The 72,089-nt window shown below is 32.7% G+C and overlaps 4 protein-coding genes and 1 long non-coding RNA gene across 8 annotated transcripts; 1 reads left to right on the top strand and 4 right to left on the bottom strand.

The window, feature by feature from the left end:
- Positions 1-14,550: 14,550 nt before the first annotated feature.
- LOC130940336 (40S ribosomal protein SA-like) lies at positions 14,551-17,153 on the bottom strand. Of its 2 annotated transcripts, none has more exons than XM_057868447.1 (5): positions 16,880-17,153; positions 15,901-16,163; positions 15,549-15,746; positions 15,148-15,370; positions 14,551-14,857 (listed from the first exon to the last, which is right to left on the bottom strand). In XM_057868447.1, the coding sequence occupies exons 1-5, from the start codon at positions 17,034-17,036 to the stop codon at positions 14,775-14,777; spliced, it is 924 nt and encodes a 307-aa protein (XP_057724430.1). In that variant the 5' UTR covers positions 17,037-17,153; the 3' UTR covers positions 14,551-14,774. The 2 variants fall into 2 exon arrangements, with proteins under 2 accessions (XP_057724430.1, XP_057724429.1); XM_057868446.1 differs by having other exon boundaries at positions 14,555-14,863.
- A 21,042-nt stretch (positions 17,154-38,195) lies between these two features.
- On the bottom strand, positions 38,196-39,515 carry LOC130939801 (aspartic proteinase CDR1). Its single transcript, XM_057867876.1, has one exon. It carries the CDS (start codon positions 39,513-39,515, stop codon positions 38,196-38,198), a length of 1,320 nt encoding a protein of 439 aa, XP_057723859.1.
- A 5,267-nt stretch (positions 39,516-44,782) lies between these two features.
- Positions 44,783-47,175, top strand: LOC130942046 (uncharacterized). The gene is made up of 4 exons (XR_009070763.1): positions 44,783-44,939; positions 45,031-45,080; positions 45,174-45,302; positions 46,808-47,175. It is a non-coding gene; the product is annotated as an uncharacterized LOC130942046 (long non-coding RNA).
- Positions 47,176-61,127: 13,952 nt separating this feature from the next.
- Positions 61,128-65,300, bottom strand: LOC130940974 (uncharacterized). Of its 3 annotated transcripts, XM_057869294.1 has the most exons (10): positions 65,113-65,300; positions 64,840-64,977; positions 63,862-64,352; positions 63,411-63,576; positions 63,276-63,326; positions 62,990-63,172; positions 62,766-62,859; positions 62,195-62,599; positions 61,848-62,113; positions 61,128-61,744 (listed from the first exon to the last, which is right to left on the bottom strand). In XM_057869294.1, the coding sequence occupies exons 3-10, from the start codon at positions 64,323-64,325 to the stop codon at positions 61,382-61,384; spliced, it is 1,992 nt and encodes a 663-aa protein (XP_057725277.1). In that variant the 5' UTR covers positions 64,326-64,352; positions 64,840-64,977; positions 65,113-65,300; the 3' UTR covers positions 61,128-61,381. The 3 variants fall into 3 exon arrangements, with proteins under 3 accessions (XP_057725277.1, XP_057725278.1, XP_057725276.1); XM_057869295.1 differs by having other exon boundaries at positions 61,128-61,767; positions 61,848-62,599; XM_057869293.1 differs by having other exon boundaries at positions 61,848-62,599.
- Positions 65,301-68,815: 3,515 nt separating this feature from the next.
- On the bottom strand, positions 68,816-69,697 carry LOC130939800 (uncharacterized). The gene is made up of 2 exons (XM_057867875.1): positions 69,610-69,697; positions 68,816-69,276 (listed from the first exon to the last, which is right to left on the bottom strand). The coding sequence occupies exons 1-2, from the start codon at positions 69,695-69,697 to the stop codon at positions 68,816-68,818; spliced, it is 549 nt and encodes a 182-aa protein (XP_057723858.1).
- Positions 69,698-72,089: the final 2,392 nt, after the last annotated feature.

The raw sequence follows: 72,089 nt of genomic DNA, 5'->3' as shown, positions 1-72,089 counted from the left end.
ATAAGGAAAATTCTAATTATTTATATGTGGTGGCAATACTTTTTGTCTTCTGAATGAATGCCTGAACAGTGTATATTTTTTATATTGAATTTTATGAATGTTAAAATTGTTGGCTCCTGAAAGAATGATGAACAAGAGAAATGTTATTGATGATCTGAAAAATCATGAAAGTGATTCTTGAAGCAAGAAAAAGCAGTGAAAAAAAAATAAGCTTGCGAAAAAAAGAAAGAAGAAAAGTGGAAAAAAAATAGAAAGAAAAAGAAAAAGCAAGCAGAAAAAGCCAATAGCCCTTAAAACCAAAAGGCAAGGGTAAAAAAGATCCAAGGCTTTAAGCATCAATGGATAGGAGGGCCCAAGGAAATAAAATCCAGGCCTAAGCGGCTAAATGAAGCTGTCCCTAACCATGTGCTTGTGTCATGAAGGTCCAAGTGAAAAGCTTGAGACTGAGTGGTTAAAGTCGTGATCCAAAGCAAAAAGAGTGTGCTTAAGAGCTCTGGACACCTCTAACTGGGGACTCTAGCAAAGCTGAGTCACAATCTGAAAAGGTTCACCCAGTCATGTGTCTATGGCATTTATGTATCCGGTGGTAATACTGGAAAACAAAGTGCTTAGGGCCACGGCCAAGACTCATAAAGTAACTGTGTTCAAGAATCAACATACTACACTAGGAGAATCAATAATACTATATGAATTCTGAGTTCCTATGGATGCCAATCATTCTGAATTTCAAAGGATAAAGGGAGATGCCAAAACTGTTTAGAAACAAAAAGCTACAAGCCCCGCTCAACTAATAAGAATCTGAGCTCCATTTAAAACTCTGAGATATTATTACTTCTTAATTTTTTTTCATCTTATTTTATTTATCTAGTTGCTTGAGGACAAGCAACAGTTTAAGTTTGGTGTTGTGATGAGCGGATATTTTATACGCTTTTTGGGGGTAATTTCATGTTGATTTTAGTATGTTTTAATTAGTTTTTAGTAAAATATTATTAATTTTTAGGCAAAAATCATATTTCTGGACTTTACTATGAGTTTGTGTGTTTTTCTGTGATTTCAGGTATTTTCTGGCTGAAATTGAGGGAGCTGAGCAAAAATCTAAGTTAGGCTGAAAAAGGAATGCTGATGTTGTTGGATCCTGACCTCCCTGCACTCGGAATGGATTTTTTGGAGCTACAGGAGTCCAATTGACGCGCTCTCAACTGGGTTGGAAAGTAGACATTCAGGGCTTTCCATCAATATATAATAGTCTATATTTTGCGCGAAGATAGACGACGTAAACTGGCGTTCAACGCCAGTGTCATGTTGCAGTCTGGCGTCCAGCGCCAGAAACAAGTTACAAGTTGGAGTTCAACGCCCAAAACACGTTACAACCTGGCGTTCAACTCCAAAAACAGCCCAAGCACGTGGGAGGCTTAAGTCTCAGCCCCAGCACACACCAAGTGGGCCCTAGAAGTAGATTTCTGCACCAATTATCTTAGTTTACTCATATTCTGTAAACCTAGGTTACTAGTTTACTATTTAAACAACTTTTAGAGACTTATTTTGTATCTTATGACGTCTATAGAACTGGATTTTATATTCCTTGGCAGCATGAGTCTCTAAACTCCATTGTTGGGGGTGAGGAGCTCTGCAGCGTCTCGATGAATTAATGCAATTGTTTCTATTTCTCCATTCAAACGTGTGTGTTCCTATCTAAGATGTTCATTCGCGCTTAATTATGAAGGAGGTGATGATCCGTGACACTCATCACCTTCCTCAATCCATGAACGTGTGCCTGACAACCACCACCGTTCTACATCAGATTGAATGAGCTTCTCTTAGATTCTGTAATCAGAATCTTCGTGGTATAAGCTAGAATTGATGGCGGCCACTCTTGAGGATCTGGAAAGTCTAAACCTTGTCTGTGGTATTCCTAGTAGGATTCAAGGATTGAATGGCTGTGACGAGCTTCAAACTCGCGATTGCTGGGCGTGATGACAAACGCAAAAGGATCAATGGATCCTATTCCAACATGATCGAGAACCAACAGCTGATTAGTCGTGCTGTGACAGAGCATCTGGACCGTTTTCACTGAGAGGATGGGAGGTAGCCACTGACAATGGTGACACCCTACATACAGCTTGCCATGGAGGGAACTTTGCACTTTTCCATGGATGGAATATTACATTACAGAAATTCATAAGACAAAGCATCTCCAAAACTCCAACATATTCTCCATTACTGCATTACAAGTAATTAATTTACGCTCTTTTATTTTTCTAATAATTCCTATTGATAATTTCAATTGATATCCTGACTAAGAATAATAAAATAAACATAGCTTGCTTCAAACTAATAATCTCCGTGGGATCGACCCTTACTCACGTAAGGTATTACTTGGACGACCCAGTGCACTTGCTAGTTAGTTGTGCGGATTGCAAAAGTGTGATTGTAATTTTGTGCACCAATACGCTTATCTGAAATTCTCACCATTGAACTGCATAAGTATCTCTATCTTTATTTTATGTTTTATTCATCTTTTAGTCATTAATCCTCCATAACCATTTGAATCCGCCTGACTGAGATTTACAAGATGACCATAACTTGCTTCATACCAAAAATCTCTGTGGGATCGACCCTTACTCGCGTAAGGTTTATTACTTGGACGACCCAGTGCACTTGCTGGTTAGTTGTACGAAGTTTTGATAAAGAGTTGAGATTGCAATTGAGCGTACCATGTTGATGGCGCCATTGATGATCACAATTTCGGCACCAACGCGTCACATTGCCGCGTATGCGGAGGCCCTAGGAAGAGCCCAATAGCCGCGTCGCGTGTCCATCTACGTACACGGGCTTAGCAGTAGAAGCAAAAAGCTGCTAAGTCCAGAATTTCCTATTTTGCACACCAAACTTCGGACAAGCATAACTGATAACTTGCATCATTTACCCTTTTTACCTATTTAAAAGGACCATAAAAAGAACACATAATCATTGTTTCAATGCAATTTCATGCATCAAATGATATATATTTTGGTACATTGCTTTGAAATAGGTTTGTGTTGAATTTCAGGTGAAAAGAGCTTTAAAAATGGAAGAAAACAATGAAGAAAGCTGAGCGTGTGAAATGGGCATGCCACTTAGAGCAAATGCCATGAAAATGTGTGGGCGTGGCACACCAGAACCAGGGCGTAGCACGCCAGTAATGATTTCTAGAGAAGCATGTCTGGGTTTTTAACAAGGGCGTGGCACGCCACCTGGTGGGCATGGCACGCCAGTATCATTTTCCATAGAGCAATGTTGAAGGCCACAAAAGGGGCGTGGCACGCCAGGCTGTGCGCAGCACGCCAAATTCATTACATACCATTGGCGTGCCACTTGAACCATTGGGCGTGGCACGCCAGTTCATCAATTCAGAAGGGGACAACCACTTGGGTGTGCCATTTAGTATCGAAGGCGTGGCACGCCAGCTCTGGCTCAACACTTGGACGTGCCACTTGAAGACACAGGCGTGGCACGCCAAGCTTGCAAGAGTCACCTTATGATGGGCGTGCCACTTAAACATCAAGGCGTGGCAGGCTAGTTCAAGTTTCCAGAGAAGAGGTTGAAGGTCCAAACACTTGGGTGTGCCACTTGTTGTCGAAGGCGTGGCACACCAGCTCTCATTCTCACTTGCGCGTGCCACTTGAAGACCCATGCATGGCACGCCAACACTAGAGAAGACCAAGCAAAGCTGGGCGTGCCACTTGAGGTCGAAGACGTGGCACGCCAACCCTCATTAATTACTTGGGTGTGCCACTTGGATGTTGAGCGTGGCACGCCAGCTACTGGAGCAAGGAAAAATGATGGGTGTGCCACTTGAGGTCAAAGGCGTGGCACGCCAACTCTCATTAGTTACCTGGGCGTGCCACTTGAATGCTGGGCATGGCACGCCAGCTACTGAAGCAAGGAAGAATGTTGGGCGTGGCACGGGCGTGCCATGCCAGTTATGTTTTCCAGAGAGGTGAAGAAGCATGCATTATGGGCGTGGCACGCTACAGCCTGGGCATGGCACGCCAGTTATGTTTTCCAGAGAAGAAGATGCAACACCCACAATGGGCGTGGCACACCAGACCCTGGGCGTGCCACGCTAGTTCAAAGCTCCAAGGAAGACCCTGGGCATGCCACTTAGACTCGAAGGCGTGGCACGCCAGGCTAGCCAACACTAAAGAAGACCCTAGGCGTGCCACTTGGGCTCGAAGGCGTGGCACGCCAGGGATGCCAACACATGGGACGTGCCACTTGAAGAGTTGGGCATGGTGCGCCAAGCCAAATTAGAGGCTAGGCGTGGCACGCCACTTAAAGTACTGTAATTTTCTTTTCCTTTTTGTAATTTCTTAATTCTAGTGATAGGAGTAGTATAAATACCCCCCTGGAAGTACTGAAAAGGGGGTTGGATTGGGTTGGTATTGCTAAGTTTTAGATCTAGCTTTACTTTACACTTCATCTCTTCCATCTCTTATACTTTTCTCTAAGTTATGAGTAGCTAAACTCCCTCTCATTGGGAGAGGGAGCTCTGTTGTACTTGATGGATTAATGAAAGTGAATTTCTTCTTCTCTTCATCTTCTCTTTGATTTGCTAGAAGGAATTTCATTCTTCATGCTAGTGTTCAATCATCTTGGGAAGGAGGTTGAATGCAAAATGGGTTTCATGGGAACCTTGGAAAAGGAAACATGAAACCATGCTTGAAATCCCTTCTCACACTTGAGTAGAATCTAGGTCTTGGTGATTGGATATGGTGACATATAGTCCACCCATTACTTGGATCTATGAGGATGTGTGGTATAATTGGGGACCAAGCATATCTCTCTTCATGAGCAATTAGACCAAGGAATTGGCTGATTATCAAGATTTGAGAGATTGAGTTACCAAGTGTTTGGGACTCAATCAAACATGATTGCCAAGAGGTCAATAAGTTGCATGATTGAAGATGAGATGAACTGAATTTAATCCAAAGAGATCAACATCTCCTAATCCCAATAAATTCCCACATTCTTATCTTCCACATTCTTTATAGCTTTCTTTTACATTCTGCTAATTCCCCTTCCCATTTACTATTCAGTCATTTATATTTCTGTGCTTTACATTCTTGCCATTTCCATTTCTACACTTTATTGCTTTCCTTTACTTTCATGTTCTTTATAATTCATTAATTTATTTTACAGTCCTTAATACTCTCTATTTGATTAGCTTAACTAATCAACTCATTAACTAACACTGCTCAATCAATCAATCTCTGTGGATACGATCTCACTCCTAGTGGATTATTACTTGGCGATAATTTGGTGCGCTTGCCAAAGAACGAATTCATTTTTTTATAAGGAGTGAATTCCGGTCATCAATAACATTTTCGGTTTAAAATATCTTTCACCCGTTCGTCAGACGGCATAAACTTCACGAATCCAATTTTTATTTAAAAAAGTTTGACAAAAATTGAGGATCCATAAGCCAAGTTATGACCTGCCGAAGTTTAGTCAAAAACTGGTTTTTACCTGAAATTTACCAAATCTCTAAGTTTCAAAACACACAAACAAAACCCAATTTTTACCATTCCAAAATCAATAGCATTTCTATACTATACTAAATAGTCTCTAGCCTTTCCAACATCTAAACATTATTCAAACTCCCATTTCTCAACCCTTATTCAACAATTCCCATTATGCTCATTCCAAACTTATACCATCATCAATCAATATCACACCACCAATACGATACCCAATCATAAATATCAATAATCTCTAACCTCAAAATCACCAAGCCTCATAAATACCAACAAATATCAATCCTCGCAACATCAACAATCGAATTCTATCTTACAGTCAACTAACCTAAGTTTTCACGATATATTATATTTTAATTACGAAAAACCAAAACCATACCTTGGCAAATTTCTTTCTAATGCTCGGAACACTACAAATTATCATCGTTTTGCAAATACCCAAATTCCTATGCCTCTTTCAAATAGAAATTCAACAACAATTGTCCAACTTCACGCTTTTAACACCGCCAATTGACCACCAATTCCATGAATTTGCCTCCATAACGTATAATTTAATCTAATATCACATATACATCACTAATTCAACACCCCATTTTCTATATGAATAATTTCACAAGGGTTAGAAATTTCTCATCTTACCAACGGAAGCTAGGGACAAAACCCAGCAAATTCACAAAGCTAATTTTCTCCTAAACACAAAATTTAACAAATTCTCAACATTAAAGCTCAACAAATTTCAAAACTATAGGAAGAGCAGATGGGTGAGAAAATGTGACTTACCAACTAAATTGTTCAATGAATTTTGTAGAGAATTTCAAGACGAACGCGTGGCTTCTGATGGCTCGTCAATCGGAGCTCCGAATTGAAAGTTACAAGGGTTTGAAGTTGGATTTGAATTTTGGGGTTAGGTTTCCATGGCCATTCTCTTCTTCAGCGTTCTTCCAAGGAAAATAATGGGAGATGAAGGCTGAGTTGGCTTATATACATGAGTTATGTGAGTTGGCTTGGGCCTACTTGGACCTGGTTCGCTCAGTTTAGTCCGTTGGTCTAACTTTAAGCCAAAACTTTTAAAATTAGTACCAAAATTCATATTTTAATTACTTCTACTCTATTAAACTATAAAATTTAATTTTTTTAATTTTTTAAAATAATAATTAATTTGTTGGCTAATTATTTATTAATTACCCAATGTTTACAACTCTACCACCATCCCCTGCAACGGAGCTATACAACGACCCCTGGGGAGAGATCAATGGACTAGAGATTCTTGAGGGCTTTGGACCATCATCATCATCATCATTGTTAGAGGATAACTCGTACGCATGAGTTGATCAGATGATGGTAGATATGTACTTTATTTTGTTTTAGATAGGAGAGGAAGAATCTGTTGCGGAGGCAAGCTACAGTAACATCACGGGTGTGTCAGAGTGACTCTCTCTCCCTCTCTCTACTTCAATGCAGTGCTTCTTTCAGCTACCCGAGATCTTTGGCTAGTAGTAGTAGTAGTAGTAGTAGTAATCGTAGCTTTTACCTGGCCTTAAATAGGTTTTTTAAAGAGATGGTATCTTTTGTACATATTTCTATATAAGTTAGAATCGGTCCCTGAATAGGGTGGATCTTGTGTGAGCCGGGGCCTGTTAATATAAGTATCGAAGTCTGTAAATATTTAATATAAATAAGCAATGATGTATTTCTGTATGAACTATGGTGATGTAATAAACAATCGAGCATTTGGACATATATTTATGATATTACTATGCTTTCTATATTTGTATGCTTCATATATTAATTGTCTAACTCATATTTATGCCGTTATATCTGGCTGACAAGCGATCTCGATAAGCGATACATGCTTATATCTATATATTTAATATATGATCTACAGTGCCTAAGGTAAGCTGAATAGTAGCACCTAGCCACTAATCTTGGTCATTACTAGAAATTGGTTGTTTGTTACAATAAATACCGAGATGAAACAAGAATATTTACTAAAATACTCTTAGTTTAAAGAAAATATTGTTAAATTTTCAGTTTCTGCCTCTAGAAATTTCAGTCACTTGTAACTCCACTTTCTGGAAGTACTAAAGGAACTAAAATTTTACTTCTCGGGACTAAAATTTTAATTCTAGTCTCTAGCCGTCAAATACAATACTGAGTCTCAAGCCTCCAGTCTTAGTTCTAGCCCCTAGAAACAAACACTACCTTATGGAGATAAATGATAGGAACTCGTAACAACATTTTCTCCTTTATTTTAGTTTTTCAACTCCATGCCTCTTGAAAGGGATTTATCATTTAATCTTTTTGTCTTTCTAATTTGGTACAATGCATGGCATTTCTATTTCTCTTTTTGATAATGAAACGGGACTAATACCCAACCAGAAAGGAAAACTAAACTATGAGACCAGGAAAGGAGACTCCCCTAACATTATCACTAATCAAAACTCTAACCTCATTCAGAATTTGAAAGAAAATATGGAGACCCAAAGGAAGATCTTGGCCTTTCTGTTTCATTTCTCAAAATTAAAAAATATCATTTTAGACATTAGGGATGCTCTAAAGTACACATAAATCTGTTAATGTGTATTATGTCGTTGATCAAAATACCTTCAAAATATAGCTTTGAATCTGAAAACGCTTATGCTTTGTTGATTGGAACCATTGAATTGGAAAAGGCTATCATTGGGTGCAATTAGGGATATCAATAGGGCAGGATGGGGTTGGGGATGCCTCACTGCTCCCATTCCCGAACCTTAAAATCCTCACTGTCCCCGCCTCGATCCCTATCGTGGAGGATAATTAAGCCCTATCCCCATTCCCCACGGAGACCCTATTCCCAGCGGGATCTCATTTTCTATCACAATTTCCATTGAAAATTTTGAAAAAAAAAAATCAAATAAGCATAATAGATCAAATTGGATTATTTTAAACAAAATTAGCATAGAATTGAGGTTTAGCACAACTCTAAAGCTAGCTCATATAATTGATTAACTAAGTTTTTTAGTAAAATACTAACTTCCAACCAATAATTATTTGAAAAAAGACCAGAAATAACACAAAACTGACATGTTATACAAGCAGAGTAAAACAGAAAATGACAGACTAAAGTAGAGCAAATCAACCAGGTGAAGTAAAGCAGAGTAGAACAATGCAGACCAGGAATAGTCACACCAAGCATATAACCAGCAGAGAAAAAATACTAAAATAGACATCAATGGAGCAAAGCCAAGCATAACGATGCAGATTTGGAACAACGACTTACCAGGAACGAAAACACGACCCGACAGAGAACAGAATGACGATGAGAGAGGGAGCACATCAATTCAGATCAGAACGTGATGGAGTTTGCTGTGAGGATTAAGGATTAAGGATGAGGTTCATTAAGATTGAAGGGTGCGGGGTTAAAACCAGGCTAGCAAGCGTTGAAGCCTTGAAGGTAAAATTAATGAATTATAAATTATTATGCAGGCATAATAAAATGCACATGAAAATTATTTCATAAAACAAGCTTTGTCTAAATTCAAAATTTTGAATTTTAAATTTTAAATCCACAAAAACAATTCAAATAAATTATTATGATTTAAACGAATGCTTTGTTACTAGGGTTGCCGTCTGCTTTGCACTGCTAGGGTTAGGAGAAATCCTAAGTGAGTTTTCTTGACTCTTGTGAGTGCCTTTTGTTGAAAAATGGTAGCATCTTTTGCCTTTCAGAGTCTTGATACGCGTGCAATTGAAGAAGAGAATGAGGTATTGAGGTTTGAGGACGATGACATTCAGGAGAGCATTGAGAAGTGCAATAGGAGTTTGATTGGAAGGTTAGTGGTGGATTGAAAACTTAGTTCTGGAACGTTGAAGGCAGCTCTCTATGCAATATGGAGGCAACCAAAGGGCTTTCGGGTGATGGACCATGGGGGAAATCTATTCCAATTCTTTTTCAGCAATGAAGTGGATATGCTTAGGGTGGGAAAAGGAGGATCGTGGTTGTTCAAGAACTATATTTTGCATCTCAAACATTGCAGAGAAGATAATCCAATTGATGAGAAAGAATTTTCATGCGTTCCAATATGGATCTAACTATGGGGTTTATTGGAAAAATGTAAAAGTAAAGAACTCGGTAGAAGGATTGGAGGATCATGATGACAAGTTTTGGATGCGGACCTATTTGTGATAGGCGGAAGGAAGATCGTATAATTAAGCTACTGGTACAGCTTGATGTTACCAAACCTTTACGTAGAATTATGAAAATTTCAGGCAATAATAACCAAATTCTGGAGGTGCAGTTCAAATACGAAAAAGTTGGCAATTTCCTGTCGCTATTGTGGAAGAATTGCACGTGAAATTCGAGCTTGCAATGGTTATTTAGAAAATTCCATAGTAGGAAAACTAAAAGAGGAAGAATGGGGGACGTGGATCAGAGTGAATCAATTTGGTCGAAGAGTTGAGAGGACAAGGAGAATAACAACCCAAACCATAATTTCAACACCGACACACAAGATCCTAGATACAAAAAACCAACTCCGGTATGTCTCATTCAAGGTTTTGCCAATCTTTTAGTAAATAATAGGAGCTTGCAAGCTAGGCCAGAAGAAGAAGAAGTTCAAAGTGTGAATAAGGCGTTGCTACTAAGCGATTCGGGGAAAACAAAATCTAAAGCTAGAGGAACTTTGGAGGAAATACGAAAGGGAAAAGAGGAACGAACATATTAGTTCTATCATAATAAATTAGTTGGCACCTTTTCAATTGGGTTGTGTGAGGGGGAAAGGAGAGGTTTGCAGAAGAAGTTGAATTTAAAGAAATTGGTTAGAAGAGGGCAAAACCACAAATCTGTGATAGGTACTAAAAGAATTATAACATAGGTGGAAGGAAATTCAGCAACCAAGAAGTAATGTTTGAAGGACAGTGAGACAGCTACAACGAGGGAGGTGCCACCCAAAATTGGGCACTCAAGGAGGTATGAAGATGCTGTCGTAGAACTGTCGGAGTTTGGAAAAACCCCTGACAGTTCACAACATACAAGGGATTAATAAATCCCATTCCCCTGAAGTGTTGTTATTGTGCGAAAGTAAAAACAGCGCCTCAAATGTGGAGAGAGTTCTAAGGAGAGTCGGATTTAATTCACTCTACATGGTAGATCCTATTGGTCAATTTGTAGGTTTAGCATTGGCATGGAAGGAGGGAGTAAGTATTCATGTCTTACACTGGGAGAATTTTTCGATTCACTTTGAACTAGAGATTCAGCAAAGTAACTTGAGGTGGGAGGTTTTTGCGGTCTATTTGCACACAGATGAAACTATCAGAGAGGAACAATACTCAAAGTTATTACAATTGATTGAGAATGGTGGAGACCAAATTATACTTATGGGAGGCTTTAACGCTATTAAAACTTATCATGAGAAGGAAGGGGGCAAACCTAAATGGGCATCATTCGTAATGAGTTTTAATGAATTTATTAATGCGGGAGGGTTGGTGGATTTGGGTTACAAAGTTGATAAGTTGACATGGTCGAATAGGCAATTTGGTGGCAATTTTATCAAAGAAAGGTTGGATAGAGTGCTGGTGTCAATGCGATGGAGGGCAAAATTTCCAAATGGCTATGTTAAGCACCTAAAGGACATGGGTTCGAATCACAAGCTACTTCTTATTGATTCGAATAGGAAGGTGAGGAGAACGAAGAGAAGATTCTAATTTCAAGAGAGATGGTGTGAGTATGAAGATGTGGTGAAATTAATTAAGCATACTTGGGCGCTAGACATGAGAGGTTCACCTATGTTTAGACTGGCTAGGAAGCTCAAGGCAACTAGACATTGCATAGTGGAGTGGCAGCAAAATTCTTCATCTAATTCTAAAAAGAAAATTAAGGAAATTAAGGAAAAAATAAAAGAGGAGGCATTTAATGGCAATCAAGCTAATGGAACAGCTATCAGAGCATGGGAGGCTGAATTAGAAGATGCACTTGAGTTAGAAGAATGATATTGGAAGGAAAAATCTCGAGTCGAGTGGCTGAAATGGGGAGATTGCAATACAAAATTTTTTCATTCCAAATTTCACACTAGGAGTAGAAGAAATAAGGTGCAAGAGTTAGAAGATGCAGAAGGGAATATAGCTACCAGCGCTAAAGGCATTGCATTAACAGCCCAACGATACTTTGAAGAGCTCTTTACATCAAGTAATCCAAGAGACCCAACAACCAAAATTGAGGTTATCCCAAAAAAATCAATGCTGCCACCAACCGTGCACTAACTAGATCGATCACAAAAAAAGAAGTGAAAGATGTTGTTTTCTCTATAAATGCTTTTTCGGTCTTGGGAGAAGATGGATTCACTACGAAATTCTTTCAATTTTTCTGGGAAACGATTAAAGGAGATGTTTTTCAAGCAGCTAGAAATTTTTTCTCAGGAGGTAAAATCCTAAAATCTCTTAATCATACTCATATTTGCCTTATTTCAAAGGATCCGAATGCAAAATCCATGAAACAGATCCGTCCTATAATCTTAAGTAGTATTTTTTATAAAGTCTTATCAAAGATTCTAGTGCACAAGCTTTAATTTGTGACGAATAGACTCATAAGTGATACACAGAATGCTTTTATTAAAGGATAGGTGATTATTGATAACGTTTTAATTGCTCATAAATTTATGCATTTTTTAAAGAATATGAGATACGATGATTATGAATTAGCTCTGAAACTAGACACGAGTAAGGCATATGACAGGGTGGAGTGGAGTTTCGTTTGGGAGGTTATGAGGAAGTTGGATATTTGCAGGAGATGGATGGAATGGATTCAGGAACTGGTGATGATGGTTTCATACTCTATTATTGTGGATGGTCAGCCTCATGATTTTTTTAAGCCATGTAGAGGGATGCGTCAAGACGACCCTCTTTCCCCCTATCTATTTTTATTTTGCACAAAGGGATTGTCCCATCTGCTCCACAGAGGAGAACAGAGACTGGAGATTACAGGATTGAAACTTAATCAAAGGTGTCCTAAAGTCTGCCATCTATTTTTCGCAAATGATTCAATTTTATTCAGCAAAGCTACAGAGGAAGGGTGCCAAAATCTGCTTCGGATCTTACAAGTTTATGAAGATATTAGCGGTTAAGCAGTAAATCTAGATAAATCCTCAGTGTTTTTCAACAGAAATACCCCTGTGGGAATTCGTGATCATCTATCACACATCTTACATGTCTCTCACATTGGCAACCAGAACAAGTATCTTGGGCTACTAACGGTTATTCAAGGATCTAAAAGAGCTACATTTTCGTATATCAAGGATAAAGTGACACATAATTTGCAACACTGGAAGAGGGCTTTGCTATCCTCAAGCGGCCGAGAAGTACTAATAAAAGTGGTTGCAACGGCAGTTCCAATCTATACTCTGTGATGTTTTAAACTACCAGAGACGCTCTTTGATGAAATTCAAAAGCTCATGCTCCAATTTTGGTGGGGACAGCAAGGCTCAGAAAGAAGGATGCACTGGATAGGATGGAGAATTTCTTGTAGACCTAAATCTCAAGGAGGTCTTAACTTCAAAGATCTTAAATCCTTACCTTGCAATGATAGTAAAGCAAGGGGTGGAGACTAATAACTAAACCACACTCTCTTATTTATAAAGTGTATAAGAATAAATATTTCAAGTTCTCAAACTTTTTAAAGGCGGAGGCCATGAACAATCCATCTTGGGGCTGGCAAAGTGTTTTGGAGGGTCGAAAAGTGCTAGAAAAAGAAATCCTTTGGCAAATTGGCAGAGGCAGTACAATTAGGATTCAGGAAGACCTATGGTTAAGAGACTTTCAAGCAATTACTCCTAATCCTAATAACCCAGAAGATCGAAGACTAGAATGGGTCTTAGATTTGATGCTACCAAATAGAACATGAAACTAGACACTAATTCGTGAGGCATTCAATTCAGTAATTGCAAATGCTATTCTAAATTCAACAATTCAATAGGAGGAGGACAGAATTACCTGGATGAAAGAAAAATCTGGGACATATACAGTAGCTTTTGGTTGTGGTATGGCCTTTCAATTTTTTCACCCTCCAACAGATTTTCTTCCAGAACACTGCAGAAAGAAAGAATTATGGACAGCCATTTAGAACCTCAGATGTCAACCAAAGATTAAAAACTTTATATGGAAAGTGATGCATGAGGTTTTTACCTGTGAAACATAAATTGGGACAAAGAATCCAAACTGTGGTACCAATTTGTCCAAGATGCCATAGTGAAGAAGAATCGGTCTTCCATTGTCTCTGGGCTTGCCCTAATGTAGTTGAAGCTTGGCATGCATGCGACCTCCCTATTCCATCTCACGTGGATCTCCCATGGCAGTGGTAGCTGAAATTACTTGAATGGTTCAGTGATGCTAACGGGAAGAAGAAGAGGAGGAACTTGGCAGCTATTACAACTTGGTTGAATTAGAAGACTAGGAATGCATTTGTTTTTGAAGGGAAACGGACTTTCCCCCTCCTAGTTGCGAAAGAAGCTCATCGGGTCTACCATGAACTTCAAAATTAAAGATATTCTTTCACTCTCTTGAGGCCTTTACTCTTCTTGTAAGCTGATTTGGTTTTTGGTGGAACATTTTCAATACTATCCTTCATTTGTTGTCCAAATATGGACCATAAATTTATTTCTAGTGAAATAAAATGAATTTAACTTTGACAAAAAATAAAGTTAAATAAATTATTTTATAATAAAAAATTTATTAATATTAACTATTTAAAAATTTAGTCACGAAAAGTTAAAAATTAATTTTCTATATTTCTTATATAAATCATTTTTATACAAAACCTTAAAACCCTTGAAAGATACACTATTCAACGTAACATTTGGATCTGATGCAAGTAAACAAGAAATCTTACCGTAATGGATGAAAGGGAATATTAATATAATCATGAACATGCTCGTTGGAAATTGATTAGATATGCAATATTTTCTTACAGTTATTAAATGATAGATTATTGTCCATAGTATGAACAGTTTAAAATTTTATTCTTACATAGCAAGTTTGAATTTCAATTAAAGATGGGGCATCCGAAAAATTGAGATAATAGGTCAAAATATGCAAAATGTGATCTTTTAAGGTTATCCCGACATATTCTTTTGTCTCAGCAAACTTCAGTACCATTAGCGCTCGCAACGGAACAATTAAATTGTTGAAACAAACCAAGTATCAGTATGCTAAATCAAAATTTTACAACTTCAAATATCAAACCAGGTAATGATGCATCTATCCTAAATAAAAGAAAATCCCATACTCATCCTATTCCCAACCAGTGGGAGCAACGGCTCCGGGTGCCGGAACGGAAGGCTGAGGAGCTGGAACCGGTTCCCAATCACCTGCAGCTGCAGCTATAAAAAGAACTTAGGTCAAACAAATTGTCATCTTACATTTTTTTAACAAGACTATGTTACAGCTGTAAGAGTTTCTACCATTTCGAGGGAGAACCTTTGAAACACAAGAACATATTAAAAGCTTGATGCAACAACTATTACGCATCCAATTTATTAGGAAAAAGGAGGGAGAACAAATACGGACGTAAAGAGAATAACAATACAAACAATCAAACTGAAATTAAACCACACAAATCACTAGCATATAACCACAGATCCAAAGTTGAATAAATTATTCTTACAAGCATCTGGGGCCCAATCAGCAGGCGCAGCTGCAATAGGTTGTTGTGGAACTGCCTCGGGCCAGGGTTGTTCTGTGACAACCGCCCATTCACCATCAGCTGTGGGGAAACCGGCAATGCCAGCAGCACCGAAGTCCTGAATGGCATATTCTGGGGCAGCTGGTGCTTCCTCCTCCTCTTGTTGCTTGGCCTCCTCAGGTTCTCTATAGAAGAATAGATCCACCTACACATGAAAAGTTGACATAAATTATCTAATATTGGAAGGTTACCACAAAATAATATTACTATCTTACAAGAAAATATGAATTTCTAGACACTTGCACGTACTGAAAGAACACTTGTTCTGAATCAAGTGCAAAGTAACAATAGTTACATTCATAAGAGCAGAAATAAGTTTTTACCATCACATCCCATTTAAGCCCTGGACGAATAATACCCCTCATCTGCAAAACCATCCTTGCTAATAGCCAAAAAAGACAACCAATACTGTGCTTCCCCTTATTATTGGCAGGAATGCCAACATCAACATACCGCATTGGAGAATCAGTGTCGCAAAAGGCAATGGTTGGAATATTTCCAAGAGCACCTTCCTTAATCGGCTGCACAAAAATGGAAAAACAAAAATGAGATCAACTAATAGCAGGATTTCAAAGCCCCGTGAAAACATTGGTAGTTAAAAGTGAAAACATATTATATATACAACATTACATCCTCAACACAACCAAAAAACTCTTTGAACATCTAATGTGGTACCTGATGATCAGTCCTTGGATCAGTCAGAATGAGAAGGCGAGGCTCGTTATAGGATGTCTGCATCTGATTAGTGAATGTTCCAGGAGTGTGCCTTCCAGCAATTGCATTTGCACCGGTGTATTGGGCAAATTTCAAGACTGCCCTCTGACCATATGGCCTAGCAGACTGAACAATGATATCCTGCGGGTTCTCGATGGCGACAATAATCCTAGCAGCAAGTTGGAGCTTCTCCCATGTCTTGCCAAGGTTAATTATGTAAATACCTGGTAATAGGAAATACTAAAAATCAAAAAAAAAAAAAGATAAAATGCGTGCTTTATTCAGTACAATGTACAAACGAAAGAAGAGTAAATTGACAAAAGTACACATAAAAGAGTTTGGGATGGACAAAAATACCTACTAAAGATTCGTGAATACCTTCAGATATTGTTTTCGATAGTCAAAAGTGTCATACTGTTAGTAAGGTTTGATATTTACAAATCTTTAATGTGTACTTTTGTCCATGGAAAACAATCTTTGGGTGTACTTTTATATTTATAAATCATAGCCTGTATTTTTATCCACCCCAAACTCTTTCACGTGTACTTTGTATATTTATTACTGAATTTGAATGATTATAGGCATCTTAAGGTTTGATAAATTTTGGAACAGAAGTTACCCGTTTATAACAAGCTAATAAAAAGCACATAACAAAAAACAGAACCCTATAGACATGAAAAGATAAATAAATAAACCGAAAAGAAAATTACGAATGAGCAAGGAATATATAGACACAGAATAAATAAATAAATTTCTACACAGATCTCTGTGTATTTAATATGAGCAGACGAATATCAGAATAAACCCAAGATATAACGTTACAAAATTAAAATGCCCTTCAAATTCACCACAATCGACTCACGCTTCAATCATATTCATATTCACAACCAAAAAGTAACCGAGAAAATAAGAAAAAATTATCAAAAGAAGAGTATTTTACCATCATTGCGGCGTTTGAAGACATAGCGTTCCATCTGGAAGTCGCAGTTTTTGGTTCCCAAATGCACCTCAGCCGCAAGCATCATCTGGATGTCTTGCTCCTTCTGAGAGAGCTGGCGCGGCGCAGCAGCGGTTGTGGTGGCGGCGGAAGTGGCCATAGTTGCGGTGGAGATTTGGTCTCTTGAGAAGATTTGGAAACGCTTGAAGGTCCAAGTAGTAGTAGTGGCAGCGGCGAGAGGAAGAAGGTCTGACGAGTGAGGGTTTGAAGAGGCACTTCTGTTTCTCTCACATTAGATCAGTCGACCATAATTTATATATACAAATATAATTACGACCTACCGTATCGGTTATAAAATTGAAATTATAATTTTAAATTATTTTTTTAAATTAATTTAAATTATAATAATTTAATTAATAAAAAAAATATCATGTTATATATTGTTTATTTTTTTTAATTTAATGTTAATTAGATTAACTTTAAAATAATTATTAATCGATTTTAATAATTTATTTTTTTTAATAAATTAGACATATATATTGAATATGATCATAAATAATATAATAATAATTAAATTCATTAATAAATATATTAGTTATTATCACACTATAAAACAAATTAAATATAAAGACTATTAACACTTATAAATCTATAAAATCGTACTGTATTTGATTCGCGTGCAAGAATTTACTTATCAAATAAACTTAAAATATGAACAAAAATATTTATAAATTGGACCTAGCATCACTTGAAAGAATAATGACAAATGTCGTCTTGTTCTTGTCAAATTTGGATGAGACTTTTCATAACCTTATATATTAATTTTGTTAAATAATTATATATATATATATATATATATATATATATATATATATATAATTCTATACATATACATAAATAAAAAATTATATGAATTATATTTTGTTAAACTCTATGTTACCGGTTATTAAAAACATTAAAATATGAACCAAAAATATTTATAAAATAGGCCTGGCATCACTTGAAAGAATCATGAAAAATAATCAACTTACCTTATTATCCATAAGAACCATTTCTATGTAAGTCGTTTTGTTCTTGTCAAATTTGGATAGAACTTTCCATAACCTTATATATTTATTTTGTTAAATAATTATATATATATGTAGTTTTTTTTAATATATACATATACATAAATAATTCTATACATATACATAAATAAAAAAATATGTGAATTATATTTTATTAAACTTTATGTTACTGGTTATTAAAAATATTTAAATCACATATATTAATTATTTTTTATTATAATTATTTCATTTTATATATATAATTTTTTTATTCTACAATCATGCAATAATTTTTTATTTTTTATATGTATATATATTCCTCAATTCCGACTCCATTCATACGCATATTAACAGTTTTTTCTAATAGTGATGTTTTAATTTTTTATTTTTCTTTTTTTCATGTATCTTTCTTTTTCTTAAATAGTGATGTTGTAATATTTTTTAAATATATTTTTCTTAATAATTACATTACTAATCTGAAATATAAAATGAGAAAAAAATGTGATACATATATCTAAGAAAGAAAATAAACTTAAAAATTAGAAAAAAAAAAAGAAATTTTATATTAAAAAATATAAAAATAATATATTCAAAAAGAATAGTTGTAATATATAAATTGAGTCAATAATTTAAATTTCTCTAAAACTAATTTAATCAAATACCAATATTAGAAATAAATTACTTAAATAATATTTAATCTATTCTGATCTTTAGACACGTATAGATTAGAGTCATTCTCGTAACGACAACGAACTGAAACAACATCGTAAGTTTGAACATTTAGAATTAAGACAAATTCATACCATTCCTTTGTTTTTTGAAAACTTTATGTATCCTGATAGAGTTGAATCGAAATTCCTTTTATGAAAAAAGAGTTACAGAGATCGCTTTGATTTGTTAGAGACTAAAATCCGGAAGTCACTATTTATATTTGAGTGTGACACCCATTAAACCCAAAAGACCAAATAAGATAGTATCTTTGGTTTTATTCTCATTTAATTCTAAATCAAAAGTAATAATAATTTATTTAATTCAACATTTATGATAATAAATGAGATGACCATTATATAAGTCATTTAATGTAAAATAGCTTAATTTATTATTATAATTAATATATGTGTTGCCCATAAATAGATTAGGAAAGAATAATTTCGTAACAAAATAATCATTCAATTTGAATTACAATTAATGGATTGATAGAAATTATAATAAATTGTATGATATTTAAATAATTAACCAAATCAATTAGTTGATATAATTAATTTATTATAATAAAATAAATTTAATGATTTAAAAGAAATAAATTGAAAAACACCATCAGAAACATGTTACGACAGTTTTATCATTAAATGCAAAAATTTAATTTTTACATAATAGAATAGATATTTAAAGATAATTATATTAAACATAGACTAAAAAAATACACTAAACAAAATAAAAGCATCAATGATAATATATAACCTAAAAAATTACTTAAATTAAAAAAGAACCTATGATGAATTATAATAAACCTATATATGAGAAATAAAAATAAAATAAATAATTAAAAATAAAGTAAAAAGAGCAATTAAAAAATTTAAAGAAGATAGAAAAGATAATGTGTGGAGTAGATAAAAAATATATTGTAATAGAAGATTAATATAATTAATTAATACAAAGGATGAAAGAGAAAAATAAAAATATGATCTTATTAAAAAAATTTCAAAAAAATATTTAAAAAAAAAACCTATTAATCAACTTTTATAAAAATATTACAAAAAATTTAAATTATCTTTAAATAAAATAATAATACCCTTAAGAACTATTAATCAAAATAAATAAAAAAAAAGAATTAATATAAAACAAAATCATAGAAAAATATTCGCAAAATTAAGATAAAAAAACAAATTTAAAAAATTACAAATATTTTACCTAAAGTACGAAATAGAGAAGGAGAAAAGGGATATATAAAATAATAAGATAATAATTTGAATTAATTGAGTTCATTTATTTCATTGCTATATATATTATTTATTAAATAATTTAATATTTATCTCGATCATATTAAATAATAAATTAGTTATAATTAATTTGGTTTAATGAATCAAATAAAAGTTAAAATAATTTGATATTTACTCTAGTTAAATTAAATATTTGAATTTATAATTAATATAATTTAATGAATCAAATAAAATATTAAATAATAAAATATTTATCCTAAACAAATAAAATTACATAATTGATTAGTTATAATTAATACAATTGAATGAATCAAACATATTAAATTAAAAAATAATTTAGTTAATTGGTGTCTTAAGAACACATTTTAAAAATATTTATTTTTTAACAACTTTTATAAAAGATTTTTTTATAATATTTTTAACCTATAATCTAAAGGGACAATTATAATAACTCATTAAAAAGTACTTAATTAGTTAATATAAATAATTAATATAATTGATTTAGTTCAATAAATTAAAAGAAATAAATGTGAAAGAAAGAGATAAAGAGAAAGTAAAATTATAAAAATGTATATCCATTAAAAAGCAATAAAAAAAGTCCCGTTTAGTTTTTTATTTATTAACTATTAATTTATTATAATTAATTTCACAACATTTATTACACATTATTCATCTTATAAATTAATACAATCAATTTATTGATATCAACTATCGATAATTAATTATAATTGATATAACTAATTTCACTATACTTTCTAAATAAATAATTAAAAATATACGTCTCAATTTTTTGTTAAAGTAAAATAAAATAAAATATATAAATTGAGTAGATATAAATTCGAAAATTATAAATTTTATTAACAACTCAAATAAATTAGTACCATGAAATTAAATTTAATGTCTATTTTAAAAATAATTACTGACTTTTTATTCTTTTAATTATTAATAATTTAAATAAAATAATATCCTATAAGTTATTTTGTTATTTATTTTAAGTAATTACTAACATAATTGTTAGTAATACCAAGTGTATATTATCAACGTAACTTTATCACGGGTATTTCAATCTTATCGTCATTGCAATTTTGTACCGCCTTACTTTTTTTAATTGTTATTATGTTATTAGAATTATTATATAATATTTAAAAAATTCTTTAAAAATAGAAATAGCGATGGCACCTTGAATAATTAATTTAATAGAATTAAATTTAAACAAATAAGATGATTCAATCAATTATATAAATAATAGTATATTTATAAATATTAATATTGAAAATAGTCTCACTGATGTAAATGATCAATACAATAATTATATGAAAAAATAATTAATTACATAATTGCATAATTTTCAAGATCCTATATAGTTGAATCTAACGGACAAATAAAAAAATATCTATATGATAATGTCCTAATATTTTAGTATACTATAAATCATATTATAAATTTATATATCATATTATAATTTTAAGTCAACTCCTTAAGCACATTATAACATAACCCATCTAAAAAGATACAACAAATTAACGAATATCACATGGGTTACAACATACACTCTAAATTGTCACGATATTTCAAATAAAAAGAACATCAATATAGAGAAATCAATGAATATATATAACTAAAATAAAGAGCAACAAAGAGATACACAAAAAAAATAAAGAGAATAAATAAAAATATTAACATATAAAAAACATACACAAACAATGTATATATTAATTGTGAATCATAAAAAAAGACAATATACATACATACATACATACATACATACATACATACATACATACATACATATGAATTGAAGTAGACATGACAAAATAGAATATTACAAAACAAAATTATAGTAAAATTATTTAAAAACAACATAAAAATGACACATTTTTTTGTTAATTTAATCAGAAGTTAAAATTTATAAAAAAAAAGTATGCGCCTAATAATAAGCAATTAAAATAAACAAAAATTTAAAAAAATATAAAAAAATGAAATGTATAAATAAAGATAAAAGAAACAAAAATTTAATAAATTATAAAAATTGTACCCAAATACGAGAGAGAGGGGGGAGAGAGGGAAGGAGGGAGAGAGAAAAAAGAAAGCGAATGAGTAAAAAATATTTGATCTGGTAAGATAGTATTGAGAAAAATAAACTAGTTAAATTAATTTATATATTTCGTTATCATATTTATTATTTATTAAATAATTCAATATTTACTCCAATCAAATCAAATAATTAATATAATTAACTAAATTAATTAATTCATATAATTAATTATAATTAATCAATTCATATAAATTATAATAAATGGTGAGATTTGAATATCTAATCAAATTAATTAATTGATATAATTAATTAATTATAATTAATTTACTTTAACGAATTAAATGAAATAAATCAGGTAACACCTTAAGAGCATGCCACATCAGTTCTGTTATTAAGTGCAAAAATCTGATTAATAAAATTATTCTAATAACGAAAAGCTTAAAATAAAAAAATTTAAATATATTACCAATCGTTGAAATTGCATACCTGAGTTTGTCACGAATTTAGCAAAATTGAACTTAAACTGAGGAAATTCAATCTCATTATGTACTCCACTTCGAAGATCTTCGGGCAGACATAAAAAGCATGGAGAGGATGGAACTTGAACTTGCCCTATAAAGTTCCGTGGAAATAATTTCTCAATCAAAAATCGAGCTCCTCCCAAGAAAGCTAACTTTAACCACATTCCATTAGGTTGGTCATAATAGGTGAGTAGATCCAACCATCCTTCGGTAAAGTAGAGATTATTGCTCCTTCTTTGAATGCTTACATCCATGTAGTTAGAATCCGAATCAGTGAAGACAACTCGATGAGGTATTTCATGGATGTGATGCATTGTAAACGATTGTGACAAATGACAATCGAACTGGAACATTAGACGATAAAAATAACTTAGAGTAACAACAATTAATAAATATCAAAAGAATAATATAATAGAATGAATATATGAAAAATATTATAAAAAATTATAAATTATACCTTAAAAGGATCAACTTCAATAAAAATCGAAGAGTACATTCTTACTCTATGAAGTAGTAAAAAAAATATAAAATTATGAGTTGACTCTCAAATTTAGATTCATATACCACAGAAAAAAACTATATATAGACTTTAGTAAAACAAAAATAAATATGTAAATTATTTATTATTAAAGTAATTTTTTATTAAATACAGTAATTATGCATCATATATTAATTTTGTTAAAATTATATAATTTTATCATATCATAATTAGAATCATTATCTTCTATCATGATCAGAGAAATTTCGGACAATAAATAAGAATATTATACCTAATATACACAGATTGAAATAGAAAGGGGGTAGAGATATATTATCATGGACGGGTTTAATAACTTAAAATGTTTGAAATAAGTATCATAAGAAAATAGAATTATAATTATAATGAGTTAAAGTAATAAAAAAATAACTTGTACAATTATTATATGCTAATGCTAAAAATAATTTTACGTAACCCTATTATAATTTTTACGATTACCCGTGATAAATTATTATAATTTTAAGTTTTTACTTTACCCACATGATAATGTCAATTTTATCAATTACATTTTATTATTATTATTATTATTATTATTATTATTATTATTGAATAATGAATAAGAATTAAAATTATATTAATATTTTTATAATTAATATAATTAAAATAACTAAAAATATTTAAAATCAATTTGCGTTATTAATATTATAAGATATTATTTTATGATTAAAATCAAATATTTTTATCATGATTACCACGACCGGTGTCATTATCATATCATTATCATATTATTATTATTATTATTATTATTATTAAAATGATTAAAAGTATTTTTAATTGATAATTGAAAAGTAGTTTAATAGTGCATTAAATAATGATTTGATATAATTATAATGAAGATATGTTCCTAAATTAGTATAATTATATATTATTCATTAAATATTAATTATAATATAATTATAATAAAGATATTCTTTATAAAATAATTTAGAATAGATGAAAAATTTCATTCATTTTCGAGGGAAAACAAACTCACGAGAGATCGACACGTCACCTTTATTAGCTAGGAAAAAACCCAATTTTAGTATATTAAGTAGATATAAAACTATTTGAGAAAGGACAAATAGGTCCTTAACTTTTTGGCTTGCCGACATTTAAATTTCTAGGAATTTGAAAATACATTTAAATTTCTGACCTTCTCAAAATTTGGACACATTGATCCCTGTTTACTTTGGGCCTGGCAGATCCAATGAAAAAATCAAGCACAACTTCCGTTGTACTGGCCTAGGTAATATACAGATGTACACGTGAAAGAGTTTTTAAAATGAGACAAATTAGCCCCAAAAATTTATATGTCCATATTTTGAGAAAATTAAGGATTTAAATGTATTTTCAAATCATCAAAGATATAGATGTCCGCAAATAAAAAAGTCAAAAACCTATTTGTCCTTTTTTCAAACTATTTAAATCCTTACTAAATTTTACAAACTAAACTCTATGAATTAAACTATAAAGTGTAAACTGAATTCTACATCTTATCCGTATGAAAATAAAATATTTGCTCAAAATATTAGTCAATATTAAAAAATATTAATTTTTTATTATTTTCCATTTTAAAATAAAACTTCAAATTCTATACTTCTATTTTAGAGTAATATGTAAGAAGTGACAAAACGGATAAAATTTGCTGGGCCAAACCATCAAAACAATAAAAAAAGATAGACTGGAATGAGATTTGCACCCACCAAACCCACATACTTTAACGGAGCGCAACGATCTAGCTCGGCAGGCCAACAATATGTTTTCGTTTTAGTGGGCATTTTGGTCAGTTTACTAACATCATATAAATTTAAAATTAATGAAATTAGGGTTCACACAACACAGCACTGCATTCTTGAGCCTTTGCCCTAGTGCCCTCTGTCCTCTGGGTTCAATCAAACACACAAACTCTTGCCCTCTCTCACTCTAGCAACATCGCCGTGCTGGTAGCCCCGCCCTAGCTTTCCTTTTGTCGCTGCACATGAAGCCCCTCAACGGCACAAAGAATCAACAACGACTCAACTCTAAAGGGGATAGTTTCACGCTGCCGATCAAAAGCTGCGGTTGGCATGGCTGTGTAAGGTGCTCGTCGATCTCCTTGCACCGGCGCCCCTGGCACTCTCTCCCTCTCAAAGGTGCTCTGTCTTCCTCTCAAAGGTGTTCTGTCTCTCCCTTTCTCAGCTTTACAGTGGATAGTGGTGCGTGCTCTTCTTCTCTGCTAGTGGCATTTTCTTCTGGTATTAATAAGCTTGATTTGTTTATTTTTCTTAAAAGAGGCAAGACAGGGCAGAATAGCAAGTTCATCCCATATCACTTTTGAGGGGCCAACCGGTCCGTCTCGTTTTGTGGTGGACTTTGGTGGAGCGGGTAGCCCACTTTGCCACCCCTAGTAATATGTTTCATCACAAATCCACTCCCACTAGAAGGAAATGGATCCTCTCCAGTTTTCTTAACACTTGACAAAATCCAGTGTGATCTCTCACCTCTGATTTTATAAGTAGGACCAGAAATAAATAAGAGAGAGAGAGTAATGAATGGTTAGATTAAACACTGCACACCATCCAGTTTTGTTTTCACTGGAGAAGAACCACTCCCAAACTAGAATAAATTAATGATTTCACTCTTGATTTATGAAAATATTGGCGAATATAACTCATTTTTTTTATGATAAAAATGACCCGTATATTTTAAAACGCTACAAAATACGCAACCCTAAAAAAGAAGCTTTCTCTATTAGTGGAATTGGCTTAAGTGGCAAACCAAAGTATATAACTGTCATCTTATCATATACACATCTGTTTCATTCCCAATTTTCTTCCTGCATCTTAACTCCATAACTTATTCTCTTACTTTGCGCCTTCCTCCACCAACGACCACCACCAATAACCATCTAGGGGCATTATCGTTCATCACCATCACTATCTCATCATATCCCCCAAAGGCCCTAATTTCACCTTCTAGAATCTTCTCTTCTTCACCTCCTCCACTACCTCCCCCAAAGATACAAACTTTCTTTGAATTGATGTTTGACTCCAAGCTCTCCAATGAGAATCGACATAAAATGCCACATACGAATGATGGCGCTTTGAATCCAATCCTGATACTACGAAAGCAAATTACCTAGCCACTTTGAAAAATACATACGTTGTCGGAGCAGCCGCCACCGCCAATGATGACTCTTCCTCAAGCTCATGCACACTACTCTAAGACCTCCTCCCTGCACATTATTCATGCTGCTTCTTGCTCTTGATGCTTGTTTCTCTGTTCTTGCCAACATCGGATTCCACTGCCACATTGGACAAAGATCCTTCCTTCTTTGATGTGTTGCTTGGTGGCAGAGCAGGTTTATCAGCAACAAAACTCAAGCTGAAGTGGTCGGAGAAGCCTAGTTTATCCTTGCATCTGTGAGAGACTCTAAGTAGAATGCCTTCACCATCTTGATATACTTGTTAATGACTTCTTTGGAAGAATGCTTCAATTCTGAAGAGGAAGAAGGCGACTCCTTTGGTTGTTCGAGTGATAAAGAGACATAATTTTCACCTTTTCAACTTCGAAAAGAGACATGATTTTCACCTCTTTAACTTTGAACGTCCCCGTGAAGAGCTTTCTCTTTGACGGTTGCAGTGTTGCAGCGGCGCTGTGACGGTGGATCAGTACAGAGGGGTTCTATTGTTATATTTGCAAGATCACTTCCATGAATCTTTCTAAAATTGAAGAAATTGAGGATTATAGTTTGGTTTAATTAAGGATTAGGAATATTATAATTTCAAATTGCGGGGAGAAAACCTAATGGGAGAATTATATAATGGATGTCACCAGTACGCATCTATTTGCCACCTCAGCCAATTTCGTCAAAGGAAAAGACTTTTCATTACGGTTGGGTATTTTTGTAATATTATAAAATATATGAGAGTATATTTGTCATTAATAAAATAAATGGTTATTTTTGTCTGTATCATCGAAAATTAGGAACGAAATTATTAGCTTACTTTAAAAAGTATTAGATATTTTGGTACCTTAAAATTTAAGGCAAAGGATTTTTTAGTTCTTCATAAATGTAGAAGTAAGATACTTCATCACAAAAAATATTAAGTAGTTATTTTGAAATAGTAAAAAATTAATATGTGCAAGTAAAATAAAATATGAAAAAATAAAACAATATATAAGTATATAATTTGCATCAATATTTATTTTGCATTTGTGTAAAAATATATTATAGGAAGATTATCAAGTGTTTCATTGTACTTCGGCGCTGTGTTGAGCATTACCGGGTGGAGTTGTCTTTTTTGTCATTTTCTATTGATGTTGAATGACAATATTATCCCAAAGTGTGTATTGCAAAATTATAGTGTTGATCGGCTTTGAGTGGGTAGTGCATAAATGTAAGTGCGTAGTTGATTGGCTAGGCTTGAGGAGAAAGAAGTAGAAAATTTTATTATGTGAATAAAGGTGCTAGTTTTTTATTTGGTTTGATCTAGTGGTATCAGTAAGGTAGCGTTTGTTTACAAGACAAAGACTGAGAGACAGTGACTGAGAGACAGGAACTAAAAAAAGTTTCAGTATTGTGTTTGGCGTAGAAATGTATAGGACTGAATTATGTCTCAGTATCCTATTTGGTTTGAATTAAAACTAGAGACTAAAATGGTTAAATTTACAAAAATACCCTTAACTTCTATATGCAACCATAACCCCAATTCCAAATTCAAATTTTCAGAAAAGTAATTTGGGGCCATAACCCACTCCAGACCCTTCTCGTCTCCTCTTCCCGAATCCTCTGGAAATCCCCGTCACCAGCGGAAACGCCGAGGACTACTGAGCAACGACGGCGCGTCTGTCTCCAACGGTTCACAATCGCGTCTTCAACCCTCCGACGGTCCTGTCGTTGCTGCGGATTGCGTGCTTCTGGGTCTGCGTTGCCACCATCGCCACCGTCTTCAAGCATCACATCTATGAATTTAGGCGTCTTCGTGATTTATGAGTGCTTTTCTCTTGCTGTGTCTTGTACTTGTTTTTGTATTGTTTCGTATGGTTTCTATGCTTACATTATTTATGTTTCTTTTGTTCTATGTTTTTATGATTGTTCTTAAATTTGATTTACATTCTGAATAACATGTTTAGTGTTCAATGAATTAGCATTTGGTTATTTTCAATTCTTTCTAATTTTTGCTGAAGAGAGATACAGATTTTAATAAGCATTAAAATGGGGTATAAAAATTATTGATAACTTGGAGTATAAACGTTCTTATCTATAACAATCTCAAATAATAGTTTTTAATTTCATTATATTTCCAAGCTGAAAAATGCAAGAAGCTTGTTTTGGATAATGGAACATCCAAGAGTGGAAAGTCTAAGAGTTGCACATATTAAGAAAGCAAAGAAGAAGCAAATGAAATCTACACTGACTGATGCAAAGTCACAGGGCATGGCACATTTATTAGTAGAGAAGCATGTTGTGAAAGAAGGCTCGGCGTGTGATAGGTCCCATGATATCTTCTAGATGGGACTTCTTTAAGGTAATGTACTATGGTGGAAGTGATGCAGAGGGTGCAATTAGGGGAAGTGGCTCTTTGTTTGGTTCATATCTTGGTGGCTTCTTTGGCGAGCAAAGGCTAGGTAGACTTGGTTTTCTAGTGTGAAGCCAAATGGAAAGTTGGTTTGGTGGTAGAATTGGCCTAATGCTCGATGATAGAAGATAGAAGATATAAGGGGAAAGCTAAGTATAATAAGAATTTGTTAGCAATAAGATTTTATTTCTCAAGTCCTGCTCCACTGATGATTATGTATTTAGCAATGTTGGTGTAATAAGAAATTATGAAGTGTTGGCAATAAGAATTTATGATGATGATGTGCTTTATTTCTCAAGTCCTGCTCCACTGATGTTATTTATTAGCAATGTAGTTCAAATTATTTGGCACTAGCCAATATATCATTTACTAAACCCATGACAACATTTTATTTAAAGTAAAATGTTCAATAATCCAATGTTCAGCAAACTAGCCAATTTAATTTTATTCATATAATTGCTTTTACAATATGTTCATATGTCTAATACAAATATACAATTCAATACTCTTATTAGAATTTAAAAAACAACACTAGAACTTAATCTGTAATGTTTTTGCTTCCTTTGCTTTCTATGACGCTTAATGTGTATTCACTGGCTTCCTCACTTGTTAACATCATTAGCTTCCTTTGCTTTTTTAGAACTTCCATTGCCACAAGAATCACTTGTCAATCTTCTATTTCTAGATATCATTGTTAAATAGGTTGTTGTACGTGTGAAAGTAGTCAAAAATTAGAACAACATTCAAAAAACAATAATATAAACAGGTTTAGTATCAACTAGTTCAAATACAAGTTGTTTAATAGCTAACCACTTCTCAGTTAGTCCTATCACACACTTGATTATCAAAATTTGTTTAGTATACTATCGACCAACAAACCTCATGTAAGTAATGAGAGGAAATTAGAACTTCTATCATTGCATTAAGAATTAAAATGTGCAGTGGTTGAGACTTGAGACAAATAACTGTGTCGTGATTATCACGTAAGTCATATCAAACATAATTATATGAGAAATTGAAATGAGACATAACATGAAAAAGCAAGTAAATTGATATAAATCAAGCAACTAAACTTGAGCTACATTACAACACTTTTAACATTATATAAAACAAACATTCTACTCTGGTTTTTCAAAAAAAGAACAAAATCTAAACTACATTACAACACTAGGCAAAGAATTTCTTCAACTTCAGTGCTACTACTTCACGCTATTAACAAAATAATGACAAACCAAGCAAAATAGTTACTTGTCTCATTTCAAATTTTAATTTTTCCAAATTAAAGTAACCAAACAAAACAAAAGCTTAAGAGGTTCTGAGTAAAAATACACCTTCAAATACACACAAATTTGATTTAAGCATTACACAACTTGGTTCTTTTTGAAGTTGAAAGTAGTAGTGAACAAGAATTAGGGGCACCACAAATCCTATTTGAAAGTGGTTAGTAACCCTTTCAAACTAATTGGTCCCTCTCCTTCACTTGCATCACCTCACTATTCAAAGTTCAAACCACTCACTACCACGGATCACACGGCTTGTACATATAATTTCTGTGTTATTAATATTAATGGCTGCCATTTTCACAATTCTTATTTTCTTATTATTCTTTTCATAATGGATTATTCATAGTTCATAACACATTATAAATCCAACAAATTTTACGCTAACCACATAACAAAATTAAGTTTTAAAAAATCCAATGCAAGTGAAAATAAAGCCCATGAGATATAACACCACAATTTAACTATTCCAAATCGTTTGCTGGCTTGTTGATCTACAATCTTTGTTCAATTAAATTCTAACTCGGTTTTATAAAAAGCAATTATGAAAGCCAATGGTTAAATACGTAGATCAAATTGAATATCAGAAGAAGAGAAAAATCCTATTCTTAGGTCACGAACAAATCCACATATTAGGGAATGACCGGAAAAATGAAGAAAATCAGTAAATTAAACAAGTGAATAACATTTGGATAGAACTAACCTGGGTCACAGCAGCTAGGACGATGAGTTGGTGGTTAACGTCGAAAGCAACAGGGGAGAGGCGGCAACTTCGTTTTTTGATTGTCAAACGAGGCGATGAGAACATAGGGGCTACGAAGATGAACTTGAAAATGGAAACTCACTTACCTAGCGGTGGCTAGACCAGCGGCGACGAGGTGACTATTCTTGAAATGGTGCTTCAGAGGCTGAAGTGATGACCTTGAAGAAGAATGAGAAGATGGAATCACGATGGTTAATAATGAAGCCCTGATTTACATTAGGGCTAATGTTGGAATTATTGAATTAGAATGAGGATAATTTAGGTACAAATTATAATTAAAATTTCTGTCCTCATCTTTAAAATTTTCTATCTCTAGTGTCCCTACTTTTTGGAGGTACTGAAATACTAAAATTTTGAAGACAGAGACAGAAATTTAAGTACCAGTTTCTAGCTCAACAAATATAATACTAAGTCTCTGTCTTCCAATCTCAATTCCAGTCTCTGCAAACAAACGCTACCTAAGGGAAGAGTTCAAAGCACAAAAACTTTGTTCATTAGAGAAAATCTATTGGCCTGTTGGCAGAAGTGGTGATCGCTGACTGTGTTAGAAGACTATTTAAAAACCTTATTTGAGTTCGATCGGATGAGATAGTAGCGAGCAAACTAATAGTAAGATTTTGCGGAGCAAGGTTAGTAACTTTGATAATATATAGGTAGATAAGTATCATGAGAAATGGCATTTAAGGTTAAAGGGTGTGTCCTTGATGAATCCACATTTCAAGGTATTTGTTTGCTTTAATTGAGTGGATTTTATTGACTTTTCCTACATTTATTCACTAAAATAGCATAGTTTTGCGAATTCTCCCTAAATTGTGCTTAAGAGTTAAAACATGCATTTTAGGCCCTTAATTGCTAAATTTTATTCACTTTAATCCTATTTGATGCCTTGATGTGTTTGTTGAGTAATTTCAGGCTTACAAGGCAAATATGGATTGAAGAAATGAGGAAAAAGCATAAAAAGATAGAGAATTCATGAAGAAATAGAGTTTGGAGGTTTTCAAAGTTGTGCGTACGCACAGTGATGCGTGCGTACGCACGGTTGGAAGTTCGTGCAATGATGCGTACGCATGGTCAAACATGCGTACGCATGTTTGTAACTCTGCGGGACGATGCGTACGCACAAGTGTTCGTATGTACGCACAGATGCAAGCACGTGACTTCATTAAATGCAAAATGGGGGCAGTGATTTCTGGGCTTCCAGAGCCCAATCCAACTCATTTCTGAAGCTATTTCAAACCTAATTGAAGAAGGAACAAGGAAGGAGCAATTAGGATAGTTTAGTATCATGTTTTAGGTCATTTTCTAGAGTAGAATTTTGGGTTATTAGTTTAATTTCTATTTAATTTCTCTCTTTATTCTTGTTTTAGTGTAGTTTCATTTACTTTTTCATGTTCAATTGCCTTAATTCTCTTAGTTCTTCGTGTTAATTTTTCTTTTATGCCACTATGTAGTTTATGAACACTCTTATTAATTTTGATTCCTTTGATGCAATTTGATGTTTCTATGTTTATTGTTATTTAATTGAATTGTTATTGTTATCTTGCATTTGGTAGCTTTAGATTTTATTATTATTGCAATTTAATATGCCTTTCTTTTTATGCAACCAAGTGTTTGATAAAATGCTTGGTCCAGCTTTTATATAGTTTTTCATACTCTTGGCTTAGAATTGGAGAACTGGGTGACCCTGAGTCATAGATGCCAATTCTAGATTGTGTTTAGGATTGTTAGTTGGTTTGGTTTCCACTAACGTAGTCTTTCACTAAGTTAATTAGTGAGTTGACTAGAATTTATAGATTGAGATCAATTACGCCCTTTTAACTTATCCTCGATGTTAGAATTGACTAATCGGAATTAATTCCTCTTCACAATTACCATGTTTGTGGTCAATGAATAGGATAGGAATCCTTAATTCCCAAACTTTGCTAAGAGTTCCTTTTTGCCACTTAAATTCTAATTTCATTGTTTCACTTGATTTGAGTTTTAATTCCTTGCATGCTTATTTACTTTCTTGCCTTTAATTTTCTTGTCAATTGTTATCTCAACCCCCATTCCCTCATAGCCAATAATTTAGTACTCGATTACCATTCTTAGGAAGAACGACCCAAGGTTTAATACTCTCAGTTTTTTATATTGGTTTGCATTGTGACAACCTTTATTTAAACTTTGATTGCGATGATCGATTGTCGGTTTGGACTATGCTCACAACAGAATTATTTTGTTAAAACTGTCAAGATATATGTTTCTAGAAATATTACTTTTGATGAAATGCATTTTTCATAGAAAAAGTTATTCTTACCTGATCAAAATATCTTGAACAGCAAGCAATCCATTGAGAAATCTGATAAGTTTTTTATTTTGTTCCTAATACTATTCCTGTAGTTGCTAAAGTTACTCCTACTTATAAATCTGATTTTATAGCACATACTGATACTTTGTCCACTACTTATGAATCTTCTAAACCTAATCCTTCTTCACATGACTCAGATAATACTTCTAACCCTCATCCATCATTACAAACTCCACAAATTCTATAATTCATATTTCTGGTCTTAAGGTTCATCTCCCTCCTAAAAATACCAATCCTTCTATCATAAACCCACCTCCATCTCAACCTAATTCGAAAAATATTTCTACAAATATACATCCTATGGTTACTAGAACCAAAACTGGAAAAATAAAACCTTAGGTATTTACTGCTATTAACACAGATAAATCTCATGATGATGAAATTCCAAAGTCTGCTATTGCAGCTCTAACTATTCTTCATTAGCATCAAGCTATGAAAGAAGAATTTGAAGTTCTGGTTCGAAATAACACATGGATTTTAGTTAACCCTCCACTAAATGCTAAGATTATAGGTTTTAGATGGGCTTTTGCAGTAAAAAGAAATCCAGATGGATCTATTCAAAAATATAAAACTATATTAGTGGCTCAAAGCTATATTCAATCTAAAAGTATAGACTTTAATAAGGTGTTTAGTGCTGTTATCAGACCAACCACCATTAGATTAGTTCTGAGTTTAGCTTTATCTAAGAGTTGGGTTATTAGGCAATTTGATTTTAATAATGTCTTTTTGAATAGTGATCTTAGACAAGTTATTTATATGAAATAGCCCAAAGGCTTTAAGATTAATGTTCATATTCAGTGTGCAGGTTAAATAGGTCTCTATATGGTCTTAAACAAACGCTAAGAGAGTGGTCTCTTAATTTAAACAATACCTTGTTTCATTTTAGTTTCAAAAAAGCTCAAATTGATACATCTTTATTCATAAAGAAATTGCCACATATGCTATCTACATTCTATGTTATGTTGATGATATCATCATAACAGAAAATGATTCTTTTGAAATGAAATCTATGATTAAACAATTAAACTCTATTTTATCTTAAAAGACTTAGGAGAATTAAGTTACTTTTTAGGCATCGAGGTTAGAAGAATAGATTCTAGACTATTGCATATCTCTCAAACCAAATATATTACTAACTTGTTGTCTAAGGTAAACATGGGAGAAGTATCAACTATGCCAACCCCTATGGTATTTTCTTTACAGTTATTGTCCACAAGTTCTGAAGATTTCCAAGATCCCAAGATATACAGATCGATAGTTGGGAGTTTCCAATATTTATCCATTACAAGACCATATATCTCCTTTTCTATTTGCAAGTTAAGCTAGTTCATGCACAAGTCCTTGATTGCACATTGGAAAATGTTAAAAGAATCTTGAGATACTTAAGCGGGACCAGAGAATATGGCTTTAGCTTTCACAGCAATTCAGATTTTAGAATCTATGAAATTTCTGATTTTGATTGGGCTTGTGATCTAGAGTATCGAAGGTCAATTTTAGGATTTTGTATAATTTTTTGTTCTAATTTAGTGTCTTAGTCTTATAGGAAATAACATACAATTATTAGAACATCAACTGAGCCAGAATTTAGGAGTTTGGCCTCTAGTGAAGTTGAAATTCTATGGATAAAAAATTTGTTGATGGAGTTAGGAGCTCATCTTCAGACCTCACCAATGATATTCTATAATAACTTAAGTTCTGTAATGCTAACTCGGTATCTAGTTCTTCATGATAAATCCAAGCATTTCAATTGGATATTTAATTTATTTGAGACAAAATTCAGAAATAGCATCTTCAAGTTGTATATATTACAAGGACCAATATACGCTGAAAAAATGTGAAACTAATCTGTATCTTCAGAAACAGACCAAAATATCAATTAATAGGATAAGAGAATAATTAATCAATCAAAAAATTATAATTCATAAAATAAAGAAGCAAAGAAACATAAAGATATAAGTGAAATATGGAGAAGAAGAAAAATAAAAAATACAAACGGCAGCTTGAAGGAGAAATATGGAGGGAGAGAAAGCTGTGTTGAAGAAGAAGCTCAATCTAAAAGCTTTCTACCGCGACAACAATGGTGGCAACGATGGCAGAAACTGCAGTGGCAACAGCGACAAAAACTGTAGCGGCAATAGTAGCTACAGAACAGCGACAAAAACTGTAGCGGAAACAGTAGCTACAAAGCAAACAGGTCTGAAAGCATGTTGATAAAGGAGGTGGCTAGATTCAAAAGCTTTCTATCGTGACAACTATGGCAGTAACGGTGGCGGAAACGACGATGTAATGGCAGCTACACCGGTAGTAGAGAACTTAGAGTTTTTATCGCTATTCTCTTCTCTTCTCTCTAACTCAGTCTCTCATTTTTACAAACTCAGAGAACAGAATTTTGGGTGAAAAGTTTAAAATTTAATCATGAATTAACTATTACGAAAAGTTTTAGAGTAAACACCAAATCCGGTCTTTGTCCATTTTCACGAAGGACAAAGCGATCCCTGTCTAAAAAAAAGGACACTTCGTCCCTTAACCTTTTATATTTTGGGACAATACGATCCCTCTGTTTAAAATATTATTTAAATAATAATAAAAATTGATTTTGTGGGGGTTTTAAACCTCCACAAACTATTAATAAGTTTGTTTTTGAAAAATTCCTTCACCAATGGTGGTTAAGTGAAGAAAAACTATCAATGAAAATGATGCCACAAAAAAGTAATAATTGTAGTACAAATACTTTTTAAAAGAAAAAAATAACATCGAATAAGAAATAAAAAAAGAACTTTAATGTTGATAATATTGGTATTAGTAATGATGACGGTAGAGGAGATAATGATGATGATAAATCAATAAAAATAATAGAAGTAGGAGTGATAATAATGATAATGAAGAAGGTAGTGGTAGTAATTAGCTATATTATTGAAAATAATTTTGTGAAGGTTTAAAACCCCCACAAAATACAAATAAAACCCCCACAAAACTAATTTTTATTATTATTTAAATAAGTTTCTTAACAAAGGGATCGTATTGTCCCAAAATAAAAAGATTGAGGGTCGAAGTATCCCCTTTTTTTTATAAAGATCGCTTTGTTTTTCGTAAAAATGGACAAGGACCGGATTGGGTGTTTACTTAAAATTTTATAGATTGTCATAAATAAAGTATTTTGGAAGTTTTTAAAAGTCTCTACTAAAAATAAAACTCCCTCAATTAAATATAAATTTTTTAGCGTGATATTGAATAGGTTGTAGACATATTGACTAAATCATTGTCTGTAGCTATTTTTGACAAATTTAAGAGTAAATTTAAGATTGTTCCAAGACCAATCATAAATTTGAGGGAGATCTCAAGCATAGTATGTTACAAAAATTAACGAAATTCCCAAAAATAATGTGTTGGTTATAGATGTAGAATTTTTTAGTTATAAATGCAAAATTTGTTAGCCAGTCTTTTTGATTTTCTTGGCTTGTGACTAGTGTATATATATGCTGCACTTCTTCTCTGTAAAGAATACTAGAGTAGTATCTCCCAGTAAAACTCTCACTTGTAATTTAGTTTTCGAATAAACTACCATTTGTATTCATGAATTTTGCGAATGTTGGCAAAAGTATCCATCAAATAAGAAAATTAACGTTATACCCATAAAAGATGGGTTTCGTGTGACAATAGTGCCCAAATCCTAATTTTTTTTTATTGATTTTTTAATAAAATTCTCAAATTACCCCTTTTATTTTCTTCCCCAAATTTCAAACATTCACCACCCTCACCCTTCGTCTTCCTCTGTTGCTACCAGCCACAAAAAAATTAAAAAAATTAAAAACTGTGGATTATTAATTATCTGAGGTTATTATTCAAATATTATGGATTTGTAAATCTGGTGTAGAAAAAGAAAAAGAAGCTTAAAATTATAAAAAAAATACATTTTGGTTTCTTGGTGTCACTGTGGGAACAAGATGGTAGAACCAAGAGCCTTTGGAAACGGAAGGAAGGATAGGTCGGAGACACAAGATCGGTCGCATTTGTTGCAAAGGAGAAGCTTCGCTGGGAACTCACTGGAGGAGCAGCACTTGTTGATGATGTCGTAGTCGAAGGCAGACTTGGGAGTGTGGGTCTTTCTTTACATTGCATTCTCCTGGCCATGTCTTCGATCATACTCGACATGTTCAGAAGCTCATCCTCATCAATGTAATCTGCCACCATCATCCCTCCTTGTTCTCCAGTACTCAAAGTGAAATAAGATCCTTCAACAATAACGTTACTATCACCACAACCTTCTAGAGGGTTCTGCAGTGGCCTCGGAAGCCTAGCCTGAGCGGCGGCGGCTGCGGTGCTAATATCAGTCCATCAAATGGCATGAAGATACTCTAACAGTAGTCCCTTTTTCTACAGCGCTGAGCAGTATTTGGAGTCACCGTTGGAAAGAGACCCTGGCTACTGGCCTCTTGTTGGCTCTGGTTGCTGAACTCTGCTACTTATTGCTTTGAAATAAGAACAACAACAATATTCAGGTTGAAGAGGTTGAAAAGGGTGTGCTTTCTAAGTGGTGTTGTTGCATCCGAAGAAAAAAAGAAACAACAAGGGTAATGATGTTAAAGTTGATTTGGATTTAAATTTGGAGAACAAATTAGGATTGGAATAAGGAGAGATGGAGGTTGAGGATAAAGGTTAGAGGAAAACATCAGGTGCTAGGGTCTCGAGGGAATGGTGACTGGTAGTGACAAAGGAAGACGAAGGGTGAGAATTGTGAAATTTGAATTTTGGGGAAGAAGATAGAATGGGTAATTTGAAAATTTTGTTAAAAAGTCAACGAAAAATCAAGGTTTGGATATTATTGTCGCACGGAACCCATCTTTAGGTACAACGTTAGTTTTCTTATTTGATGAGTACTTTTGTTAGCGTTTGCAAAATTTATGAGTACAAATGATAGTTTATTCAAGAAAATAAATACATTCAATAACACATGTATTGACAATATATTGAGAATTTTTTTATTAAAATATTAAAGAGAAAAAATATATTAAATCTAAATAACAGAAAAGGATGAATAATAACGAATAGCAACAGTCAAGTAACACATGCATTGAAAATATGTATAATAAAATATAAAAAAAAATTAGAAAATCCAGCCAAAAAAAAATATTAAAAAAACTGCAAGAATGAAGAAGAGCAAACCGCGTCAGCAATCAAAGACTGAATTTTAAGATATAATTATAGATTATAGATATAGATATAGATTATAGATAGATTATAGATTATCAAATTATTTTGCATAATTTTCAATTTTTCATAACTGAACAGACAATACAATTTAACCATCATCACACTTTAGAACAATCAGTGGGCTTAAACGACACAACCTTGTTTTGCATATCATAACCCACCAAGTAGTTCGCCTGAGCCAAGTTGCCATATATGGCGCCGTTACTTTCGGCCGCCGCAAAAGCCAAGCAAGCCACGCCATCAGAGACACTAACAAAAGTGTTGGCAGTGTTCAACTCCACATCAGCGCCACCAAAATGTGCAGTAATAGTTGGACCCTCAATTTTATTCCCCGGGGCCTTGTAACAAAGATTGAGCACCTCTGTCCTCACTCTTGGCAAATTCATCTGTGATGCCACCTCAGACTCCAATTCCAAGTACAGATCTTCCGGAAGGAAAGTTAGAAATGTCCCTGAGTCAATGATAATGTTACCTTCTTCAACTACTTTGCTTTTTCCATTAACAAAATCAAGCCTCTTTCTTCCAACACTGATTCCTTCTAATGTAAGGTAATAGAAGGTTTCAATAGGACCTTGAACAATGGGCGTGGAAACCGTCCTAGGACCGGAAACTAAAGCCGTTTGTCCGAAGTTTATCTTGCTTGTTGTATTGTTTGAATACATGAAAGGAATCAAACAGTACGAGAATTTGAACCCTGTTGAAGGGCCGATTTGGGAAGGTAGCGAGACAGAACCACCACCTAACCCAACAATCCCGGAGCCATTCGAGTCGAAGGTTCCATGATTGTTGTGGCCACAACCGATTGATATGTTGGGGAATGAAATTTGGCTACCTGAGGTTGAGCCCAGTGTGAGTGTGTCAAATGCAAGACCACCAATGGAGTATGAACCATCACCATAGGACATACTGTATTCACAAGTAGAATACTCATTTGTTGTTTTAGCACAAGAAGATTGTACCAATGATTCACACACCCTTGTGTTGCAAGGAATAGATTTGTATGTTGTGGAATTTGAAGGGTCAAAGATAGGGTTTGTTTGGTTATAACAATCATCACAAGGCTTGCACTGTGACCAAATAAGGTCACTTCCTGTGTCAGCTATGCCTAAGATCTCAATTGGTGGGGTCCCAATTGAATATCTCATGAGATATTCTCCTTGGTTTGAAATTATGTCCGCTTGTGGTGCATTTGACAACGCTTTTGAGTGTGGGTAAAAGCGATTCACACGGTTCATGGAGCGTTGAAAAGCCTTGCTTAATCTTTGGAATGGGGTATCAAAGGGGTTGTAGAATGGGGATTTTGTTGAGTCTCTGTGGATGAGTTCCACACTGAAGCCACCGTCACTATCGAGTGAGTGAGAAAAGCAGAATAAGGTTGTTAATTGTAGAACAAGAAGATAGTGCTGACGAGTTGCCATTTTTTTTTTTTCAGGAACGAGAGTGAAGAAAGGTGAATTATGATTATATAGAGTGGATCCACCTTCTCATTTTCCTTGATTGGGGAATGTGGAAAGTGAGAAGTTATGATTTATTATTATTATTATTATTATTATTATTATTATTATTGTTATTATTATAGCCTAATGATGAAGACCATTTATACGTAGGTTAGAGAGTAATATTAATTATTAATTATTAATTATTACTTATTAGTTCTAGGGGAGGATTGAACTTTGTTAATGTGTGTTGAACATCTTTAGAAGATGAAATCGGAAAAGAAAAATTAAATGATATTATAGAATAAAAATTATTTCTATCGAAATATGTGCTATTCATGACCAAAAAAAAAAGCAGCTAATTACATTAATGATATATTTCTTACTGAGGATTAACGGATTATAACAACATTGAAAGGGGAAAAAAAATTAGATCAACAAAATTATTTACATATTTATGTAATTAAATAATCAGTTATTAAAAAAATTAAATTTATATAACAGAATAATCAAATTTATTTTAATAGTATAATAATTTTTTTAAGGTGTCAAATACATACAGAAATAAAAAGTATAAGAATCAACTATAATATTGGCTAACTTAACAATTTTTTTAAAAAATAGAATTTTAAATTAGGATTAGTATGATGAATTTAGGATTGGCACAATATAACCTTTCACTGATTATCATCGCGTAACAGCTTCCTTAAGGTCAAGTGATCTCTCCGAGCGTTGTCGGTTCCTCGATTTCAAGCATTCGTGGTGTTGCCGCTGCGTCGTCCCCCCCCCCCCCCCCCCCCAAAACTGCTCTTTGCGCGGCGCAGGGCCGAACCGCATCCAATCCTCATCGCTTGCCATGAGTCCCCTTTGTTTGAGATCACCGCCGATTATGCTGGATAGAGTGGCCGTTCTCCGTGGGACGTGCGTCGAGGTCAGGGACGGACATAATGGGTGATTGAAAACTTCGGCCTCCTCAATTAAAAAAAAAGGTTAATAGTAATAAATTATTAAGTATGATTTAATTTTTTTTTAAATTTATTTAATATTTTGTTGAGAAAAATCTAAAATAATTTCTAATAATTATCTCAAAAGACAACGAGAATTTTAAAAAAAAAATATTAACCCAATTTTTGAGCTTTACTTTTATGGGATAGATTAGTTCTTATGTCAAAAAAAAGTTAACGTTATTTTTTTGCATAGAAGTTAATCAATCCTAAAAAAAGATAAAAAACTGAATTGAGTGTTTTTTTTTTTGGGATCTCGTTGTCCTTTTGATAATTGTTAGAGGTCGAATGGATATTCACTCTATTTTGTTTAGTATAAACAAAATCAAATCTAATCTAAATATTAATGATTTTTAATATTTAAAAGTAAATAATAATATTAAAAAAAATCTAAAAGATATTATTATTAATATTTTTTAAATAAATTTTTTTAAATCTTATAAAATGATTTCTTTTATTTTTTGTAATCGTCTTTTTTTATTCATTTAATATTATCGGTATATTTTATAATACATGTTGTATTATATAATTTTTTACATAATTTTTTAATATTATATATATTATTAACCTCCGGTTGGAGGTGCAGTTAGACCTGCACATGCAGCTATCCATTTGCCACGAGCCTGCTCAATTGATACTGGCGCCGAAAGGATTTCCTGTTCAGTTGATACTTGATACCATTGATCGGACGTCCGCTGGCTCCACCTTCGTGCCTCGTGCACCATGAGAGATGATCAAAACCTCCTTTCTTGCCAATTGCAAGGTTCCATAAAAAAAAGTAACGCCGCTTTTGTGCGTTTTTTTTTTTAATTTTTGAATTGTTTTTTTGAATTTTTTTTTAATAAAAGAATATTTATTTTACAGAATTTTGAGTGTTTTTTTTTTTGAGTAAATAAATTTTTTTTTACGTGAATTACTAGATGTTTTTTTCTTAAATTTTTAGGATATTCCTAAATTTTGAAATGTTTCTTTTCTAAAATAAATACTAAGAGCACTTTTTTTTTTAATTTAAAAATTTGTTGAAATTTAAAAGGTTAGCTCAAATTTATTAGTATCATAGTTAGTCACCTAATAAAGTTGAGAGATATATATAGTGAACGAAATAAGATTTTGTTCTACTTAATTAATTCATTTATCGTTTTATCTTGCTTGCATTCTTCAATGGTAATTCGAAGAGAGTATTACTTTTAAGGGAAATAATGGTAATAATAATCAAAATAAATTGCCTATTTCGTTCATACGTCAATATAATGGAACAGAAACTAAAGGAAAATCAAACGTGCCTTTACATTTGTTTTATGACATATAATTATGCATATTATTATTGTTATTGTTATATTCCACTAAAAAAAGTAATTAAATATCTAAAATCCTAATCCCTAAAAAAATATAAAACAACTCAGGTTATTATCAGATACCTTAGAAGACAATTTTATCTCCGTACACTGACCTCAGGTTACTGTTTTTTGCTATGCCTGCACGGACCGAACGAGGGATCCATGGTTTTAAATTAACTAAGATATTAAGCAAATTTATTATGTTGTTATTATGTATAACAACATAAAAATAAAGATTCAGAAATATTATTTATAATTAATTATTTAAAAATGTTATTAAGTTTATTTTTTATTTTTAATAATATTTAATTTAAAAAAAGATAAAAATTTATATTTAAAATACTCTTTATTTTTATGCATAATTTTAATTGATAAAAAATATTTTTTTAATTTTATATATAATTTTTTAAACAATCTTTAAGTGCATTATTCTTTCAAAATTATTAATTTATATTTGTATTATATCGCTTCACTATATCAAATACTATTCTTTCTCTTACTATGGTTTAGTTTGGTAAAGCTTTTACTTTTTAAAAGTAACTTATAAAAGTTAACTTTTAAAAGATAGTTTTTTTAAAAGTTGTAGCATTTATGTTTGGTAAATCAAATCAAAAATAGCTTTTAATAAACATAAGCAACATCAAATGTGTTTGGTAAAATAGCTTTTATTTATTTTTTTCAAAGATAAATGTTATTTTATTAATATTGGTAAAATAGCTTTTAAAATTTAAAAATACTATAATAGACATAAATGCAAGTATTAAATTTAAAAATTAGTTAACATATGAGGTTATATTAGACTTTTAAATTTTGAAAAGTACAAATCAACTCTGAAAAGCTCTATCCTAAGTGCTTTCAAAAGTATCCCAATCTTTTAAAAGGTGCAAGCACAAGCACATGATCTTTTTAATTTACTAAACCCAAAATGAGGAGCTTGAGCTTTTAAAAAGTACAAACACTTCTTCAAAAAGTTTTACGAAACCAAGCCTATATATTGTTCTCTATACATATACATGTCATTGTCTCATCGCCACTATTATATTACATTGTTCTCTTTTCTCATTTTTTTCTTCTCCTTCCACATCTTCTTCATCTGATCATTATTAATTATTACCAAGTATCATCATCGCAACTTTTACTCTTATCTATCATTTTGATTTATAAATATCTATTGTGTTAATTTTTATGAATTCTTGAAGTTTTATTAAAAGAATTAAGACATAAAGCATTTAAAATTTTTCGAAATTATCAAAATTTGATGTCAGTAATTCTAAAACACAATATCAAAATATATTATTTTCAACCAAAATAATTAAAAATAGTACATAATTGTAAATCTTTTAACTAATAATTATAAATTTAATTTGCAGTTTAATATAGTAACTTAGGACAAAAGACAATCATTATTATCCACATTTGACTGCTATTTTATAAGTTTCATATTTATTTTATTGTGCACATCAATTAAACTATACTTTATTATTTTATTTTACGTGTTTTGAAATAACGCCGTCATATTATAAGGAGGAGATTAATTTTCATAATCTAATATGAATTTTCTTATTATTTTATTCGTCATTTGAATACTATTCATAAAAAATAGTTAGTTAAAGTGAAATACTATATAAAGAGAGACAGAAAACTTTTAGATTTATCGTTCTCTGGTTTGCTTCTTAAACCTCACTTAATATACTCAAATTTAATAACTTTGATGGTGGTGATTCTTTGTAATTAGTTAAAAAGTTTCAACTTTCTCTTTCTCTTTTTAACTCTCTTTATGATTTTGAACAAATTTAATTTTGTTATTAAAAAATTAATTTTTAAGTTTAGAATATTTTTAACTTTCTATATATAATAAGTATCTTTTAAATTATTTAATGCATAAAAGGTTATAACTTTTCATGTATCTTGAAATTCAAAAATTAAAGTTAAATTATATTAGTTTTTTTATTAAGTACAAAAGTAAATATTAAGTGTAAATGATATTAGTTCTTTTATTAAGGTAGAAAAACTTCATGAAAGGGTAATATTAAGTTTCATGTTCTTATATATGTGAACATGTACCATTTATTATATTATATATAATCTTTGTACCATATAACAAAAGGTAAAAATCTATAAAGCCAATATAAAGAGCTGATCACGACTTTAGCTTCTAATTTTTTTTGGACTATATTTACCCTCTATCAAACCATTTCATAAAGCAAATTATAAAGACAAAATAGTCATTAAATTTATTTTGAAAAATCTAACAATTTTACACTAAAATAAAAACAGTTTTATTACTCCTCTAACTATGATAACACATCTCCCAAATAAAAAAATACAGAGTGTCTGTAACTAAGCGAACATCAATGTCTCTACATTTTTTACCATCTTCATATTTTGTTTAATTTTATGTTAGTTTTAGTTTATATCCTTTATTTTATCAATGTTTTTATATTATTCACCATCTTTATGTTTTGCTTAATTTTATATTAGTTTTAGTTTATATCCTTTTGTTTAAATCGGTACTCTCATCAATAGTTTGATTTTACTCTAATTATTTTGATAAAGTTTTTTTTGGAAAAACTACCACTTTTGTTCTTTATGCACACTTTTATGTGTTTCTCTTATTATTGCCCTTCTTCTTTCTTCAACACGCTCAATTGTGTAAACTCCGATTAAATTAGTAAATAATTAGTCAATAAATTAGTTTTTAATAAGGAGGATTAGAAATGTGAATATTATATTAAATTAGGATAGAGCTCACTGAAACGAGAATTTTGACACCAATTTCGAAGAAATCGGTCCAAGATTAGACCGAACGGCCCGAACCGGTTGAACCGGACCCGAATCGGGCTATCGGTCCAACCGGACCAGCCCTTTTAAATGAGCCGAAAGCCCTTTCTTCCTCATTTCACCAGCAATCAGCGTGAAATGCTTCCAGGGAGGAGAAAACATTCACTAACCCTTACGCCACTTTTCAAAATCCCGTAATTCCGTTCGAGCTCCGATCGCCGCATCGCTTGCGGCCACGCGTCCACCGCGTCGAGCTCTACATTTCTACCGGATCAATTTCATAGGTAACTCATTATTTTACACTCAGCCTTCATTTTTCCCAATTTTCAAATTTTAAGTGGGAATGTTGAATTTCTTTGATTTCTGATGTTTTAGGATCCAATTAGCTTGAGAGAAACGTTCACTCTTGCTTATGTGAAGCTTGGGTAAGCTGAGGATACGATAATTCTATTTTATTTTTATTGAATTTGAGCTTTGAGTATTAAATTGGATATATATGTGTTATGAATGTGTATTAGGTTGTGAATAAATAATTGAAGCTTGAAATTGTGAATACTGGAACTTGGAGGAAGCGGATTAGTTGAGTTTTGAGGGGCTGTCTTGGTTTTGAATAAATAGCTTTGGTCGTTACGTGGAAATTGGCCAAGGTATGGTTTAGGTTTCTTGCATTTAATACATAATGTTCTGTGAAAACTTAGGCTAGATGACCATAGGATAAGTTGGAATGCAGGTGTATGTTTAATGTTTAGTAATTTGTCAATGAATATATATTTGGTTGAAGTTTATTGGATAATTAGTTATTAATTTTGGATGGTGAATGTTGTTATGTAATTTGGAGAGAATTATGATTGAATGTTACTGTTAATGAACATGGTTGGTTTAGTACTTGTTGATTAATTAATGATTTGGTGAATTATTGATTTGAGGTATAACTATTGTTGAGGTTGTTGTGATAATGAGGTATTTTGTGTTAAAAGCCTAGGATTTGTGAACTATGATTCTTAGTTGAATTTTGGTTGTTGGATTTGAATATTGTATGAGTTTAATTGTTGATCTGAGGTAGATTTATTGTGGTGATTGTTATGATGATAAGGAAGGGTATGTTGAATTGAAAAGAATACAGGCTTGGACCCGAAAAGGGTGGCAAAGTTCGAGTTTTAGAGGAGATGCTGTCGAAATTTTATAAAAATTAGAGATTTTGTTTATATGATTATCTAAAAAGATTTAGATTCAAAGGGTATATGGTTTGATTCAGAGTTATTAAGAAAATGAGCATGTTTTAAGTTTGATTCATTTAGAAAAGAATGAATTATGTTTTGAATTGGAACTATTGATGGACGGAATGGGAGGTGTGATAATGAAGGATAAGGATTGAATATGATTGACGTATAATGATGAATGAGATGCGATTGAGAATGATGTGGATGTTGATGAATTATAATTGAATTATTTATATGGCTTATGAATTTGAATAATCTGAGATACGAGATTCCCTGGAATAAGTGCCGTGGCTTGCCACCACGTGTACCAGGTTGAAAACTCGATACTCTGTTGATCCTACGACGTAAGTGTGACCGGGCACTATATAAATTCCCGGGAATGTTACCCCCATTGAGCAATATTGATTATTTGAGAAAAATCTATGCATAGACTCTTGGAGATGCACGTCGGGGGACAGTCTAAGGACAATTCAGACTTGTCGGGTTGGCTGGATAACCGATAGATGAGCCTCATCAGCAATAGGACAGGCATGCATCATATGCATATTAACTTGCATTACTTGCTTGTGTATTAACTGGGTGTGCCTAAATGTACTTGCCATGTTAAATGTATATTTGTTATCTGCAGTACTTGTAACCTTCTTGTGTTTGCCTTTGTCTGTTTAGTTGTCTGTGAAAATGCATGATGGAGTTGGAGGTATGGAGGAATGACAGTATGGGATTTAGATTTAATGTTAAGTTAAGTTAGGATTAAATATCCTTAGCAAACCACCTTTTATGGCTTCTGTTTAATACTTTAAGCTCTACAATCTGAGTGTCGGCGTTCTAGGATTGCCTCTGGCATTCCTAGGACCTTATATATTTTGTGTGTGGCACCTTTACCATACTGAGAACCTCCGGTTCTCATTCCATACTATGTTGTTATTTTTCAGATGCAGGTCGAGAGGCATCTCGTTAGGCGTCTGGACTCTTGAAGTGGAGTGGTTACTGGGTTATTTTGTTATGCTATGATGTATATATATGTACTTAGCTTTCTCTCCACATAACTTATTCTTTTTGATCCTCCTAGAGGTGTATGGAGAGGCAGGATTTTGTTTATGTACATTTGGGTTTTGGATATGTATATATATGTATATATGTGTGTATATTCTCCGGCCAGTCTTGACTTCGCAGGCTGAGTCAGGAGCTCGTTATTTTGTATCTTTGACTCTCATTTCCTGTTTTGGGTTACTTTACACTTGACAGCTGTAGCTTTCTTAGCACGCAAGTTAACTCATTTCTCGAGCGTTGCGCTTTTATATTCGAGATTTTTATTTCCTCTATTCTTCAAGGCTCCTAGCATATTATAATTCTTCTGCTATTATGTGTACTCATTTTATTTTAGAGGTCGTAATACCATACCACCTCTGTTTTACGACTTAAGCGTAAAGCTTAGTGTGGTAGAGTGTTACAAATTGCATTGCTTCCATCGTCTTTCATTGCTTTCATCGACTGTAGTTGCAAATTTTATTCGATTATTTCATGCATAATTTTCACTTACATTTTTCCTTCTCTTTAGTTTACTTATTTAATTTATATTTTTAATCATTCTTCCATCCTTTTAATTCATTCCTAACTTTTCACGTAAAAAATAGTTCTGTCTTTTTTTTATTAATTTGATGTAAATTTTTTTTTATTTTATCAATTTGATGTAGAAAGAAGAAAATTTGTTTATTTGATATGTATTATATTTTCATATTATTTTTTTAAATTTTTTTATCTAATTAAACTATCTTTTATTTAATATGTCAAGAATTAAACTTAACTTCTTTTATAATGAGTAGTTTTTGAATAATCTAATTTATAAAAAAAATTACATCTTTTTATTTATTCTAAAAATTAAAAAATTAAAATTAATATTAGTACTTTTAAACTAATAGAATTAAAATAAAATACAAAAATAATATTTGAATAAAAATAGAAACACAAAATTTTAAATCCTAAAATATAAAATAATTATAAGATAAAAAATTTAGTTAAACATAATTTTTGTAAAATACTTTATAAATTGGCGTAACTATAAAATGAACTTTGAAATGATGATGTGAGTACTACTGTTGTCCATCACCACAAAAATAAACTATGACATATAAATACACAAATTTTTTTTTTAAAAAAATTCAATAAATATATACACAATGCTCTTTATTAAGAATAATTATTTAAGCTTAAATCCATTTTATCAAATTGTTGATACTATTCAAACTGAATATACTTTAAAATTTTATGACGATTTGAATAATAGGCATAGACTTTCTCTTCCAATATTGGAAAGGTTTTGTATTTATGGTTAGAAAAATAAAATAAATTTTACATAACCCAAGAGATGGCAAAAGATAGAAAAAAAAAAGGAAAAGTATGAGGAGTCAATAGAATATTTGTACAATGTGTACAATGGAGGTTTAGGGAGTATTAGAGATATAACCATTAGTGTTACTTTTTTCCATCAGCTGAAACTTTTGGGATGAGTGATATCATGACATGGTATTAGAGTTATAGATTCAAAAGGTCAAGAATTCGATCTTTGGTGAACCCGAAAATTAGTTTTAACTTTTTTGGAAGATATTTATTATCCTTAGTACTCGGATGGTTATTCTAGATAGTATGGGGGATGTTCATTTTGTAACTCATATAGCCATGGTACAAATAAGCCATTGTCTCCGTAGTGAAACTCTAAAAAATATGTAATTATTGACACAATTAATATCTATGTATTAATTACAGTAAGAGATCTTACTTTAATAATTATGTTTTGTAAATACGAGGTTAATAGGATTATCTGAAAAATAAAAGAGAGTACTATATTTAGTGGAACGAAGTAGAGGACACAATGAGTGAGAGTTGTGTGTAAAATAAAAAAGTAACCGCAATATGAATGAAGGAAAGTTAATAATAATTACATTTTATTTCAATTTTTAAAATGTTACGTCCATCACTATTTTTATCAATAAGGTTAAAATTGTTATACAAAAATTGGACACCACTCTTTCTGTATTCTCTTTATACATTGTTTTAGATTATGAATATATTGTGTATTTTAAAGTTTTTTTTATTTGTTAAATATTTATTTTAATTATTTATTATAAAATTCATAATCTTATTTGTTATTAGGCAATTTATATATAGTAATGTGCAATAACATATCTTTAAATTTATTCATTATTCATTATAAAAAATTCTTTGAATAAATATTATATATTACATTATAAAGATAAAATATTTAATTGTTATTATTTTATCCATTAAATTTATATTGTGAAATAAATTGTTTAAAGGCAGGTGATCTCTTCAAAAGTTAAACATCAAATTGTAGTATTGCCCTTATATATTATTTGATGCTAGTTCGTATAAAAAACTTTTTGAAATATTGAACAATAATCGATTTACAGTTATAAAAAAAACAAACTTTAGATGTAAATATGGAATAAGATAAAGATTAAAGAGTACTGTCTTTTAAATTTTCTTTTAAAAACTAAAAATTAGTACTTAAAAATAAAATAAATCGTGAATATAAAATATTAACCACTTATAAAATTAGTACTGTGTTAGGATTGGAGTTGTATCAACTTCCTTGTCAAATTATCTCGCAATGATTTGCTTGCCTTCTTACGAGATGATGTTGCATTTGTTGTTCGGTGATAACGTTATATTGATATGTTGAATTCTCCCTTTTTTAATAAATACATATCCAAAAGATAGCAAGATGTAGAAAAGAAGATCGATGACAGTGATAGATATTTGTAAGTGGAGCAGTTATTTAATTCCCTCACGGTTGCGGTAGTTATTTAACTCTTTTGTGGGTTAATAATTTTTTTAATTAAAAACAAATTTATATTATTACTATTTTGTCCATAAATTTAGTTTGTAAAATAAATTATTTGAGGATAAATGATGTCTACCAAAATTGAATACCAAACTCTGATATTAGCTTTATATATTGGTATAGATTTCTTACAATTACGGTAATTATTTAACTCTTTTGTGGATTAATAATTTTTTAATTAAAAATAAAAATATATTATTACTATTTTGTCCATAAATTTAGTTTGTAAAATTAATTATTTGAAGACAAATGATGTCTACCAAAATTAAATATCAAACTCTAATATTAACTTTATATATTGGTATAGATGATGTTTTTATTTTTATTTAATTTGTACATTTCCATTTAGTTTAATTTTAGGGCTAATCATTTCTCCTTGGCAAAAGACTAAATAAAACAACCATGTTACATACATCCTGAAAATCTGCTATCAGGAAGAAAAGTCACGATAGATTCAATTATATTATTTTTAGAATAATTTTACATAACTAATAAATATTATTATTTTAAATTAATATTTAATAAATAATAATTTATATTTATATTTATTAAAATTTATACATATAAATTAATATAATTTATATTTATATTTATCAAAATTTATACACATAAATTAATAAAATTTATTTATTAAAAATAATTTAGTATTTATACTAATCATATACTCACTAAAATTATTAAAGATTATTGGCCACCGAAAAATTGTTATTTTTAAATATTTAATTATTATGATGATGGATTATTTTATTAAAAGACAGATAAAATATATATAAATTAAAAATATATAATAATTATTTTTGTTGTTCATAGAATATTCTTGATTTTTTTAAAATAATATTTTAAATTTTTATTTATCAAAATATGTAATTTATAGGGTATTTACAATTTTATGTAACATTATTTATCTTATTTATCGTGTAAACGAGTTAATAATACATATATCTTGTTTACACTAAAAATAAGATACGACCACAATAACTTCCATTACATTGTAAATGAAATATAGTATAATAAATTTAACTCAGCCATAAAATGATCAGCAAGTATTAGTCTTGGTCACAAATATATCACTTCTTCTTTTTCACTTTTCTTCTCTATTCTTTCAATAGGTTTAGAAAAATGTCTAATGATAAATATATTTTTGTGAGTGTATATTCTAACTGTCTCATAACAATAACGAAATGGTTGTTTTTGAGTGTGATAGTCCTATCCTATTGTAAATTTTAGGTAATTAGTGAATAATTAACCAATAAATTAATTATTATTCAAAAAAAATTAGAAAAATTAAATTTGGCAAGTTAGAAGGGTAAAAATAATTAAAATAAAAATTTTAACACTAATTTTAAAGATTTTGGCCCAAAAACGGGCTAACAGACTAAATCGATTGGACCGGATTCAAACTGGGTCCAAGGTCCAGCATATATAATGCAAAACAAGCCTTCTTCCCCTTCATTTCCTTAATTTCACGCTGAACTTGAGTTTTGAGGGAAAGAAACCTTAGCCAACTTCACTTCCCAAATTCCAATTCCTTGTAACTTTTAATTCAGAGTTCTTATTGACGATTCGTCGGCAGAGACGCGTTTGTCTTAGAATTCTCTTCGAAACCATCTGAACAAAGTGGTAAGAAATTTGAGATTTCGTGCCCAGTTCTTTCCTCTTCAGAATTTTGAGTTTTGGGTATGTATATTGAGAGATTTTGATATTTTTTTATCATTTAGGTTCGATCCAGTGGCAGGTAATTGATGAGTTTTACCCCAATCATCGATAAGTAAAGTAAGAAAACTCAAAACCCTTGTGCTTTGTCCAATTTTGTGAACTCTAGTATTAATTTTGGTGAATTGTATGAATTAGGTTGTGTTTATGTGAAATTGAAGTCAAATTGGTGAAGTGGTGTACTTGAATTGGGGCTTTTGGTGACTGAAACTTATAGCACTTGATTTGGAACCTTGGAGGCTTGAATTGAGATGTTTGAGCTTGGAAAAAAATCGGCCAAGGTATAGTTTTGGTTTCTCATAGCTAATATGTAATGTCACGTGAAAACTTAGGCCAGTTGACTGTAGGATAAATTGAATTGTATGAATTATTTGTTTGAGTAAAGACTTGATTTAGTACGTGGATAATAGCTAAATTTGGTGGATTGATGAATGTGTTGAAATGATTGTGAATTGATTGAGAAAGTGAGAATGTATGTTGATATTTAATGTTGATGTTGGTGGTAATTATGAGTAGAAATTGTAGATTTGATTGATGAATTAGGAATTATTGTGTTTGTATGGTGATTGAGAAGCTTGTGATAAAGGTTAAGAGTAATTAGCATGTTGTGGTATGAAAGAAAAGGGTATGAACTTGGTTAGGGACAATAAGGACTGTTTTGGTTGTAAAAATTATTGGTTTGAAATTAGGATTTTAGAAAAATTAGAGTTTTGGAAATGTTTGGTAAAAGCTGATCTTTGACCAACTTCGGTGGGTTATAACTTGGCTTCCGGATCCTCAAATTTTGTAAAACTGATTATAATGAAAATTGAGTCTGTGAAGTTTATACTGTTCGAAAAACGAACTAAAAATAATTTCTAACAAAAAAGTTATGCGCATTCGAAGTTGGGTATGTAAAATTGATTTTCTGGAACTTAGCAACTTTTTACAAATTTTGCTAGGCATGCGTACATAAACATGCACGCGACGCGGACCCTAGGCTCTGCTTAGACGTCCGACGTATGCGAAATGGAAAAATTATAGGCCCGCATACGCAGGCAGGACCACACGACGTGGGAATGATTCCCTGCCAAGGGGCTCACGTACGCGGACAAAGGGTCGCATACGCGAGATGGGAAATTTTACATTTTCACGTACGCAAAACATGTCATGTCTTAGGGGTGGGGTAGTCAATATTGCTGCTTGTTCATGCTCTAACAGCTTTAAATGATAGAAAGTGATAGTTATTTCAGTATGAACCATCATCTGTAGCATTTTATTACTGATGCTTTCAGGTTGTAATAAGCGATCTCCTTACAACTTAATTGGAATGCCATCCATCACAAATTTCATAGTGAGAAATCCATAATGTGTTGTAACATACCCCAGGCACATTAGCCATTACACTCTCAACACTAAGTCAGCGCCTTGTAATTCCAGCATATATGTATCCACAGTTAACTAAAAACCTTGCATCTCCTCACTTCCGATTAATAGGTAACAAGATATCTTGCAGCGATGTCCGGGTGAGAGATTTTCTTCACAATAGTAACATAATAGGTGGTTTGGTGGTGGTGTTTCTATTCTGGGGTGTCAAAGAAAAGGTGGGGGTTGGGCTTTTTCTATTATTGTTTTGGGTAGCTTGATGTTTTTGCTCATATAATTTTGCTAGGGACACTACAACCACATAGGTGGGGGTTTAGCAATCATCAATTCATACTTTAAATAGTCTTGTAACCCAGCTATGAGTAGGAAAATTAGCCATTCCTCACTTAAATCTGTCAACTAATTAGATAATTCCTCAAATTGGTTATGATACTTAGTCACAGTAGAGGTTTGTTTTAATTCTTTCAAAGCTGCCTTAAGATAATAAAAAAAACTCTATCCAAAACATAATTGCAATACATTCATAAATGAGTTCCAATTACATTTAATACTATTGTTAACACCCCATCTATACCATGTATATGCAGGTTGAGTGGGATGAAAAGAGATCACGCGCACGGGAACATCATACCATTCAAAGTATCCATGCACCGTAAACACCCATTCATCAATTCCATCACCACCAAAAAATGGAAGTTCTCAGCTTTAATACGTCTCACTAATGGGTTGATGTCAACTGAGGAGAAGGATTTACCATTAGAGAAAAATTTACTAGAGGGTTTAAGTTCAAGTTGCTTCAGCTTAAGGGCCTCCTTTAACAAGTTTTGTATCTCCTATAGTGAATCTTCAATGACAACCACCCAATTGTATGTAGCTGAAATACGATTGCTGGTCTCAACCTGGCGACGTTAAAGAGCAGCGATTTCCTCCTAGGAGCGAGTGAGTTCATTGTGATCTACCATGACTCCTCTCAACGAAAGTACCAAATGTTAGTCCTCAAATTAAAAACTGAAATTGAAGAATCGTAATGCAATATAATAGTGAAAAAGATAATAGAAAATATGTGCATTATTGATGACTAGAAAAGAAGACGATGGTGGTGAATGAAAATCCCCTCTTTCAAGTCAGGGGAGAGAACCCCTTGGTGGTGAATCCAGAATTTACGTAATGCTTAACAAAAACCATTCAGGGGTCTCACATCCAAAAATCTAATAACTAACTTCCCAGGATATTATCATTGAGTGTGGCATAATCTACTTTTCTACATAGTCCTTCGTCCATTTTGGGATTGATTTGGGCTTGGTACTCTTTCTCCTTACTTCAATTTGTACTGTTTCCCTTTTATTTCTTCTCTTCCTTCTACTCTATGTGTGTGTGTGTGTGTGTGTGTGAGAGAGAGAGAGAGAGATTAGTGTAAATGGCAAGCTAATTGAACCTGTTAGCAAGACCTGCTATTTATGAAAAGCTTAACAAGTTTGTTACAGAAAGGTCCTAACCAATAAAAACTAACTAAATACACTTAAATACTAACTGAATGTTGATTAGAAAGATCTTTATTACTAATGACATAGATCAAGTTAGTGAAAACTGGTGTGTGAATCAGGTAATTAATATGATATCTCAAGCTGGCAATCCTTGGTTGGTGAAAAGCAAGCATGCCAGGCTTGGAGACACATGAAGTTTATGGAGCAAGAGACAGAACTTCGGTAAACAAGTCGGCAACCTGGTCAATTGTGTGAATCGGGAGAATATGAAGCATTCCACTAAGCAGCTTTTCTCGAATAATATGGGAATCTATTTCAGTATGCTCGATGCATTCATAAAACTCTAGATTAGTTGCTATGTGTCTTGTGGATTGACTGTCACAATAGAGAGAAATTGGTTGCTTATGTTCAATATGAATATCCTTTAACAAGTAAGCAAGCAAGCAAGCTCTACATGTTGCCATGGCTAGAGAACAATATTCTATATCAGATGATGATCTGGAGACAATGGATTATTTTTACTTTTCTAAGAAATAAGCAAGGAGACAAAGAAGAAACAAAAAGCTTGTCATGGAACGCCTAGTGTCAGGACATTGTGCCCAATCCAACTTTGGAAATCTAGACATCTTGAGTTCAGAATTTGCTACAAAAAATAAGCATGAAGTTAGATTAACTTTGACATATTTCACTTAGCTTCCAACTATGAAACTAATGTCCAGTTTAGTATTCATAAGGCACACAAGTCTTCCCACTAATCTTCAGTATCTCGAGACATCAGCAAGAGTGCCTGATTCCTTTGAAAGTTCCTGAGTATGTTCTATCGACGTAGAGCCTGGTTTTGCACCTAGCACGCCATACTTCTCCAACAAGTCAATTATGCAAGTGCATATTTGCACTTATATAAGCTTATTCCTATGTAAGTTCTTGTAACCTCAAACCCAAAGAAGTATTTAAGGTTTCCAAATCCATTATTTAAAATTTCTCAACAAGAATTACTTTCATGGAGTGAATTTCAATGAGATTATTGCTGGCTAACACTAAATCATCATGTAAGCAAGAAATACAGTGAAAGAGGAGTTTAACACTATAAGAAAACAAGTTTTTTGCTATGCTTTTAGGCGTGGCGAAAAGTCAAAAACAGCGTAGCAATAGCTTTTCGCCACACTTTTTGAGTTATCAAGACGCTTTTGAGAAGGTTACATTTGCAAGGGTGTCAATTGTTCTATCACCACGCTTTTTGTGACCTATCATCATGCTTTATTTTTTGCCACACTTTTAAAGATCACCACGATTTAAAAGCGTAGCCATATGTGCCAGATATGGCTATATCAAGACATATGGTTACGCTTTTAAAGCATGCCAATAGAGTGAGATACAACTACGCTTTTAAAGCGTGACTGTTGATGCCTACCGTACATTATGACCACTCTTTTAAAGCGTGCCAATAGGGTGCCAATAGGGGGAGATATGGCTACGCTTTTAAAGCGTGCCAATAGGGAGAGATATGACTACGCTTTTAAAACATGTCAAGAACAAGACATACGACTACGCTTTTAAAGCGTGGCTATTGATGGCTACTTTACAATATGGCCACTCTTTTAAAGCGTGGCTATAAGTTAGTTCAGTAGCCTGTTGTTAGGGGTGGCAACGGGACGGATAAGGGCGGGTTTTTGCTCTACCCAACCCTACCCCGCCGTACAACAACCCGCATAGAATCCGCCCCGCTTCTACCCGCGAGTAGTAAAACATTGAACCCTAACCCGCCCCTATAATTATTAAAATCTAATAAATAAAATTAAAAATTGCAAAATTTATATAACTATCATCACATACATAACATAAATTAAAGTAAAAATTTAAATATGATGCATTATTATTAATCATTTACTAATTATTTTTCATATATTATACATATTATATATTAAAATTATATATTATATATATAGCGGGGCGGGTATTACCTAAACCCGACCCTGCCCCGCCCCTCCCAAGAACCCGCCCACTAAAAACCCGCACCGGTGCGGGGCGGGTAATTAACCCGCCCGGAGCGGGTAGAGACGGGATAGGTATCCGCAGGTTCGGGTGGTATTGCCATCCCTACCTATTTTTTTTTAATAAATAAACCTTACAAAATTCATAGATAATTTTAAAATATAAACAATGACTAGTAATTTTAAATCAACTAATCCTTGCTTCGTAAACTTGTCACCAAAAAGAGTGTGTTTATTCACATGACATGCTCTAACAAAATACCAAAAATCAAAGTCATGACAATTCCATTAGCAATTCCTAATAAATGAATTACAATTTTAATATGGGTTACATTATCTACTTCATTTACACTTCATTTCAAAATATGAAACTTCGTGATTATTGATCATCTATTTTGAGCGAAATTGTTTTCACCATTATCCTGCATAATTTTAAATATTGTTGTGTTAGTGCATCTTATATCGAACCAAAAAATGAGAAGGCATATATTACAGATTAGCAATGTTAGTAGCTAGCATGACACCAAGTGCAATAGTAGGCATATGCAGCACATAGTCTTATGAATCAAAACAATAATATATATAACAATCCATTCATCCATAAGTTCAAAAGGACAAAACCACCATCCCAAGTCCCAACATCATAAAACAAAGGCAACAAAAAAAATGCATATAACAAACTAGACAGCACAACAATAGAGCATCTGCAGAGCTTATAGAAACATACAACTCTACTATATACTAAAATATTTACCTAACATGAGATTGTGTATACATATTCTAGTGACGGAACGAATATATCTCTAACATGTTTTTACTAACCAAATTAGTTATTTCAATGCAACGAGTCAAACAACATTTTACACAAGTGAAAACAAAGAAATCAAATAATAATATTATATAAGAGTCAAATAATAATTCCAATTGTCCTGGGTAGAAAGGTAGAGACAAATTAAAGAAACAAATTAAGTTTCAAAAGCAAGCAGTTAGAGTTTAACCAAGGGGCCTAGAAGGAACAATCAACGTCCATGAAATCTAGAATATTAGAATAAACTATAAACTAATAATTAGAGTACTTACCCTTTTGCTTAATTAACATAAGCATGCATCAAGTGTATAACTATATATATAATAAAGTGGTAGGAAAGTGTACATCTAAGCTGTATGTTTCCCAATTATTAGTACAAAGAAAGACCGCATCCTAAAATCAACTTTGAATTAATAAATTCAGATTCCAATTTAACACTCACCTAAACCCCAACTCCCACCTCACTCCAGTTCAACACCATCAGCACTATTTATAATCTTTTATCTCAATATCAAATATCCAAAATCAACAACAACAAAACAATAAGTCAACAACTTTGAATGGGAATATATCAAATATCTAAAATAAAGAGCAATCAAGAGTACACAACCTGAAAATTCAACAACCAACACTAGCATATTCAGCTGGCAACAGTAGCAACAAGGCAGTGACCACTTCTTTCTTTTTTTTCTTTTTATCAGTATCTCTTTATGACAATAATATGGAAAAGATAGTTACCTTCATCATCTTTGGGTGGAATGTGAGTTGATTCAGAGGAGCGAGGAGTATTTCTTGGTTTGCTACTTGAGGCATCCAAAGGAGAATTTTGTGTAGCTTGTCCTAAGGCTGCTACCTCTTCGTCACTCATTCCCGGGTTGACTTGATGCACTAATACCTTTAATAAACCATATACACCGTCCATCTTCTTCTCTAATGATGAGAGCCGGGCTATAGTTCTTGTGAATCCTTTACACCCGGGGTATAGTTCTTGGCTTGCCTCATCTACAAATTTATAAAATTCCTTTGCACCTTCGTTAGGCTCCATGTTTTGTCCATCAACTTGTGTAGTATCTCTGAATCTATCACGTAATAACTCATCAATGTTATCATTACAGTTATATTCACCATCTGTGTCACTGTCAACATCCATAGCAACAAGTGATTCCCCATGATTAAACCACCGCCTATAACCTTTTATTGAATCCGTTGCATATTAGATGGTCATACACGTCATGTCTCCTTAACCAAAGTCTATTACAACACTTTGCACATGGGCATTAAATTTCTTCCCCTTGAGGAACTCCCGTTGATGAAAAAGCAAAGTGTAAAATTTTTTCTACACCAAGTTGATATTCTTTTTCATGACGTGGGGTATCCATCCAATGCTTGGACACATCCATTGAAAACCTATATATTTCAAATAGATAGCTAAGTTACTAGTTTGAAGTCCTTACTGCTAGTCTCACTAACTACGAGTCTAGCTTCTTAATTAACTAAGACAATATTGTCCAAGTCTCCAAAATACTTTGAAGGCATTGGACATAAAATAGCAAAGAAAATTAAATTTTAGCAATTCTTAAAGAAGGTTCTAAAGTGAGTGCCTTAGGAAAGCACTTAAGTTGTACACATAACATCAATAACAAGTTAATAGATGTTTTCAAATTCACATGAACCAACCTTAATTACTGTCTTAATCCGTACCGCAACAACACCAAAGTAGTAGCGCAGCAGAAGCAAAATTAGAGAGGTAGCAGCGACAACGAATAACAATTCGGCAGTAGATAATTAGTACCACAGTAACAGCAAAGCAGTACCATAGGAGCAGCAAAATAAAAGAAGTGATCGTAGTAGTGGATAGATAACTATAAAAAATCTGAATAAAAATAGACTTAGACTTAAAGAAATACTAAAATAGAAAAAATGTACATTGATTATATTGACTAATGTATATATAATATAGTGTATGATGCATGAATTTATTAGGCTTTTAGTTTAAAAAAAACACCAATTAGTATTAATTCAAATGTAAGATAAATTCTAATAATATTTTATGAAGAAACTTGTTAATGCGGGATGAAGTAAGGATAAAGAATAAGAGTGTGTTTGGAAAGCATAAAATTAAAATTTTCTTGAGAATTAATTTTTTTTTCTTGCTTTAAAACATAAAAAATACATAAATATAAACTCTTTTGAGAATTTTAATTTTCATCTTCAACCAGGGTGAGAGTGACCCCTAACACTTGTCAGCCTATGTTTTATTTTTTTAATAATTCAATATTTAATTAATTAATTTTTGTTATATGTGTTAAGTATTTGACAAGCTAAAGTAAATTATAAATTTCCTTAAGAGAAGACAAAGACAAGGAAAAGTGCATTCCTAAATAGTTTTTATTTTACTTTTTTTGTGAGTTGTCTTACTCTTGAATGGGAATGGGTCTTAGAAACATCTAACACGAACCCTGAAATTATGTCTAAGGTAAACAAAAATTAAAAAGAGTGCTATTTAATTTCATGATATTATTTGCCATTAGCAATAAGGATTGAGAATGGTTTGATATTCCATTGTCTATTAACTTGTTTAAGTCCATATAAAGACTAATTAAGCTTGAAGACTATGTCACGTGAAGAAGCGGGCAGGCCTGGTGGAGGTTTCATTTACACAGTCTCTCTTAATTATAGGTGCAAGAAAGCTATGTTGACATCCCGTTGGTGGCAGACAACGGTGATTTTGACCATAGGACATAAGGTATCTAAATAATCCAACCAATATGTTTGTATGTAACCCTCTCCGATCTGTCGTGCCTTATCTCTTTCTACTGTTCCACTTGGGTTAAACTTCAATTTGAAGACTCATCGACAGACAATGTCTTTCTTGCCCGATGGTAAAGGAGTAAGAGTCCAGGTCTTAGTATGCTCAAGTACCAAAAGCTCTGCATTTATGGCCTTTTTCCAACAACCTTTGGTTATGGCTTCTTCATATGTGGTAGGCTCAACGGTGGTAGAAACAGCAAGAGAAAGTGATTGGTGGACAAAGAAGAATATGAAACTTATTTTGGTATCGGGTATTTACATTTAGATGATTGCATAGGCTGCCATGTAGTGTTGCTATTAGCACATTGAAAGTCTTTCAAATACACTGGTAGTCTCCTTAGTCTACTGGATTTCCTGAGAGGCATTGTTTGTTCTATGCCTTCTACATGCATCTGTTCTTTGGGAGGGAGTGATGTCATGCTTGATGGTTGTGTAATATTTATAGCCAAATTTTATGGTGCCTTTGAATTTGGCATCGATTTTGCCCAACTTACCTTTTATCGTAAGCATTAAATACTTTTTAAATTAATATTAATTTTTATTCATTTTTAGCAAATTAGGTAAATACATATAAGCACTATAGGAATCACTATATTTGTAAGTGTCAGGATGTAATGTATGCTGAATTATGGGAGGGTCATGTTCATTGGCATTGATAGGAGGTGTGGGATTAATGCTACGTGAGTTTGACTGTGTATTCTAATGGTAATGTATGTATAGTATGTGAATGGATCTGTCGCGGGGGGGAGGTATCACTGGCATATCTATAATAGTGGAATTAGACTAAACAGATTTATTTTTGAAAGAAAATTCAGATTCATAAAAAATGACATTCTGAGAGAGAAATGTTTTTTCGTTTTCAAGTCTTATAAAAGAAATCCTGTCTTGTTTTCATCTCATATAAAAGAAATCCTTTGACTCCCTCTTTGGTATCCACGGAAACAACACCTACTAGATCTTGCATCTAATTTCTTCCTACTTTGAGCTAAAGTAGATGCAAAGGCTAAACAACCAACCATTCTGATGCGTAAGGTCAGGTATTTGGCCATGTAGCTTTTGAAATGGGAAAATATTTTGTATAGTAGGACTTGGAATTCTATTTATTAAATGAACAGCAAATGAACAGCATGTGAAACCAAGTTACTAGCTGAATGCTGATTATACATAAGCTAATCACTAGTTACCTATTTCAAGTTAGTTAAAGTTAGGCGTGTAGAATCAGCTAATATAATCATTGAAATTTATAAACCAAGTTCAGGACTCGAAAGTTTTTCAGAGACACGAGTAATACAATAATCATGCAAATTGGAAATGAATACTTCCACCCCAGAATGGATATAGTCCAGATAAACAAGATCCATTTAGTAAAATCATCCACGAAAAGAAACAAACGCCCAACAGCATGAATCAAACATAATGGAGCAAAGTAAAAATGCTTATAGGTGCAATCAGAGCACAACCATTCTGCACAGTTAAAATCCAGCCCATCCAGCAGGGGGGGTAGTTGATTTCTTCTCAAATGCCTTTGCTTCACCAAATGCCTGAGAATTACTCCCTTCACCAGGTCTTGGCATCTGTGGGGTACTAGCTCTTACAGCACTGAAGTTATCAGATCCAAAACCCCAAGAATCGAAGTTAGCAGCAACTGGAGCAGGCTGCGGCTTCTGCTGGGTATTTCTAGTCCTGACAGATTTTGAAGTATTGTCAGCTGAAAAGGAGGTTTGTTGTCGTGGTTCCTCAGGAAAAGCCTGCCATGACTTTGGTTCTGAACCAGGAGTCTTCCTCTCAGTTTTATCCTGCTGAAGTTCCCAAACAGTTTCGCCAATCTGCTCCTTCTGCAGTTATAATGCAACAGTATCTGTTTGTTAGAAAGTACAGGCTAAAGAAATTTTCAGTAAGGCAAATGAGTAGGATACGAAAATTACAAAATGGTATTACCGTGGATGCAGATGATGTAAGTGCAGGAGAGGTCCTCATACCCTCCCTATTTGGCGAGGGAGTTTTTGCAGCAAGTGCCTGTTTTAGATCCTGTAATTCTTGCCTTTGCGATCTGCATATAGCAGAAAGCTTTTCATACTTTGAAGTGATTTCAGCTTTGGCTATGTTTGCTTCCTTCAACTGCCCTTTCAGTTTCTCCACCTCAGCTTCTAATATTTCTTCCCTTTCAGACTTAAGTCCAGGACTGAGCTTAGCAGTATCAAATTCTGCAACAAATGTGTTAAAAGCATGATCCTGAAAAGTAGCTGTATTGTCTATATTTGACAATCCCCTCTCATTCATCTGACCTTTATCCTTAAAAAAGTTCAATTCGAAATCCTTGGATGATGCAGTGTCAGGCTTGTGTGACTTTCCATGTACACTGCTTTTTACTGAATGAGTTGGTGCGTTGACCACTTTGTTAGTACCAACATTTTTGGGTAAGTGATCATTCTCTAGATGAACTCTATCATGCTTTAATGTGTTATTGTTACTAGATGGTTCTTCATCAAATACAGGTTTACTCTTTTCCTTGGAAACGATTGAATCATTTGCATGCTGAGTGGACCAGAAAGCACCAAGCTGCCCCCCATTTCCACCACCCCTAGAAGCAACAGATGCCTGGACCGTTGGTTTGGATTCTACAGATGAAGGCGGGGGAGGTGGATTCCTGCTAGGTGCTGGGTGTGATTTATTAGTGGACATTGAAGAACCTGCCAAAAATTAGCTACAAATAAATCCTTCATATTTGGGATAAAATTAATCATTTACTAAGAGCTTCTAGACTCTAGTTATAAGGCACATCAAGTGCCACAATTTGAGTATTCTGAGATGACAAAACTAGAGACTCAATCAATTAGTTAGTAAAAAATGTATCACCTTCCGGATGGTTGGAAGCAGGCAACTCAGGTGGCCTGTCAGGCAATGACTTCTGTAAAGTAATAGGTAGCTGCTCATTAACACGAAACCAGACCTGTAACCATAGTAGAACATCAACGTCAGTAATTGATTGCCCTAAATTGAGTACCTATGAATGCAGTTGATGGATGATCTAAGACCAACCTAAATTGATGGAGATGAATGGCCAATCAAGCAAAGCTTGCCTGCGTGATATCTGGTCTGTCATCTGGTCTAGCTTGAAGCATGTCTCTGATTAAATCCGTGACTGATGAACTGTATCTAGGCAAATCAGGAATGCGGTAGTTTCCATTTAAGACTTGGAGCTTTGATTCCCCGTCAAAAGCACTTTTGAAATAGCATATGCGAAAAAGGAGACACCCTAGTGCCTAACATAATCAATGATAATACGATTCGTTAACTAGCTACAACTAGGGAGGAAAATGCATTTATCATCAAAGACGTGAAAAATTTTGGGCTCGTATTACTTACCCATATGTCCACTTTCTCGTTGATGACTTCTCTAAGGAACAGATCCCACATCTAAAATGCATACAGAAATGTAAAATTCATATCACTCATTCTAAAAATTTATAACCTAGTTTAGAGGAACACATCTTAGCTTACCTCAGGGGCCCTGTAGGCAGGGGTTGTGTACTTCCTGATATTGTCTTCCTCGATTCCCATTTCTTCTGGCTTCTCAAAACGCTTGTGATTGGTGGAAGTGCTTCCAAAGTCACACAACTTCCATAAACCATCTGAACCTAATAAAAGATTCTCTGCTTTCAAGTCTCTGGAAAATCAAAGAATAATTTTATTACAGTAATATAATAAAAACAAGACCATGTGACTGTTAATTGTATGGATATCAATCTGTGGTGCTCAATATCTAGCATTTAGAAGATAGACTGACAACAAAAAGATTCTTTATAGAATATTTTACAGCAGAAAATCAAAATGAACAAAAGCTTCATATTTTGCAAATGGTTTAGTACAGAAATATTTTCAGAAAAGGAAATAGAATAATACAAAGAGATATTTACGACAATTATACAATTTTACTAGCTAGTGTTGTTACCGGTGAGCAATAGGTGGGAACTGGCAGTGCATAGCGAAAACTGCATTACATACATCCCTGAAGATTAAGAGAACCTGGTTCTCATCAAAATAACCTGCTCCTCGGCTTTCCAGCACACTAACAAGAGACTTCTCGCAATATTCCATTACAAGAAATGCCTCTTTTGTCCTACCCATATCAAATATTGTATGAGCATGAAGTGTGACTACATTGGGATGTCCTACCAGTGACTTCATCACAGATATCTCCTTCTTTGCCAATGCAAGTGATTCATCATCATTGCATATGATGTGCTTCAACGCATATTGCTTTGACATATGGAAAGCATCACGTGCTAAGTAAACACAAGAGAACCCTCCTTCTGCGATGGCCTTCTGGACATTTATCTTAAGATTGCCGACATCTATAACTCGGCCTTCAAGGCCAGCTGCCTCCTTGTGTGTAAATGGGTTAAATCTCCACATTGTTTTATGGAAAGCTAATTAGGATTGCTGCACATGGAAATTAAATGACACATATTTAATAACTCTTGCTATTAAATATATAAGATTTCATTTCCACTAAGCATGTCAGTTGTTGCTACTGTAATATCTACTATGTGATTTCATGTACACACCACTAGATCTAAGTTATACAGTGTTAAAAAACAAATAAGAAAGTTCCACGGATCATATTCATCATAATTCAACATCTTTAAAAGTATACCAATAATCATCAGACCCAGATCAAAACTACTTCCATTTAATAAATAACAACATGAACTAGAATAGTTAAGAATAGTTAAAATAATTCTACTCTTGAAATGACTCATAAAACTGAAATAACCACTCCAATAGGATCCAACACCGAGGTAATGTATCACCGTTAAATTCTCAGTCATAACCGACATGTCTAAAGAGATCCAATAACAACACAACGGCAATAATCACTTCACAAATACCAATAAGAAGAAATCAGAAATGAAAGTGAACACCCTACCTTAGGAAGAAAAATTTTCCACTGATTGCTCTTAAGAGATCCTTCAATCCAAAATTCAGCACAAATCGAATAGTAGCATCACGCCTTCGATCTGCACCGAATTCAAACACCAACCAAACAGCTACAAAGATCGCGCAACTGAAAATGAAAAATAATAATACGAAATTCAGAAAGAAAATCACAACGCAAATCCCACAAAAACAAACCAGAATTTATTGATGTTCCAACAAAGATAACAGAAACTTTACGAAATTCAGTATCTCGAGGTGCTACCTGTTGCAGGTAGGCTGAGGGATCGAGAAAGCTCGTTGGGGAGTCGAATCGAATCTAGAAGTCCGCCATAAACGCAACGGATTGGGCTTCAGCTGCTGCTTTATCTTTGAGATTTACCGAAGTGAGAAGAAAGGAAGCGTGAGGGAATATATAATGCGCGAAGGAAGATCTGGACCGTCAAGATGCGAAGGAACGCAGGGCCCGTAAATTTAGTGGCGATAGATGAGGGTGCAGGATGGGCGTGAGTTCAGTGGAAGAGAGATCATTGTAGTGGAGAATATGGGAAGAGTTGTTTCCCGCTATGTATGGAAAGTGGGGATTTTTACGGAAATAGAGTGGTTAAACTGTTAAAGTGTCGTTTTATTCACTTGATCTGGATACGACGCGGTGACGGCCTGACGGGTGAGACGTCGTTCCGAATTGAATTTACAAATTAAATTTATGGGGTATATATGTATCTTGTGTCCTATGCCACATATTAAATTTATAAATTAAAAAAATTACTAAAAATATAAAAAATTTAAAATTTTAATATATTTATTTTATATTTATTAGATAAAAATATTTAAAATTTTTTATTAATGATAAGTTTATCATGATACATATTAACTAAATTTTTTGTTCAATTGATTCGTATTTTTTTCCCAAATAAAAAAAACAGTTTGGTTATTGCCACTATAAATATTAATTTATCCTTTAAATATTGTTTTTTATTTAGCTTTTAAAAAAAAAACAACTAACCTTTTTAATTTTTTAAATAACTAGTACATAAAAGTAGATATTCAAATTAATTAAATAATAATAAATTTTTAAAAAGACATACTAAAGGTTGAATGTTAAAAAATAAGTAGCATTTTTTAATATCAATTTATACAATTATACAAACTAATGGCTCCATAGACACGTTTAGTCATTTTCTTATTATTTTTAAAAAATTAAATTTTATATATTTAATTTTAAATTTTAAATTTGATATCAATAATTTAAAATAAAAATAAATTTTCAGAAATTTTTTTACATTTAAAATATATAAAATAAATTAAATTAAATAAGGTTTGATAAAAAAAATTTACGTTATTATTAGAAATAACAAAAATATAAGATCCATATAAATATTTATAAATAGTACTTATAAAGTAATTATTTATAAATATTATTAAATTTATTTATTTTTTAATTCTATTTAATTTAAAGCAAATATAACAATCTAAATTCAAAGTATTTTTTATATTCATGTGTACTTCTAAGTTCTAATTGATAAAATAATTCTAATATGTTTCATTTCAAATATATATTCAATATTTTAAACTATTTTCAGTTTTATTATTCTTTCAAAATTATTAAGTTTTATTTTTATTATTCCATTTTTTATATCACACATTATCATCTTCTCTAACAATTCCCTGCATACAAATCCAAGATTATTGCATCGCCACAGTTGTATTATATTTTATTGTTCTCTTTTGCTTTCTATTCTCTTAGGTAGTGTTTGATAGAGAGATAGAAACTGAAAAACTGATATTAAAAGACAGAAATTTAGAGACTGAAATAAATTTTAGTATTTTATTTGGTATAAAGTAGGAGACAGAAATTGAAATAAAAATAAATCTCTAATTTAATTTGTACAAAGAATAAAATTAGAATTAATTAATTAAAATGAGAGTATTTTAAGTATAAAATATTATTAAAGTTTCAGTCTCCATCTTTAAAAATTTCAGTCTCCTGTGTCCCCACTTTTTGGAGGTATTGAAATACTGAAATTTCGGAAATAGAGACAGAAATTTTAGTACCAGCCTCTAAGCCAACAAACATGATACTGAATCTCAGTCTCTCAGTTTCTGTGCCAGTAATTCAAAACAAATGCTACTTTATTGTGCTTCCTCATTCTCTTTATTTAGTTGCAATCAATTATTACTATGTACTTTTATTTCAACTCTCAATTTTATCTATTATTTTAATCTATAATTATTTATTGTATTAATTTTTATGATGATTAAAGACTTACTAAAAAAAATTATTTTTTTCTGTGTTTTTTTAATATTAAGATATATAACTACTATAATTATATTTTTTTTCATTGCTTGATAAGTTGTCTTTTATTGTTTCAAAAAAAATTAAGATACAATACATTCAATTTTTTTATTAAATTATTAATAATTGATGTTAATAATTCTAAAAATTAATATTAAAATATATTATATCTTCTTAACTAATATAAATATTATAAGCTTATATAAATAATATTTTTTTTAATTCGAATAAAATTTAACTTACAATAAATTAAAATATGAACACAACCTCTAGTGAAAGATGAGAAACATGAGTAAGGAATGGCTAAAACATTAAAAAAATAGAAAAAAAAGTTAAAGAAAAGAAAGAAAATCAAGCAAATATTTTCTCATAGGTTTGGAGTGTACAAATAAAATGATCCTAACTAGAATTATATAGATATTCTAGTAATTTTTTTAATTAAAATTTTCAAATAATAAATTATTTAATAATTAATATAAGTATGATTTTGAGAGTATAGTTCTTTAAAATATCTCCTTTCTTCTTGTTTAATTGTGTTCGAGTTTTTTACCGTCCTTCCACCTTGTTAAATCTTTTTAATATGGTTTTTTTCTGTCTTATCGTTGATTTAATATGAAATATTTCGTGTTCTTATCAATGTCATTGATGAGTTTATCCTTGAGTGTTATTTCCAGTAGTCTTTATGCTTATACCACCCTTCAACTTGATTTTTCAACGCTTCTCTTCTTATTGTATTTTTCTCTTGATTTATCCCATCCTCAATCATCCTTTTAGTTATGATATTTCATCCTTAAACATCTTTATCTTCTCATCAATGTTTTTAAATTTATCTTTGTTCCACACTTTCAAAATTCCTTTCATATTTGCTAACTTCTTCTCAATTATGTCCCCTCCTACCTTCCTCTATTCTTGTGCAAACATTTTCTTGAACTGCGAGTGTGTCAACTATGCGTCCAAAGATCTAAATGATTTCAACCCCTAATCCTTCTTCTCCTTTTCTAACGAAAGAGGAACATGATATGATTTTGAGCACTTTAAAGCCATTACCTCCAAGTTTGAGCATTATTGAAACAACTCCAGATCCAAACAGAACCTGTCAATCTTACTTGCACTTCTTCCGTTCCTCCAAGTGTACTTTCTTCCTCTCATTGAAATCTCCATCATTTCCATCTCTTGGATCTATTGATTAAATTCTCTCATACCTGTCATATTTCTCCTGCCACTACTTCTCTCTCTTGGGTGCATAACTTTATTAAAGTCACCAAATGCTAGCACTGGTAGGTTGTATTGATTTTTTACATTCACTATCTCCTCCCATACTATTCTCCTATCAGCCACATCATTAGGTACATAAACAACACATATCAGAATTTTGTCAATGACTCCTAAAATACCTCCTACCAAGCAAATCCATCTCATTCCTTTGATTGTCCTTTCCATCCTAAAAAATTTTTCTCCCATGCACAAATTATACCCCCACTATTTTGATCTGCAGCCACCATATTCCATACAAATTTAGTGTTCTCTCGTAATCTTTTTATCTCATATTCTTTTATGATGTTAGCTTTTCTCTCAACTAAATCCAAGAATCTCACTTCATTTTTTATAACTAGTTCTTTTATCACTCCTATCTTTCCTGCTCCTTTTACCCCTCTACAATTTCAAAGCAAAATCATTTAACTTGTTTGGAAGCAACACCTATCTCACTGTCGTTCTTCTTTTGTGGACCTCTTTTTCTTTTTTTTGAATAGCCGCCACTGTCCTGCCTTGCATCTTCATCTATCTTTCTCAAATATTTTTGTGCGTCTTCATCAATCATTGTTGATAAGCCCAAGCTTTTTTCAACAAGCCATGTCTTATTTGCTTTTGACTCCATATCATCATCTGTGCCATCCTCTATTGTGTTTTCTTTCCATATGAACTCTCTATCGTCAACCTTCTTTTCCTTCTTTTTGTTCTTTGTTTTTGTTGTCTTCTTAATCTCTCTCCTTCGACCTTGTCCCAATTTCTTGATTTGTTTCTTTGTCTTTCTAAGTTTGCGTCTCACACTACTCACCTCCCTCTCTTCCTTGTTCTCATATGAAGGTACTACCTCCACTTCTCCCTTCTCAAATTCTGGTGGCTCTAACAGACCTGATATTAAAACTTTCAGATATACACCTTTTTATTGTACGTTGTTCTTTTCTTGAGCTAAATTCACTTCTTCACTAAAAGTTTCCACCTCCTTGTCATCAGCCCATGTCTTATTTTTAATTATTTCTCCTCTACTTGGCTCACTCTTCAAGCCCACAAAAGATTCTTTCACAATTTCAATAATTAACTTATCTTCCTCCCAAGTGTTTGTCTTGGATTCACAAGTCCAACCACCTTCCATATTATTCTTACCTACATCCACCTAGGTCCCACCAAATTCATTAGCCACGTTTAATTTATGTAGGTCAAATTTTGAATTATCAACGTTTACACTTCTTGTAATGGTATCCAGCTCAGCCTTAGCCCCTCCAGCTTCCTCACCGCCGTTACACCACAACCCACCGCCTTCTTTAATCTTCATATGATCGTCTCTTCTTGTAACAAATTCCTACATCTACTCCATTCTTGGCTCTTTATCCACCACATTATGGTTATGATATATATTCATTCTCCCTATTTCCTTCACAAAAAGCAAGAACTCATTTTCTTCCACCACTATGGTTAGTCTCACATGAATGGTAGGACCAAAACTTGTGTCTACCAAAATCTTGAAGGAGTTAAACTGGCACTCTTGATTATCCTCAATCTTAATAACTGCTCCCCACACTACACCAATTTTGATCATGTTGCCATGGTTCCATGCATGTAGCGACAATCCGTACACCTCCATCCATACTCTTCTTGATGCATTCACTTTCATTGGATTCCATCTCCTAACATCAATGAAGTGATTCAAGAGAAATGGTGACCGTTTTGCAACTAGCATATTCTCCATCGTATTAAACGTCATCAATAACTTGAATGAACCGACCATATTCACATCAACAATGTCGCACCAATCTTTCATGACCCCCCGCCTTGGTCTCTTCAAAATTTATGGGAATAATTGCTTTACCAATTAGAATTCTCTTCATTATATCTGCCATTGATAAACGAAATTTAGCATGCCGAATTAGAATTCAAAGATGAATATGATCGTGAGTATAGTCTAATCGACACTTAAATCTCGTACCAAACAATCCTACAATCTATATCCGAGAGTACTAGTCTCCCGAGTCGTCCTCCCTTGGAATTGCCAAAATGTGCATCTTATTGATTAGAAAGCCTTGTTAGGTTTCTTTGAAGGTTTTAGCAAAATAATGAGAAACAAACAAGCAATCATTAAAAGACTTAGCTTAGGATTGGCATTAGAATTTCTATCCTTATAGTTCATTCAATGATGACACCAATTAGGCCTTGCTTCATTTAGTTATCCCCTAGGTATAGAGGAAAGTCAAATGAAAATAATCAACTTGAGTCACAAGTCCTAGCTTCACCTCATGGGAATCTAGCTTTAGTGCACTCCAAGCCAATTAGCAATCCCTAATTCCAAATCAACAATTGACACAACTATTCAACTTCTTCTAATGGCCAAACCCTATGCCAAGTGAGAAATTTCTACTCCATAACTAGTGTTGACATTTTATCAAACATGTGATGAGCAAGAAAGAAAGTCATAGTAAAATGAGAAGAAAAGTAGAATTGAAGTATTGCAACACAAGGAACTAACAACAAGTATCAAAGAGCAACAATGAAAATCAAATTCTCAAAGTATCAAAGAGCAACAAGTATCAAATTCTCAAAGTATTGATGAAATCCAAAACTACAAAGTTGAATTCTAGATCTATGAGAATTGATCAATTACAACTACTACTTGAAATTGGAGAAGAAAATCTATGACATGAGAACCAAGTGAAGTGAGAATTGTAATGGATCTCACCAAAAAGTGATTGAAAATTCAGAAATTGGATGAAAATGAACCCTATTGAAAAGCTTGGAATCTCTCTCTCCTTCTCCAAGAGTGTAACTAACTATCCCTCAAAAATATCTAAAATCTAGAAAATGAACTAAGTGTCCTTAACCCTTGCTTCTTTGGTCTTCTTAAGCTTTTCCCGCCAAGGCATTTCCCCAAAAATGGGATTCTCAACTGCCTCCACGCCTAAGTCACGTGACTTCTAAAAAAAAATCATATTCTAACATCGGCGCGCGCGCGCCCCAGAGCATCTTGTAATGTGCACGGAGGCGTGATGTGCGCGTGCGCGTCCATGAAGATCATGGCTTAGCCGCTACGCAAGCCGGCTCGTGGCTTGGCTCTTGGCTTCGACTTCTAGTTGCTCCATCCACGCGGACGCGTCAAGTGCGCGCACGCGCCCATGCTGAGATTTCCAAGGTTCAATTCTCATGCTCCCATCATTTCTTGCTTGGGGACAAGCAAGCTTTAAGTTTGGTGTTGTGATGACAAGTCATCTTAGCCTAGTTTCACTAGTCTTTTTCTTTTATTTTCACTTGAATTATGCACTTTCTTGAGCTACAAGCAAGCCAATTTAGGTAGATTTTCATGCTTCCTTTGATTGAATCAACCATAGATAAATTAATGCAATTTCATGAGGTTTGATGCCATAATTGGTGTATATTAGGATAGATTGAACATCTCATGATTTTGAGCATAGCTTTGATGTGTTTGGTTGATTTATGATAGGTGAAGAAAGCTTGGAAAAAGGTTGAAGCAAGAAGGAATGGCTAGAAGCAAAGAGGGAGCAATAAAACAAGTGAAATTGAACCAAGAAACATAAAGTTGGAATTGAAGTTAGCCCTCAAACTTTGGCACAAACTTTTGGGTGAAAAGTTAGCCTCAAAGTTAGCCCCCTAACTTGAAGGCTAACGTGAGAAGTTGAAATTTCTTCCCTGGGCACTCAAAGTTTGCGCCAACGTTA

This window comes from Arachis stenosperma, chromosome 7 (genome assembly GCF_014773155.1).
Source record: "Arachis stenosperma cultivar V10309 chromosome 7, arast.V10309.gnm1.PFL2, whole genome shotgun sequence".
NCBI lineage: Eukaryota > Viridiplantae > Streptophyta > Magnoliopsida > Fabales > Fabaceae > Arachis > Arachis stenosperma.
The sequence above is the reverse complement of the archived record's forward strand: the minus strand, read 5'-3'. Positions and strand labels throughout refer to the sequence as shown.

Excerpts from the sequence above, each read along its gene's own strand:
- LOC130940336 (XM_057868446.1), bottom strand. The coding sequence starts at position 17,036 with ATGGCCACTTCCGCCGCCACCACAACCGCTGCTGCGCCGCGCCAGCTC. Across the intron at positions 15,747-15,900 it reads ATCCAAGGACTGATCATCAG|CCGATTAAGGAAGGTGCTCT; the intron begins GTACCACATTAG and ends ATTTTTGTGCAG. Across the intron at positions 14,864-15,147 it reads TGATTGGGCCCCAGATGCTT|CTGCAGCTGCAGGTGATTGG; the intron begins GTAAGAATAATT and ends TTCTTTTTATAG.
- LOC130939800 (XM_057867875.1), bottom strand. The coding sequence starts at position 69,697 with ATGAAGATTAAAGAAGGCGGTGGGTTGTGGTGTAACGGCGGTGAGGAA. Across the intron at positions 69,277-69,609 it reads GCTGGATACCATTACAAGAA|GTCTGTTAGAGCCACCAGAA; the intron begins GTGTAAACGTTG and ends TTTTAATATCAG.
- LOC130939801 (XM_057867876.1), bottom strand. The coding sequence starts at position 39,515 with ATGGCAACTCGTCAGCACTATCTTCTTGTTCTACAATTAACAACCTTA.
- LOC130940974 (XM_057869293.1), bottom strand. The coding sequence starts at position 64,325 with ATGTGGAGATTTAACCCATTTACACACAAGGAGGCAGCTGGCCTTGAA. Across the intron at positions 63,327-63,410 it reads CTGCCTACAGGGCCCCTGAG|ATGTGGGATCTGTTCCTTAG; the intron begins GTAAGCTAAGAT and ends TATGCATTTTAG. Across the intron at positions 62,860-62,989 it reads ACAGACCAGATATCACGCAG|GTCTGGTTTCGTGTTAATGA; the intron begins GCAAGCTTTGCT and ends CTATGGTTACAG.